Raw genomic sequence first — 70,401 nt, 5'->3', positions numbered from 1 at the left:
CAAATGTAGCGTTTATGGTAATTATCCACATTTTAATCCTCGTTTCCAACCAAGCATTCACTTCCTTTAATTAGTTCTCGATTAGAAGGAGATTATCTAATAAATTGTACAAATAAAGAGCAGGTTATCTTTGCAGTGTTCCTGCACACCAAGTTCTGAAAGGATGGGGACGCAGGGATGGGGCTTGAGAGGGACATGAGCATGGAAAACCTCGCTTTCCATTTTCCTCGTTTCCTTGGCTGCAAATATTGGCTGTTTCTGGCATTAGCAATGCAGCCGGTGAAGTAAATCCATAATTAAACTGAATTAGCATGTACTTGGAAGTTTTACATGCGCAGACACAAAGAAGGTTCCTGCTTGGAGCATTTCCACTATGATTTGCAGGGGAGGTGGAGGGGGCGGGGGGGGGGGGGGGAGCAAATAAAACCGTATAGTTTAGTTAAAAAGAACTTTTGCTGAAATCTGTTCTGAATTTTTGTGCAAAGAGAATTTAACGTGGGGGTTTCTGGGTGTCTGGTTGAACAGGCCCTCCTTAGTTTACCAGGAGATCTTTGCAAGTGGCATGCTAGAAGTCATCTCTCACTAGCCTCTGTGTGTGTGTGAGACCTCAGTGTGGCTGCACTGAGGTCTCTGGGTGATGCCTACAGGGAGTGGAAGCTGCAAGAGGCGGATGTTGGAAGGTAATCAGCATTTCTGCTCTTCGAAGGACAAGCTCCTCACTTTACACCTCACCCAAAAACTCAGGTTGTGGCAACAGTTTCATCTAGAGCCCCTTGTTAGCTCCTCTCCTCAGCTCTGGTAGTGAGTCAGCTGTGCTGTTTAGCTGGGTTCTCAGAGCTGGTGGGAGCTGCATTTCACTGGGATTTGTCTCGTGCGTGGCTTTTGTCGCCGGAGGTGTGTAGGCACGTGCTGGCTGCTCAGACTGGGTCGGGCCTAACGCCTGCTGCCATCCCTGTCTGGCTGCTCTGCGCTGCCTCCCAAAGCCTCTGCAGGACCTTTCTTTCCTGAGCTAGCAGGGAACTTCATTTTAACTCCTACAAAGCAGAGCCAGACTCTGAGCTCTTGCACTTCTTGGAAGATTTCCTTGGGCTTTACAGCATGGAGCCATGTTGAAGTATGAATCCCCCCGGGCTGCATCCACACAGGCCCAAGAGTGCCCAGAAATGTGAGGATTGAATTAGAGCCTTCAGAGAAACTAAGATACATAAATCCACACGGACGTGAGGTAGAAACGCAAGTTTAATTTTAAATAAATAAAGGATTTTTAAGTGCCTTAAACAAATAAGAGCCTGTGTTAATTAGTAAGAGAAGCCCTAATACCTAGTTTAAAATTCAAGTAACATTGCCTTTTGCTAAGTTAGTTAATTTCCTGCCATAACAAAAATAACATAGCCTTGCTAAGCGTTCCTAGATAGAACAGATAGAGCTATATACGTAGAATTTGTATAAGAAATTACGAATATTGTCGCACATCAATCTTAGCTTAGGATAGGTCCAACAAGGCAATACTGGACACATGTAGGTACCCGACTGGCCAAAAATAGAATAAAAATGCCCTACTTTGAGAATGCAGGGAGGGTCATGAAACATCACAGATGCCGCTGTTGTTGTTGCTTCTGCGACTGCTGCTGATGAGATGCTCACAGGACACAGTCTATGGGTCCTGTCACAGCTTCTGCTTAGAGACTTTATGTTAGAAGGCTCCCTGCGTGCTGCTGCAGACTCTAATAACTTTGCCTTCATGAGATTGATTTAATAATGCAATAAAGGACTATGTTTTTACAACTACCCTTCGCAATGGCCTTCAATGAAGACACCCCGAATATTTGAGAGAGCCAGAATTATGACTGGTGTCAGCCCTAGTGAGAAGCTGGAGTGCCTTGCTGCCCTTGCTGTTCAAGGCAGCTGGATGGCTTTGGAGGTGGAATGCAGCAGGTTTGCGACGCTGAGGCCCAGGGTGTGCATCGTTCCGTGGTCTGGCTCCACCCTTGCCAATGATTTTCTAGGCCGTGGTTGAGCAGTCAATACTTTCGTTGTCTGGTTTTAATCCAACTTGACAAGGGAGGAGAGATCTTGGAGATAACGAGTTTGTCCCAACCCAGAAGAATCAGCCTGTGGCACTTTCACTGTTTCACCTCTTGAGTGCAGACTGATGGTTGTGTGGAGCCCTCCAAAGTGGTGGTGTGGGGCTGGAGGAGTCTGACGGTGGTGTCAGAAGGAATGAGGGTGGGACTTGGCAGAGGCAGTAGTGAGAGGCTGGGAATTGCCTCCCTGGGTCTGTCAGGTTGTGTGCTTCAGTCAAGGACGTGTCCCGATTGCGTGTGTGCCCGAAGTGACCTCCCCATCGATCGAGACAGTCAATAGGCAGCTACTTAAGAGTAAAGTTCCGTTTTCTTTCCCTATTTCTAGTTCCTCTTCTTCTTCACTTTAATTATCTAAGATAGATAAGCAGCTGCGGGCCAGTTAGAAAACAATTACCCGCTGTAATCAATGCTGGTGTGGAAAAAGGGTGAGGATGAGCGTAAAAGCTCAAGAAATGCCTTAAAACACAGCACTGAGGTAACACTATCCATGACTCCATCCTTGAAAGCCCTTTGCCTAAACTTCCCCAAGGTAAGGAGCCAGAAATGTGAGGAGTTTCAGCCAGAAAAAAAAAAAGCCAAACTAAGTGAAAAAAGTATGGAAATGATTGGACCCTTCCAAAAGGGCAAATTCAGGATTTCAGGATAAGGATGGGGACAAGAGCTGTGTGATTTTTGAGCAGGGAGTCTGTTGTCCTGCGCTGCTTTCACCTGGGAGAAAACAATCCTGATTTTATACAGCTTGTAATGGGCTCTGCACTGGCTGTTAGCACTCACCAATGAGATCTGGTGGTTGTAACGGATGGATGGATGAAAATACCAACTCTGCTCTCAGAGGCAGTGACTAAAATGATAGGGAATACAAGGAACAAAAGGGTAAACTGTATCCTGCCATGGCAGAGGGAACATCTGTGTCATGACTGGCCTGCCATTGACTCTGGCAGAAGAGGGAAGGGTGAGGAAAGGTTTGGGGAGAGGCAAGAAGGATGATGAAGCTATGGAATGGCTTAAAAGGATAGGTTCTTGGAGCTCCCTGCCCTGTATGCTAAAATCCCACAGAGACGTGGGAATGACCCCAGCGTCTCCCTGCTCATCCCAGGTCAAAATTTCTCACAGGAGCACTTCACACAGACCTTTCTGATCTCTTTTTCCCAAGCTGGGGGGGTTGCCTGAAAGGTGTTCTTTTCATAGGACTGCCACCAGGAAAATGCACCCTAAGAACCTTCCCAGTCTTGGCAAGGACCGGGGAAACTGGGCCACATGTGCGGTTCTCTGATGTCATGCAAGCCAAAGCTGGTGAGTTCTTAACTGTTTGGGAAAGGAAACAGAACAGCGGGAAAAAATGGGATATTTCTGAGCTAGGAGCTCAATGTCCTGGTCCTGCTGCCTGTGGCAAGCACCCGTGCTGTTCTGTGTGACGCACAAAATGAGGAGTTTATATTCGCAGCACTGGGCACCCTGTTTGGTCTGGGTGTTGAGAGCCTCCCAGAGGAGTCTGAAACATCTGAGCTGCTGGTGGATGTCTGGGGGAGCCTGCTGGATGCTCCAGAAGCTGCTCTGTTCTGGAGCTGTTCCTGTGGACCCTGTCCCGGTGTGCTCCGTGGGACTGGGCTGCAGAGGAGCCACCCTGGCTGTTTCCGCATCCCAGAAACCCCGAGGCCAGGCTGGAGAGGGAAAAGGGAAGGGAAGCAACTAGTTGAGATGGGAGCACAAATGTCCTGGGGTGGGGCCCCCGCAGACTTCAAGGGCTATTTTGGTTATTCTGCAGGAGGGCGGTGTTGGCTCAGCTACGCTGAATTGGCTCCTTGTGACAAAACCCGGAATCCCTGCTTGGAAGCGTGGGACAAATGAGCTCTTCCCTCACTTTCCTGGCAGGTGAGAAGCTCTCAGGGTGGCTTTCTCCTCTCTGCCTGCTTTCGTGCCAGCCCTGCCAGTGCAATGGCAGGTAAATGGCAACTCAGTTGCCAAAATAGCTCTGTATGAGCAGCAGGCGGACAAGCAGAACTGAGCTGTCTGCAAGCCCAGAGAGCCTGGATTTAGAGAGACTTCCAGCAGTCGTCAGCAAAAGAAGAGCAAAAGGTGAATTTTCTCCATGGTTGCCAGCTCGGTTTCTCGGTTTTTCCTCTCCTCAGGACATGTTTCTCCAAGGAATGCAATCCTGGCTGGCTCTGAAACCGGAGAAAGGGGTGCTCGGCCTGGTGCTGCACTTGGCAGAGCTATTTGAGAATTAGAAATAGCAGCATTTTCCTTCCACATTTAATCTCTCTCTGATTTCCTCTGATGGCCACCAATATTTCTGCTTCATTATATATGACATGCAATAACAAAAGTGGGGCTTTTTTGTGAAATATTAACTGCACACCGGTGGTTTGCACCAGTAATGAACTGTCTACGTGGAGATCGCTAACTACAGCGTAATTATCAGTGAATAATTCATGGTGAATAATTGAATCGTTTTAGCCCTTTCTGCCAAAATCAGACAGTGACTCATGATTTCTGGGAATTATTCTTAGAACATTTTAATGGTGCCTATTTCACACACTGAGGTCAATCAGGAATATTTGAAGATCGGCTGTGGCGGGCGGATCTGTTCCTGGGCCAGACAGGAACAGGCTTTTATTGCAGAAACTTGAAAGAGGAGAGATAAAAATGATTATCTTTTGTTCCAACTTGCTGCTCGGAGCTCTGCTATTCCTGAGAAGCTTTGCTGGTGGAATTGGGGCGCTGGATGTTTGCGGTGAGGTGGATTCGTGGAAGCAGATAACAACACATTCCAGCATTTCTGCCCTTCTCATCCTTTGTCCTGCTCTCATCACCTGAAGTCCACAAACAGCAGGCTTTAAGCTCATCCCCTTTGTGGGTCTGTGAACAGCCTGTGGATTCAAGGAGCTGTAGGAATACAGGGGTGAGAAGTTTCCTTCTCCTGTGGATCAGAATGGCAGCAGCTCCGAGGTGAGAAGAAAAATCCTGATGTAAATGTGCCTGCCCCAAGCCTTTTGCTCAGAGAATTTTGATCTATTCCCCAATTCCCTTCCGTTTTTCCTGCCTTCGCTTCCCAAAAACATACATGATCTGTCACAATTTATAACCTCTGGTTTAAGGAGGATGGGGCAGACAAATTCATCTCTATAAAAGCTCATTTTTTTTTATTGCAGTTAATGCGCACCTTTCGCCTTGTGTAATGGAGCTTACATTATGGGAAAAAAAAAAGGCAAACCACTTTGACATCTTCCCATTTTATCTCTTCTTTCCCTTTGGCTGCACGAGCATCCCACTCCATCTGTGTGAGCCAGGCAGCACAAGCAACTTCCCTTTCTCTCCGTCTCCCTTTCAGTCGCTGTTTTGCCCAGGTCTCTTTCTGGTGCGTGGCATGTCTAGGTACTGTACAGATTTCCTCATTTCCTTCCCTTCTTTCTTATCAGAGGTGTCAACACTTCGTAAAATGCTGTAGAGTCACCATGACTTCAATTTTCCGGGGTTGTTTTGCTGGTGAGGAGCATCCTGAAGATGATGAAAGGGGATTTTTGAGTCATTATTGTGAATATTGACATCCCTCTTATGCCAATCTGCTCCCAGTTCGTGTCCCACTGATCCTACGGTGGTGGATGTTGCCTAGTGCTCTATGGGAAGGGATGAGAGGTGGCCATGGGCAGGGCAGGGGACAGGATGCTTTCCTGCATCCTCCTCCTGGCCTGGTGCTCCTGAAGAGGCTGCAGAGCCCCCCCTGGCTGGGCTCCCACAGGGAAGCAGAGTCTCCTTTGACTTTGGCGTGTCAGCCTGCAAGAGAACTGACCCCACCGGGGATCAGGCTTGACCCCAAACTGTTAAGGAAGAATGCAGACAATCCCACAGCCCCGTCCTCTTCACCCTCTGTGCCCTCTCTCCTCCTTTGCAGGACCTGGGAATGTTGCTGCCCCTGGCAGGCCTCAGCCCCTCTTACCCATTGGGGCTTTGAAGATTTGCTGTACAAAAAGGGACCTCAAGACAAACAGAATGATTTTTAGGGGTTTCTAGGAAAGGAGCATTGCCATTGCAATTACAAGAACCTTCCTTTTCAAAGCATCTTTTTTATTTTGCTCCCAAAAAGGAAAAATCAGAGGCGTATCTGAGAATTAGACCCCCTAAGCGAGTCCAGGAGAGCTTCACCCAACTTGGATTGGTGGTGTTTTGTCAGGGAAATACAGGCAAATAGCAGCTTAAGGGTTATGGGTTTGCACTGTGAATAGGGTGGCCTTCAGGGGAGAGGAGGGATGGAAGCAGAGGGAATCGGGTTCTGTTTTTCTTTGGGAATGTCTGGCTTAAAAAATACCCAGGCAGCAAATGAACTGCCATGGACTGCAGCGTCACTTTGAAGCCGAGAATGTGACTTGCACACAGTGCCTGTTTGAGAGCTCAGCTGGAGCTTCCATAATCCAAGTTTAGAGAAGAAAAGGGGGGAAAGAACTCCACTAAAACATGAGTTTTATCCTTTTGTATTACTTGATGTGGAAAAAAACGGGTATGTCAGCACCTCCTGAGGTCCCCACAGCGCTGCTGAAACATGAGATCTGCTTTGAAACCAACTGGATGGAGCTGGAAAAAAGGCTGTGAGCAGCATTGGGAAATGTCTGTGGCATCCAACAGCTCCCTGGCCTGCAGCCACTCAGGGGTTAAAGTAAAGTTTTCCTCTTTCCTGGGTCCAAAAAGCCACTGAAATGATGAAAAACGGGCATATTTGCCCCTGTGTTCTGGTCCCTGCCAGTGCAGAGTCTCTGGAGGAGGAGGAGAGTGAGGAATGAAGGTCCCTGAAAAATTGTGGGGTGCAGCACCACTGGAATATGCAGCTGTCCTCCTTGGGAGCTCTACTCCAGGGAAAGCCCTTCCCAAGGAAAAATGAAGGCTGGGGAGAAGGCCTGCCAGGACTGTATATGGGGGTGAGGAAGACCAACCTCAAGCAAGTTGGACATTTTTGTCTGGAAGAAACAACCTGGAAGTCATGGTTATTGACCAGATGTGAAATCCTATGGAAAACTGAGAAACTTGACATCTGTTCCAGTGTCTTTTCTCTTTCCATGGCATTTTTGCCTGCTTGGTGATCCTCTCAAAAGCGATGCGTCCTGGCTCCTCTTTCCCGTTTTGATCAAATGTATCCCAATATTCATGGTCTCAAGAATCAAGTTACATCTCCTGGATGCCTCCTGAGTATTAGAGGGACTTTTATTCTCCAAATCAAGGCGAAGAGATTTCCCAGGAGGTGAGGATTCTGTGGATGCTGCCTTAGACACTAAAATTACCCACTGGATATTATACAGAGCATGTTGACACGGAAAAAAATAGGCTATTTTCTTTTTCTGAGTAGAAAGAAATTGGCTGTGTGCACTCAGACACGCTCCAGACTTGGATACTGCATCATTGTGAAAGGGATGTGAGGTGGAGAATATCTGGGGTATTGGTATGTAAATGAGCACTTTAATTATTGCAGTCTGATTGCTGATTTCCCATGTCGGGCGCAGCTGGCGCACCTGGATCCTGTAGGGATGTGGAGTTCATTTGGATCAGGTGAGAAGCTGCTGCTGGCACATCTGGGCAATGCATGGACCACACCTAAAACCTAAGGGTGGGAGATGGAGAAGCGGCAGGCATTTCGGTGCTGTGGCATGAGGTTTTGGAAGGCCACTCCTGAGAACCAGAGCCGAGGCAGAGCAGGGGTGCCAAGTGCTCCTGGGAGCTCCAGGCTGATCCCCTCCTGGCAGTTCCTGCTTTCCCTGCGCCTCAGGCAGAGCCTTTCCAGCCCAAACATGGACTGCAGTGTGGCACAGATGTCCCACACAGCCTCCTGCCCGTCCCCTCACGCCCATTCCCGCTGCCCCCAGCTATGCCAGGGCTGTGCCTCCTCATTATCTCATGGAACCCCCCGTCTGTGCCCTGGGCTTTTCACAGACCCCCATTATTTCCAATTCCCTTCACCTGTCAAAAGCAATTTGGAGACTTATTATCGGTCAGACAAAATAGCTCTGGGCTCTGCCAGCCCTGACGAGGGGCCCGGCGGCTCCCAAACCTTCACCCCCCCTCTTCCATGCAGGCTCCCCTCTCTCTGGGCTGAGCCACCGAGGGGAGCATTCAGCAGGCAGATCCCAGCCCCAATTAGCAGCCCAGGAATTTTAATTAGTCGAGCAGTCAATTATCTCAATGGACACCCTTTGCCCTCTCCCCGCCTCCCCTCGCTCCCGCCCCGCTGCCTGCTCCCGGCCCTTTGGAGGAGCTGCCAGAGGGGCCCGGCTCTCCCAGATCCTGGTGGTGGCCGCTGCATTTGTCCCCTTTGGGGCACGGCCTCACCCCTGACCTCCACTTGAACTGGGGCTTTGTGCCCTCCCAGGCCTGCCCTGCTCGTGGCAGTCAGAGAAAGAGGGACGCAGAGTCGGGAAGAGCTTTGGACTCGGGCTCTGCTCTCTCGCTTGGGTGTTGGGGAGAGGAATAGGATGGGGAGGTTTGGGGAGAGGAGCCTTTCCTTCCCTTCTTGTGTGCTTCTTGATGCTGATCTGCCTGTCAGGTCTCCTCTGGGGCTGGCTCAGAAGCTGGGACACCAGGGGAGCTTCCAGCTTGTTAATACTGTCACTTGCCTATCAAGAAGAATCCCTTTGGATCTGCTCTGATACTTCTATTTTATTTGCTTCCTAAAATTCCTCTCCCACTCCTGCACAGCAGCTGGCAGCACTCAGGGAGGGCTTTGCTGCATCACCAGTGTAGCTGAAGGGGCACTTCTGCCCAGCACTGCTTCCTCACCTTGTTGGGACATCAAAAACCTGTCCTAAATTCGCTGGTCCTTGCCATTGATTAAAGTCCTTCCTAATTTTGGTGTTTCTTATAGTTTTGTGTCACGTGTTGCTGTTATTGCTGTAAGATCAGGCTGCAGTGAGTCTCAAGTCTGCACCAAATCACATCCTCAGGGTGCTGGACGTGCTTTACACGGTGACATAGCTGGTGACAGGACTCTGACCCTGCACAGGCATTCCCAAATTCCGGTCGCAGTCCAAAGTGACTTGTCCTCTTGCAAATGCCTCTTTCTGGGGTGTGAGGCAGCTTGGTCATCCCTTCCTCCGTCCCTTCCTCCATCCATCCCTCCATCCATCCCTCCATCCAACCCTTACCCCACGGCAGGATCTGGCTCTGTTAAAGCCTGGCTGTGTAAAGCCGAGCCGCTGACCTTTGGGCGTGGTGGCAATTGAATTGCGGTGACGCAGGGTGCTTATCGCCTGCAGTAATTACCGGGTGTTTAAGGGCACCTCGCGGTGGGAACTCCTCTCCCACCAGGAGCTGCGGGCTCTGAAAGCAGGGAGGTGTGCGCAGATGTTCGGGGGCATGCAGACAATTGCCCTGAGCGGCTTGTTCCCCTCTGACGGGGCCATTACACATCAGCGAGATGATCAGGATCTCACGATACGCGGTGGGGAAGGGATTCTGAAGCCATCTGGCTGTACCGAGTGTGATATGGGGAACATCTGGTAGGCACGTGTAAAAATAGGATTATCTGCAAAAAGGAAAAAAAGTGACTGTGGAAACGACGTCCTACCATGCTGCCTTAACCGCCCTCCTCTTCTTCCTCACTGTAACACCAGAGGTTCTCAGGTTGCACTCAAAGTGGTTTTCTCTGTGCATCAAACACAGTTTAATGGCTGTGGGTTTTCATCTGCCTCAAGCGCAGGGAAAATAATGGGATGTGAGCTCAGTTAAAAGGGGAGGGAAAAGGTTTGGAGGAGATGCCAAAGGCTGTGAAGGCAAATTTGCTGTTGGTCATTCACTCAGTTATTGGTGAAGAGGAAGGGATGACTTCTGTACCATGAAGACACTTCCCCTCCAGCAAGGTGCTTGGCAAGGGACTGAGAACCTCCAGGTTTCAAACCAGCCGGAATGTTGAGTTAAAATGCTTTGCAGAACCTCAGGTGAGATTTCCCACCGGGGAGACGCCAAAAGGATGAAGTGAATCAAGCAGAGAGGAGAAGACCATAATCAGACTAGGAGAAAACAGCTGATCTCATGCTTGCCTGGCAAGTCTCTCTAGTGCTCTGCTTGATCTCTGTGAGGAACAAAGCTTTGCCAGGCTGCCAAGTGTCTTGTGTACCCTGTCAGGCTGGTTTGAGTGCCTCTCTGTCTATTGTGAATGTGAGATCTGAGAGGAACGCATCTTGCTTGCGATTTATCTGTGTTCCTTCTGTTTCTGTCCTTTCCAGCTGTACATATTCCAGAATTGGAGCAAAACTGGCTGTTCTGTAGCTTCTGGGTGACGCAGAGCAGGACGAGATTTGCTGGTCACAGCGAACTGTCAGTTTTCTCATTAAATTAAATAGATGTGATTCCCAGGGATGTGATATGGGCAGCACATTAACCCCCTCCTTAGAAGGATGGACACTGCTCAAACCACACCAAAACACCCTCCTTCACCTGGTGCCCTGGCTTTTATCCCATGCTGTTGGGAACAGACCTTTGGATGTCATGAAATACTTTGATTTCCCCTTTGAAAAAGTGAAGCGAGGGAGGACAGGCACATTTAGCTGCTGGGACTGGTGTTTGCTGCTTTCTGAAGCACCTGGCAAGGACAGAGAATCTGTTCCTCACGTGCAGGGAAAGAAAAGCCCAGGAGCTCTTAAGTGTGGACAAAGTGGCACATTTTGTGCCTGGAGAAGAGGGATGGAGAGCATGCATCTTCTCTTTCCTCGTTCCTTCCTTCTTCAGGGAAGAGATTCCTATAAACACCCCTAATATGAGATGAGGATCAGCTTTTTTCACAGCAGTTCAGCCTTCACTTAGAACCCTAAGTAACAACCAGGTTCTTTCGGAGAGGCACCGCATCCAGCAGTTCTTAAATTGCTGGACTCACTTGAAACTCCTGGCTGTAATGGCTGCAATTATGAATTAATGGCCCTAAATTCACCATCAGACCTAATGCCTAGTTCTCCTGTCTGGTTCTTGTTTCCATTCTGCCTTCTCATTGCTGTTCCACAGCCACAATTATTTGTCATTAGTCATTAATCTTGAAAGCATCAGCTTTATTTTCTCTTATTTTCCTCCAAGAAACTCTTGCCTGCTCCCAGGTTTTTATTGTTCACTGTTTTCCATCACTCTTTCCCTTGCCTCAATCTAATCAGTTTTGTACTGCTCTAAAAAGTATTTTTTTCCGATGGGGGAATAAAGCACCGGAGCGAACGTGCCCAAGAGATGTGTGTGACAGAGCTGATGCTGCCAACACCTGAGGGATGTTTATGCCCTGCTTACAGCTCAGCCCGCTGGGGAGGGCTTTAGAGCTTTAGAGCATTTTTCTGCAGAGCTGTACCAATCCTGGATTTTTCCTGTCCCACACTCATTCTGCTGCAGCAGGAGAGCCTCCATGGGATCTTTCTCCAGGACTCTGGCTGGTGTGAAGCTGTTTCTCCCTGCAGAGCCCAAATCTCATTAAAAGGCTGGCACAGGTGTTTCTGGCTGAGGTCTTGCTGGAAAAGGATGAAATAATCCAAGAGGGACAAATCTCAGACCTTTGACCAGCACCTGAAGTGAGAACAAAGAATCAGGTCATATCTCAAAAGATATAGAAGAGCTCAAAAACACATGGGGGTGTTTAAATTAACACTTCTCTCTTTCTCTGGGAAAGTGCTGGCAGAGCTGTCGTGCCAGAGGCAGGTCAGGATGGTCCTCAGTGGCAGTGCAGAGGGGGATGCTGAGAGATGCTGGGACCTGCTCCCTGGCAGGCGGGGAGCCGTCCTTGGAGCTGAATGAACCCTCTGCTACCAGAGCTTCCAAATATCTCCCAGCTCTTATTGTCTGCATCCCTGGACAGTTCTGTGGGAGAGGAGTGCTGTTAGTGAGGAGAGGCCTCTCTGACGGGTCACACCTCCTTTGCCTTCAGGCATCCAGTGTCCTGATCCCACAGTGGAAAGATATTCCTAGAGATGCTTCCTACTCCAAGATCTCTATTTGCTTCCTTCATTCTCCCTGAGACTGACTCCAACAGGGTTTTTCCACCACTCCTGAAGTTCTTGTCTTCTTGCTGTTGCCAGGTTTCCTTCCTTCTTCCATATTTCTCCCCGCACCCCGTCCTCCCTTGGATCCTGAGCCTTTGCAAGGAAATGGCAGGGGCATCAATGCTTCAGCTGCTGCCGGCCCCTCCGGTGCCTTCCAGATGGAGACACTCGGCATTGGCCAAGGTCTTGCTTCCTCCCTGCACACGCAGACTGCGGGATAGGGAGGGAGCGAGCCAGCAAAGGATGCTCAGGGCAAGAAGTGAGAGATGGTGCATCCATCCCATCAGCGTGAAGAGAGGGGAGACAAAACAGGGGCCAAAAGGAGTCCCTTAAACCAGGCACGTGTCCAGCTCGTGAGTTAGATTTTGGCAAAGGTCACCAACAGTGGCAAAAAGTATTAACTCTGATAGCTGAGCATTCTGTGGCTTTAATTGCAAAATTCACCAGGGCTCAGGCAGTAGATCCCTGGGCAGTAGAGACTGGGAGAGGAAGGTAAAAGAAATGATCTGGGCAGCAAAAAATCCTTTTATTTTTTAAAATCTTTTTCCTCTCAGGGTGTTTTTTCCCCTCCTGGCTGTCCCCCTGCTCGGTGAGACTAAAGGCACATGGAACATTTCATTCAGAGGGTACCAAAATGGGAAAAAATTGGACATTTTGGAGACAAATGGGACAAAAAATTATCTCTCAGGAAGACAATAACCAGTTACAGAGGAGAGTTGCAGGAAGCAGAGAAATTGTGACATTTAGGGAATAGCCTGAAATTCAGGCAGATGTATGACCAATGGGGAAAACAATAGCCTTGTGACATTTGGGAAGCAACTCCATTAAAAATAGTGCTACTGGAATGTGCCAAAGCCACATGTGTGGCCTCCTTCTCTACTGCTAAATATGAGGAAATGGTGGTTGGGAGGGAGAGGGGAGAAAAGGCTTATTTTTGTTTAAATACATTGGGACTAGAGGGGATCAAAAGCTGCACCAAGTCTTCCCTGAAGCACTAAACATTTTTTCTGCCAACCAAGTGCCCAGAACTTGGCAAGGCTTCACTGACTTGATCGCTACCCAGTAGTCAAATGCTGCTGTGGAAATCTTCCAAGGGGCTGATGACTGATCATCAGTGGTGTTCAAAAGCATGTTCAGCTTTTTGCGCTGAGTAAAGCCACATAGGGAACGTGGAGGTGCCTCACCTTCCAAAGCCAAGCTTAACGCTTCCCAAGGCATCCCAACTCCCTCGGCCCTGCCTCTGCTGCTGTTGGTAAGCAGGGAAGGTGAGGGTTGGGCTGTGCTAGCAGAGCTGGTGAGGTTGGCTTTGGCTCAGGACCAAGTCCCCTTGGTGGCAGACCTTTGGCTGCTCTCACTCCGTGTCCCTGCCCGTCGTCCCCAGGAATGCAAATCTGTGGTAGTTGTGTCCCTCCAAGTCTGGTTTTCCTTATTGTGGGGAAATATGGACCCAATATATACTTAATACAGAGAATTTGTGGAGGTGACAGGCATTTGAAGGGGGCACCCAGCAGACACCTGCTGTGTTTGCTCCTGTCTCTGTGTGTGCCCCAGGGAATGAAGCTCTGGGAAGGATGGACGCCTTTGGCTCAGCAGTTTTCCACGCAGTTACAGCTGAATGGAGAAGGGAGGGTGCAACACCTTTTTGGCTCTGTTTCCCACTGGGAGAAGCCCTCAGAGATTTTCCTTTGTGGATGAGGGGTGCTGGATATGTCTGTCTGTTTCCTTCCTGATCGTCTCCAGCTACTGGCAGTGGAGAGCCATGGGCTGACTGTGACAGAAACAGATGGGAAGCTCTCAATCCAATAAACTTCCCAAGCTTTCCCTCTGTTTGTCATGGATGTGTTGCCTCCTCTTGGCAGCAAAGGCCTGGATACCTCTCAGCTCCAAGGCCAGGCACCACCTCCTGCTGCCACAGCTGCTCCTGGCCGGAGGATCCTGGTGTCCTTCCTGGGTGGTTGGACAGGAGGAGCAGGGTGGCTTTGGGGGAAGCAAAATCTGCCCTTTTGTGCCAAGAGAAAACCTGGATGTCTCTGGAAACCCTTCTTCCTTTCCAGCCCTGGCTTCATCAGAGCATCCCTCTAGGACAGTTGGTTTTAAAGCTTGTGGAAGGGGAGAGCCGTGTTTGACATAAGGCTTAAAAAATGCTCATGTGCTCACAGCCCTAGAATTACCCAAACATTGTAGCAGAGCTAAGGGGGAAGAGATCAGCCAAACACTGTATTTTCCCACCTAAAACTAGCTAAGATGGATTTGGGGAGAGATGTGAGGGGAAAAACACGAAGTGGCCCTATTAAAGCAAGGTAGCAAAGGCAAGTCCTGAATTTCAGAACACAGTGCCTGCCCTCTCTTGCTGCCTAGCAGAAATCAAAACAAAAATAAGCTGAGAAACCTTTTTCAGCCTCATTTTCAGCTCCATCTCTGACCAGGAAATAGCCCTGAAATGAGTGTGAGAAGTTTAGAGCCACACAGGGAGACACAGGAAAGGAGCTGGTGGAGTGCTAGAAAGGTTTGTTTGTGTGCAAAATGTATTATTACCTATCTTGGAAAACACAGGCTATTATATTGCTTTACATTTGGGGTATTTTTGCTGCAAGGCTCCAAAGTGATTTGTAGTGGTGGGGCTGAGGGAAGATAACAAATGGAAGCTTAGGAAGAATGGAATTCCCCCCCTTCAGTTATAGTATTAAATAGCTGCTTGTATCACAGAAATTTTTCCCCCTCTCCCCCCGTTTTTTTTTTTTTTTGTTTTTTTTTTGGTGGTGGTGGTGGTGTGCTGAGATTATAAAAACAAAAAACCAAAAAAAACCCCCTTTATTTGCTAATGCCACTTATTTAATTTAATCAGGCTGAAGTACACTGTTAATAAATTTGCCTCCGAAATGAAAAATTACAAAGATGTGGCAGAAGAATATTTTAATGAAAACTGATGATGTAGCAAGTTAGAGCAGAATTATGTCCTCTCCCTGCCCTTTCCTACCATGCAGCAGCTCAAGAGAGCAGCCAAATATCCCTCAGAAAATCACAGGCTGTGCCATAGAACTCTTTTTAGTTTTCCTGTTCTGAGATCTACACTCTTGTGGGGTTGCTTGCTGATTTCCAGACAGCTGCCAAGAAATCCGGAGTAACAGCACTGAAGTAAGGCAGGCAGCAGGATGTGTGACGCCAGGCTGGACTGTCCAGGTGTTGGGATATTCATGGGAGAGGTTGTCCAAGGGCAGGGGATGCATAACAAGGACAACTATTCTTAGATGGATCCTCAACCAGTCCCAAATCCGCCCTGCTTTCCTTCCAGATGATGGCACTCAATGGTGCCAGCAAATATTTACCTGGCCCTGAAGCTGCTTCTCATGCTGGGAGAGCAGCGACAGAAGGATGCAAAAAATCAACATTTCCAAGTGGCTGTAGGGAGGAAGATCTACAGGAATTCAACAAGGCTGACTTCAGCCTCTTCAAATAACAGGGCCCTTGCCCCAAAAACATTGGGCTTTCATTTTTTGAGCATTTCCCTTTTCTTCTGTGCAGGTATACTAAGGGAAAAGGCCACAGGGTTATGACCAGGCTAAAGCGCAGCACCACAGCAACCTCAAAGGAAGTCTTGCCTACTCACAGCCCTGTTGTCCTCCAAAACCTCTCTTTACTCATAAAACTGCTCAGCTGTCATGTGGAGAGATGGAAGTTCTTGGAAACAAAATAATCCCAGGAGGTCAGCAAACCTCCAGAATCAGGAGACACGCACCTGCTCTTGGAAACAGTGTGTCCAAACCCACCACATTGGTCAGGTCTCACTTTGGCAACAAATAGAGAAGATAAATCTGGACTGCAAAGTGTGAATCCTTCCCTGTTTTGGAGTGCTTCCCAGGGGTATTTTGGTGTGAATCATTGCCATTTGTTGGAGGGAAGGTCCTTTGCTCAGCCCTGGAGCCCTTCCTCCTCGTGCTTGGCCTGTCAGTGATGTCGTGGTGATGACAAATTTATGACATCAGAATGCGAGTCCCTGGGAGCCCTCATGACAGATGAAGAACTGCAGATCCCCTGCAAGCAAAAGGAAAACTCAGCAGAAGGAAACTCAGATGAAATTTATGAGTCTTCTCCCGGAACCGATGCCACTCCTGGCTTGGGGCCACCACAGCCAACAGGATTTACACTGCCTGTGCCCCGGGCCTTGCTCTCAGATCAGGCTGAGATTAATCCAGCCAAAACCAACACCATGCCACAGGGGCAGGTGTCAGGCAAAGCTGGAGAGAGAGAGATCAGCCAGAAGTGGAAGTGCTCCAGGAGAAGTCCAGTGCATGAGAAGCTCCACCTGATAGCCCATTTTCACCTGTTACTTGGTGAAAAATGCAGAGAATGAAGCCAGTTACATCCCTGTAGGACACAAAGCTGACACCGAGCCTTTCATTTGTTGTCTCACACACCGGATGGACCCTGGTGGTTCTTGAGGCTCCACCAGCCATGAGGAGCAAGCTCATGACTTTACTCTCTGATAATGAAGGTTCCTGGTGAGCTGGAAAGTTGGCACATCGTGTGAAGTACCTCTCTTCCACCACTCCCTAATTCAGGCTGAATTTCCGCCAGTGGCCTCTGGATGACACATCTGCTCTCTTGGGTTGGGCAGACCTTCCATGAGCTCCCCTCTCCCAAGCTCCATCAGCTGTAGAACAGAGGCGGCAACCAGAGCTGTCCATAAAATATCCTCTTTCCCAAAGGGTCAGCCGTGTTTTTCCAGGTTTGCCCACTATGCTTTTACTAGTTTCCATGAAAACAAATCGCAGTTTTCATAAACACAAACTACCATCTGGCCCTGGAACGCTGGTGGGTGTTTTTATCTGCCTTCAACGGGATTTGCAAACTGTTGGGAAAATCCCAGCGAGGTGAAAAGGAGAAGTCTTGGCACAGCTCCACGGAGCTGCTGCTCCAACCCCGATTGCTCACGCACTCTAAGGCCGGGTTTGCTGTTGCGAGTTCGGTTGCCTTGACTTGGTTGAGAGCTCCAGAGCATTGTCCCAAGAAGGCTTTTCCTCATCCCTTCACCTGAAAAGAAGAACCACCCAACAGCTCTGCCTTTAACGCTGCTCTGGTACAAGCTGTGCTCGGTGCTGACTCAGTGCTGGGCACGAGCCTGGCACCGTCTGGCCATGAGCCGCGGTGTTCCCATCCAGGAGCACGGCACCGGGACAAAACCAGCACAGCACTGGGCCGTACAGGTTTCCCACCAGCACAACCCCTCTCAGTCATCCTGGCCCAAGGAAAAGCTCCTCCTCTGTCCCCAGCTTCACTTACCAAAGCCATCAGCACTCCCATTAAATATTTAGCTTGGTGTGTTATCCTACCTGCGAGTGGGGAAGGGCAAAGGCAGGAGCAGATGGGACAGGGATGATTCAGAGTGTGGTGTTACATCCCAGAGCACGAGCCAGGGAGCTGCTGAAATCAAATCAGGCTCAGTAATGAGCAAGCACATAATTAGAAGCTTTAACAACCATGGCTGCCCTGTGTGAGGTTTTGCACCATCTCTATGGCTTGTTTGTTCAGAGTGAGGCAAGATTTGGATTAATTGTCTGGAAGGGTTTTGGTGCTGGATCTAGGTTGTAGGAGTGGAGAGGAAGATGGGAATTGAATGAATGGGTCTGTGCTTGTGGCAGAGAAGTAGAAAGATGAGACCTTACCAAAGATGGGAATTTAGGCAAAGGCATGCCAACTTTTTGGGTGCTGGAGAATAGAGGTGGCAAGGGGTCGGCTGAAGTATGATTGCCTTCAGTTTCTGTGTGCATTCATGGAAGGAATGGTTTGGAAAGGCCTTTGAATGCCCAGAGGGCTCCAGCCAGAGGATTTGAGTAAGTCTTTTATCTGTGCTGAGGCTTCAGTCTATCCCTGGTATTCCAAGCTGACGTGTAGTGAAGGAAGGAAGGAAGGGGGCTTGGCCAGACACATTTTATGGAGCTTTTTCAGGTAGGAAATTCTTCCTCCAGGGGCATCCATCCGGGATATAGCAGATCACGCTCAAAAACTCTGCCGGAGAGAGAGCTGGTATTAATTAAATATGCACAGGGCCAGAGAGGGAATCAGCAGAGCAAACATGAAAATCCTTCATCTTCTCAGGGAATGTTCGTGACCCACGCAATGCATTTCTTAGCCTGGTGTAAGTTCCCTCTCCCTCTCAAAAGAATCAAACATTAAATTAAAAGTTCTTGGAAGAGAAATCCCCACATTTCACAATTCACACAATTCTTGTTTCCTAGCTAGTTCTCATTCCCAGTGCAGGATACTGACATACTCAGGTGAGAGTGATTCTGGGGGTCTTTAGGTCTTTCTTGGACTTAAACACCGTGTTTAGGCATTCAGAAATGGGAAGAGATGCATTTCTTTGTGTTCTTATTTTTTTCCATCATTCCCATGTTCCTTCATGTATGTTCTCCTTGTCAGCCACTGTCCTCCTGCCTGAACTACAGAGATTCTTAAAATGCTCTTCTTCACCACACCCAGCCTTGGCTGGTCTCTGTGCCCCCCATGACTGCAGGGATAAGGAGCCAGCACATCTCATTTCCTGCACAATTCCTGTGGGAAGTGCCTTCAGCATGCTCAGCTCAAGGAAGAGACACTTCTGTCAGTCAGTGGGGTCCCCTTGATCTGAAGTGTGGCACACAAATACAAGGCAAGGATAAAGAACTGATCTGGTGCTTGCCAAAAAGGACTTTTATGCAAAAGCCATCGCAAATGGTTGCAGATGAGAGCAAAAGAGAGAAGTATCAATATGAGCACCACCTTGGACACTGCTGCTCTGAGCTGCTGTTTCCTTTCCAGTTCTTTCCCTGCATCTCTGAGACAAACCAGGAGCACTCTCGTATTTAATAATAGGGGAAATTCAAGTGATTTCGATCAATCGGCCTTACCCGGGGTCTCTGGAGGACCGCAGCTCCAGCTCTCCTCCCCTTCCCTGTTACACTCCAAAACTACTCAAGAAGATCACATTTGCAGGTTGGAAATTAATAAAGCAATCCCATCATTCAGAAAAATAGGGAAATTGTGTTAAAGTCAGACTATGGGCTCAGCTGCTTAACAGCAAGAAATGTGTGCCAGGCTGGATTTTAACCTACTTTGCATTTTTTAAACAAAGCATTGTCCATCTACTTCAACTCACCAGGGCTCGAAAGAGAGAAATAAACATTTTCCTGGGGCAAGTCTAAAAAACCTCTTCATCCTTGCTCTGAAAAGGAAGAGCTGAGGATCTCATTGTGCCTAAAGGGATCAATTTTTCCCTAACCTATGAAGTCCATCAAGCTCCCATCTATTGCAATCTATTTAAGCAGCCTCCTCATCTCTGCTGGCTTCTTTGTGGTGGTACCCCCAGATACTGGGGAAGAAGAAATAAGATAAAACAGGGAGCTGGTGCAGGGTGGGATGAAGAATAGAGAAAATGGGAACACAGCATCTCTTCCATGCTTTGCTCAACATGCAAGGAAAAAATCACCTCTTCCCGTTAGTGAAAGCCATTAAAGAGAAAGAGGGAAGGAGAAAGGAAGGAAGAGGAGAGTCATTACAAGGCTTTGAATCTGGAGGCCTTTTCAATCTGTTACACTGAATGTAGGTTGTCAGCAAAGAAGAAAAGCAGCCGCTCTGCTGATAACGCAGGCACCAGTAAAACCTGCTGTGCTTCTAATGAATCCTGACAAAGCACTTTTTGGGAGGGAGGGAAAGAAAAAACCACTGGCTTGTTGGAGTTTGCCCTATGGTGTGGCCTTCCTTTGTCTGAACCAAGGAGGGACCCAGCGGTTTGTCCTGGGCTCTCAAGACTGTCCCTGATGGGCTCCAGGAGCCCTTTGGCACGGAATGACTGCAGGAGATGGCTCCCTTCTTCTTGCACCTGATTTAACTCCCACCGTGGGGCTTGGGAGGAGATGGCCTTGCTCCTGCATGGGTTTAGGAGGAGCCTCCTGAAACCCCAGAGCAGGTCTTTCGAGATTTCAGTGTTTCCCCAGGGCTTTCTGTGGAGCCTTTCCCAGCTCAGCCTGGATGGGGCTGCGGGTTGCTGGTTTAGCAGTCAGGGCCCGGTGAAGATGCTGTCACGGGATTATCCCTAAAACTTTAGGCTCAGGATCTCTGTCTATGATTGCACCTCTTCTTGGAGACCAAGTGGTGACTCCATCATGACAAGGAATTTCCAACTCAGATGCGAGCTCTTCACCACCAACCCGTGCCACAGAGAGAGAAGAGAGCGCACACCTCCCCTGCTGCCTCCCACTCCAGCTGGGAGAAGATGTGTTTCCTTCATGTGTTTCTTATTCCTTTATGTGTTTCCTATTCCTTTATGCATTTCCCTCCTTTACGGATGGTCCCATGGAGCCTGTCTCCCTGCAGCCGGCCGGGAAAGCAAATACTCTTGTTCAGGGCCCAACTGTTCCTACCAATGCTGCCTTCAGCAAAGGCAACTTTTCCTTTTTGTGGAAAGAGGGAGGAAAGAGTAAAGATGGACGAGCAGGGATGACAACAGTGTGAATTAGCAGTCCACACAGCCCAGAGATGTGTGTAGTAACCTCTTTTATGTCTTATTCTCGCCCAGGGATACCTTTATCTTCAGCAGCACGGAAGGATTTTTAATCTTCTTCACAAAGACAATCTTTGCAGGAGGAGGAAACAATCAGCTTTTATGGGGCTGTTCACTCTTTTATTTATTTGCAAATTCTCAGCAACAGTCAAACTTGAGCAAAGGATAAAAAAAAAAGAAACAAAAAAAAAAAAGGAAACAATCCAGAAAAGGTGAACGGAAAGATGGGTATTTTTCTTCTTACTATATCTCACAGAATAAGAAATGGATGTCTTACATGTCTATAAATAATAGCCATCTATAAGTTACCAGCATTGAGATGTAAATGAGGTAACAGTGGGAATTTCATCTCGTTCAGCATGAAAAATGAGCCTCCTGTTCCAGAGAGTTTCAGGACATGCCTTTGAAGCTGGAGACAGGCCCTTTGCTGGAGCAGGGAGCAGCAAGGCAGGCAGGTGACCTCCAGCTGGGCCCCCTCCGCCACGTCAGCGTCCCCTCCTGCTAAGTCTCCAGCATGGCCGGGCTTCCCATCGCTGGAAACCTGGAGTGGGAAGAGGAAGGGGCCTTGTGCTGCTTTTACTCTGCTTGAAGCCTTGAGGGAAGAGGTCAGTCTGGCTCTTCCTCCCTCTGAACTGTCCATGTGGCAGATGTGGGGAGATGTGAGGGGACCGTGGGCTCTCCAAGCACCGTGACATTTTTCCTCTTGATACGACGAGTGTCTTTGTATCCATCCTTGTCTCCAATTTTCCACCAAAAAGTTAGCATACAAAGGGCTCTTGACGCATCTCCTCATTCTCCATGAGTGTTTCCAGCCCTGGCATACCAATTTCTCTAGCTGCTTATTAACAATTCCAAAGGGGATCCTATTAAACTGGTGCTGTCAAGTTGGGTAGGACCAGCCTCTCTTCATCTGTCAAGGAGTCTCCTCTTGATTCCAGTGGCCTTAAAAACACAATGAGACAAAAAAAAGAGACAAACTACGCCTCAAATTCACAGTGTTTGCTGGGAAAACAGATTTTGATCATTGTTACCTGATTTTATGGAAGCTGCTGTTCATGCAAGGTTAAACCATGTAGTTCAGAATTAGGAAATCGGGATCACAGAGGTGAAGATCAATCATAGTTTGGCTCCTTCTGAGAGCTCTTGTCAGGAGATGGAGGAAAAAACCCACAATAAATTGAGATTCCCCCAGTGCTGTCACATCCCTCCTTTTTGCAAGAGGTTTTTGTTCACAACAGTATGACTGGAAACATCTTTTCGGAAAAAATCATGTCACGCTATTGGAAAGATGCCATTCCTGAAGAGCTCTGTGGTCGCCACTCCTGATTTCTTATATACATATACATGGTCTTTCACAGATTCTTGGAATGGTTTGGGTTGGAAGGGACCCTAAAGATCATCTTGTTCCAACCCCCTGGCAGGGGCAGGGCCAACTTCTTTCACTTACTAAAACACAGGAAGGCAATTAGATCTTACAGCTCAGACTGTGATTAATCATCCTGCGAGCAGCATATGGACACGGAGAAAAGGAATAGTTCCTGAATCATGCGGGATGTGTTCAACTAGTGAACGAACTGGGATAATCTGGGAAAACATCTGTTGGCTTCTGCATGCTCTCCCGGAGCTGCCGTCTGCATTCTTAGCCCTAAAACCTGGCCTTGCCCATAAACCTCGGGTTTATGGGTAGAGAAATGTTCTAATCTTGGTGCTTCGTGAACTTGGTGCGTGGAGATTCATCCCTCTGTTCTTCAGCAGTGGAAAAGGGAATAACAGCATTTCTTTCCCACTGCTGCCACTCCCTGCCGTGCCTTCCCAAGCTGCTGACCTTTCCTTGGAGAAGCCCTTCTCTGGTGCACGTGGTTTGTTCGCCATCCAGGCTACTGACTTTTTTCTTTTCCTATCCAATATCTAAGTGCTGCCGTAGTAAACGGTCATTATAAAGCTATAAATAGCTCACAGCACTCCAATTAGGAAGCTGCACTTAATTGCATGGGGGAAAAAAAAAGGCGGGGGAAAAAAAAAGGCAGAGGAAAAAAATTAGCTGCTGCTGCAGTCCTTGATGAGGAGACCCTTGAACTCAGCAGAAGGCATTCTCAGGTCACTCCAAGGGCTGGAGAGAGTGGGTTTAGATGGAGGGGTTTATTCCCACTGGGTCAAGGGTGCGAATAGAGAGCGGGGGACCTCTCAGAAGACAGAAATAGGTGACGATGTTGGGAGAGTGGAAGACAGAGTCGAGTGCTTTTGGAGCTCTGACAGCCGAGCCTGACATCAGAGGTGCAATTTGGGCTGTGCATGAGCAGCTTCACCCCTTTTTCCTTGCTGCTGGCATCACTCCGAGTGAACGAAGCATGGCCCATGGCTTACCTTACCCTCCAGCTATTTCACACTTGGGTTGCCTGAGTGCTCTGCAGCTTCCAGGGGGTCTGGGGAGAAACCAAGGGTGAACTTGGAGGAGGAAGTGATGGCAGAGCAGCCCTTGCTTGCCCCCAGAGCTTTGCTGAAGTCACTGATGCTGCTGGGATCTACTGAAGAATGCAGAAATCCATATGAGATTACAGCCCAGGGTGGGGCAGCAGCCTAGGGAGCTTTACCTGCCAACTTCAGCCAGAGTGTCCCAAAAAGTAGAGTACAAAAACCGCATTGGGAAGAGTACTTGAGAGTGTCCTTTTCACATTGCTCGGCTGCCGGTGGCCTTCCTTTCCAACGCCTTTGGAGCAATTTGCATGGCATTACCCACAATGCCTGCAGCTGTAATGCTATTACAGCTTGGCAGACTCTCTAACCTAATGATGACAAACACTGCAGCATTCCTTATCTGCTCTTTGCCAAAAACCCCCAATAATTATTTGGGGGAGGAAAAAATAAAAAAATAGTGATTTGTCTGCTCTTTTTTCCCATGCTTTTTCCATGCTTTTTTTCTTACATTAAAAAGGCTTGGGAGGAAGGAATGGGGAAGTTTAGGAAAGGACAAGGTAGAGACTGCATTGTCAAAGCACAGCCCATGTCCTACACCTTCCCCAGCCCTTCTCCTGCTTCCTGCTTCTCCTGCCTTCTCCTGCATGTTGACTTTCATCCACTTTCACCTCGGCTTCAGGGCAGGCACCTGTGTTTGGCAGAAATGCTTCTGGGTGATGGTTTCAGCGCTGTCCTCTTCTAAGTCTGTGTTGCTCTCCAGGCTTCCACGCTCATCTTTTGATAAGAAATACATATCTGAGTGATAAAAAGGGATATTCTGTGCCTCAACATAATTTATGCTTTTCTGGCAATGCCAGGTTGGTGTTTGAACCTAGGATTTTGCCCAGCAGCCGTATATTCCCTGGAAAAACGCCTGTAACAGGGTAGCTGCAGATCCGAGTTTTGCAGTGTCGCGTGTGGCGGGTGCCTGCCTCCAGCAGAACCGCAAGATTTGTTCCTGGGGAGGGCCAAAAGGACACCCTCTGGAAAGCCAGGGAGACAGCACTTCGGCAGGGTGGCAACATGGCATTTCGTCATTGTTCCCTGGCACAAACCCAGCTTTTCATTATCTTGTTAGAGCAAACAGAGCTGGGACAATAAGCTCTGTTTGCCCACGGAGCAGAATTGGCTCCTGGCACGTGGCCGCTGCTGCTCCAGCCCAGGTGACGGGTGACCCCAGGTGACAGGGACGTCCCAGGGCTGGGGCTGGAGGTAAGAGAGCTCAGTGAAGGGCTCTGTGATGAGCCTGGCACGTGGCTTTTCCAGCCTGGGAGGCTTTCTCCCAGGGAAGCTGGGGTTGGCATGGGCAGCGTGCTGAGTTGGCCCGTCGGCTGCGTCTCTCCAGACAGAAAATGGGAAGAGTAAAGCTCGTAAAACACCCGTAATAGCTCTGGCTTTGGCTCCTGCAGAAAGCCCTGCTACTTTCCTCTCTTCAGCTCACTTCCTTTTCAGACATCCCATGGGCTCCTGAGGGACAGCAGGGAACACATGCCTGGGATGGGCTTTGCAGTGGCCAAGCATCCACACCCCAATCCTTTACTTTGAGCCCCGTGAGTCAAGGCAGAGCAAGAGTTTAGAATCCATTCGGAAAATAAAGTCACAGCAGCACACTGGGAGCTTGCTGAGGTGTAGGAGAGGTATCCAGGTTCCCTTGTGAAGCTGCCCCTCCCTCCTCCTCCCACTCTCTGGCTTATTAATTAACCTCTGTTAATTAAGGCTCAGCTCTCATTGCTAGAAGGTATCGGCGTGTTTGGGAGCTTAGTAGGATTAAATATTATTAGATGTTCTTGGATAATAGGAATGCCTCTGTGCTCGGAGCTTGATTTTCAGTGGCTGGCCTGTAAACTGGAGCTAGAAAACTGAGAGAAATCTGGTGGGGGTTTTTTTTTGTGTTTTTTGTTTTTTGTTTTTTTTTTTTGTGTAGTCATGCCCAAAGTAATGAGATTGGAGAGAGAGAGAGGGGAAAAATAAAAATCTGTTTTCAGTGGCAAACTCCTCTTAACCTCACTATGAGCTGCCTCTGGAAAACAGGGGGCAGCAGGTGACACAGAGGATGTGACAGACCAAACGCAGGTGCTTTGTTTGGCTGAGATCAGCTGAAGTTTGCCTGGTTTGTGACCCCTTTCCCAGGTGTGCTCAGTGCCGAACCCTGTGGTGCCACCCTGCGCCCTGGGAGAGCCCCTGGCCTGGAGCATGGGATGTTTTCATCCCTCTGCCTCTTTCCATGAGGATCCTATAGCAATCCTACAGAGCAGCCGGGGCAGCAGGAGCGTGCCGGCTAACAGAGTGAGCAAACATAATATTTACATCAGCAAGACTGCCCGTGTTTGACCAGAAGCTAAACAATTTAAAAGGAAGATTGATTTGTTACGTTAAAGGGTAAACCGGGTCAGGGTTATGAAAAGAAGCTTTAAATACCATTCACAAAAGCAACATCCCAAATCCCTGCGCTGCTCTTTCGGAGCTGGAAATGTCACAAAGAGATAATTCAGGTGGTGCCACATGGAAGTGGCTGGGATGATGTGCACTTCATCCGGTTCGATACAGCTGGATTGGGAGCCGGGATTGGAATATTCAGGCTGTTTCCAGGTTGTTGGTTGGTTTATTATTTATTTTAACCCAGGGGCAGAAAGCTGAGAATTTTTCATAAAATAAGAAGTTGGATTCAGAGAGGCAGCTTGTTTAGATAACAATGCAGCAACCTAGAATTGTTACAAAGAGCTTATAAAAGTAAACAAAGCGAGCGTGAGAGAAATTCAAATGGTTCCCTTCCCCCACTCCAGTCAAACTTTTAATTGCCTGGAATTCAAAGCAGCTGCAATTTCTGCTGGAAAAGTGCTCCGTTGCATTTTTATGGCAGCTCCTTTTAACTGCAGGAGCCTCAGGAGCAGGATGAGGCCTTATTCCATGGGTCAGATGGGCTGTGTGTGGAGCAGGGAGTTTTGGGGAGGTGTGTGGGGGAAGCCAAAAAGGCTCTGGCTGCCTATTAAGCAGCTCATAATATTTCATGGCAGGAAAAAAATGAGGGTTATTTGGCCATGAGTCATGCAACGAATGGCCTTCAGCATGTTTCACCCATTTTCCCATAAGCAGGCTGTGACTTTTTCCTCCCCAAATGAACCATGACAAGCCCCTATCCAAACAGTAATAATAGTAGTAATAACACTAATTATCCCAGCAGCAATATTAATCATAAACCCCTCTTTTTTTTCTTTTTAATTCACTGCTCTCAAGAGCACTGAGCCACTGATTGCTGCTGCCTGGGCTGCTGTGCAGAGATCCTGCTGCTCCAGCACGTTCCTGGCCAGGAGCTTGATGACCCAGAGCTTGTCTGGGGTGCACTGAGACCTGTGGGGCAGAAGTTGGGCACTCCAGGCTGATGGAGCTCCATAGGCTTGGTCCCATTTGCTTTCAGGGATGCCCAGTGGGTCCGGCTGTGCCGCATGGGTGCCCTCTCCCACTCTCCAAACCCCAGCAGCCTTGCCAAGAGGGACTGAAATCATCCTCTGATGCCACTGAAGTCGTCCCTAGCCCCAGGTGCTGCTCTGGGGCGCTGCCCTGCGTGTTCCCAAACCTCTCTGGGAGCAGGGACAGGGTGAGACGCTCACAGCAGGGACCATGAAGCTCATCCAACGGGAGAGCAGCATCCTGGATTGATACGCTGCTGCTTGGGAGCTTTTTCCCCTCTATTCTCTTTCCCCTCTTTGCTCTCCCAAGAGCAGCCTGTCTGGAATCAGTCTTCAGAGGCCTAAACGCCTGAAGATTTGGGAAGCTGCGTCAGGGCTGCAGCAGGAGGCGATGCTGATCCATGGGCAGCACATGGAAGGGTTCTCAAGCAAGCCGAGGAAATGCAGCCCCCATCCCAGTGCTGCTCTGGGTGCTTAACATCGCAGCAATTCATCACTTTGTAAATATCTTCTGGTTTATTACATAAGCAATAAGCACTTTGTCGGAAATTGCATAACTTATAATCCAATTAAACAATAATTACATTGTAATGGCTTTGTAACTATGGCATTAATTAACTTTTATTGCCCTGTGAATTAAGCATGGTATTGATACGGAATTGGGAGCAGACAGCTGGCTCTGGTGGCGGCAGGAGAGGGACAGGGAGCCCCAAATGCTGTTGGTGAGATCATCAAAGTCTGTGGTCGCATTGCTGGCCTTAGCAAGAGGGAGCTTTGTCCAAGCTGTGAGCACCCTGCTCCCCCTGGGGAAGCCTCTTTTCCCATGGAGGAGAAGGGTCCTGCCAGCCAGGCGTTTCTGGGCACCAGATTTGTGACACTGAAGCAGAGCTGGTGACTCGTGGAGGAGCGGGAAGCTGGTTCCGTGTGGGGAGAGCTGCTGCACACCCGTTCATCCAGACCAGGCACCCAACTCACCCACGGTTTGCAGGTGCTCAAGAGGTGGGAGCTGTGGCCAAGATCCTCCGAGGTGCTCTGATCCCTATCATCCATGCTCAGGGTGCATCATCTGCGACTCAGCATCGGGAAATCCTCCTCCTGGACAGGGTTCCTTAGCTGAGGATGGTGCTTCAGGGGGAGCAGGAAGGCAAATCCTGCCTGTACCCCCACTTATGGCTGGGGATTGGGTGGCTGGATGTGCGTGAGGACATTGGCGTTTCCTGGGACAAGGAATGCTTTAGATGGGATGAGTGACTTTTTCTGAGTTCGAGCAGGGAACCAGCAGGTTGAATCCTTGGTGACCAAACTGAGGTGCTAAACTGACCAAACACAGCTGCTCCATTCCTGGGGGGATTGTGTGCACCTGCACTGATGCTCTTTGATACCTTGGCAGTGTCAAGGGTAACATTTGCAGCCTAAACCTTCCAGATTTTGGAAACTAAATCTCCAGGTCTCACGGGATTTTGCCTCTCCAGCTCCTGAACACACAGCAGGCAGGTCTGATGAAAGGCTGGAATTTATTGCCGAGGCTTTAGAAACGTGTTCCTTACACCAGGCATGCTTGGAAACTCGAGAATCACCCTGGCCTCTCAGCTGCTCACAGAACCGGTGGAGTGATGCAGATAGGGAAATGTAACAAAAATAATTATCCTTTTGATCTGGCCTAATCTCTAAATCTCCTCCCCACCTTCTGAACCTTGTTGAACAACCTCCCTGCTCCCTCCTGGGTTTCTGCCTCGCTGGCATCCTCCTGCTTTGCCAGGTGTCTGCTCTGAACTCTGCAATCACCCAGGACGCCCAAGGAGCCAGGATTTGGCTCTGCCTTGCCCTAGTTTTTTTGAGATGCTTTTTTAAAAATTATACAGGCATATTCATTTAATTAAAATAAAAATAAATCACAGTTTACATGTGCAAAAAAAGCATCTTATTTATGGAAAACAACTCGCTGGGACTCGGCTCCCCTCCAGGCAGAGCAGGCAAGCCTCGGCTGCTGCCGGTGGGCGTCCGATCGGGATAAAACAATTATGGAGACCTGCCACCTTGTGGGAGCCGGGAGATGTGGCAGGACCCCCCCTCCAGCCCCTCGCTTTCTGAGCAGGCTGCGTTTGGGGGCATCTTCAGGCCGGATTTTGGGATGTGCACCTCTAAGGAGGCAAGGCACTGGCTGGAGGGTGGGGATGGGCAGCACTGTGTTTGGCCTTGAGTTAGACCGGGACCCTCCGGATGCCTCTGTACCCAAAAAGGGGCAGAATACCTTTAACCACCAAAAAACAAAACAAAAAAAGGCTGAAACCCACCCTCCCTTAGAAAAACAAAGGGTGAAGAGAAAGAAATCAGCGAAGAGAGATGGTAGGAAGCTCTGGGGATGGGTGATGGGAGTGCCATCCATCATGTTCACTTTCTCCCAGTGGGAATTTCCACTCCCCCTCTCCAGCCAGTGTTCCAGCTCTGTGACTGCCTCAGTGAGAGCGTCCCCAGTGCCCCATTCCCTCGTCCCGGGTCAATGGTCCATCTTCTCCTGCTCTGCCCTGCTCCAGAGGGATGTCAGGGGGAAAGGGAAGAGCATTTGTAGGAGCCAAAACTGGGGTTTGTGGCAGCTTGGTTTTTCTCCTAGAGAGTTTGTGATCCTGGAGGAGAGGTGATTGTGGTGAGGCATGGAGAACACTCCCCAGTATTCCTCAGAGGCTTCCCTACTTCTGCTCCCCTCTCCTTTATTGAATGTCCATTTTCTTTTTAATTGGGGTAGTTCGTTTTTCTCTCACCCGGACATCCACCCTCCCACGCCCAGCCTGCTTGTGCTCTCACAGCATCCCACCTTCCTGCAGGGATGGGGTAGGATGTTGTTACAGGCACCTCTGACTTCAGGTGGGCACCAGGCAGCAGGAGGATCATTTTCCTCTGGCAGAATGATCCGGTGTGTGAGCAGCTCCAGTGACCGGGTGGGGGGGAAAAAAGGGAAAAAAAGGAGATGAAGGAAAAAAATAGAATGAATTAAGTGATTTCCATAAATAGGAATAGCTCTGAGCTGTTAAATGAAATACTTTCCATGGCTGGTCATGAAAGATCTGCCGGATTTGTTTAATGCCTGGGTTTTTCCATCTGTCCAGCTCTGCTGGCAGAGGTATCCTGTTGTTTTGGTCCCCCGGTCTCATCCTGGTGCTCAAAGGCTGTGCCCGTGGCAGTTTGGGGAGAGAGGAAGGTGTTTATTGTCCAGCAGAACTGTGCCTGCAGGTATGCATTCCTGCCTGGATGCCAGGGCAGGAGGAAAGTGGCGGCCTGAAGATGCCTCCCCATGCAACATTTTGGTGCCAGGAGCAGCCTGAGAGTGCTGAGTGCCAGCACTGCCCCGCTCCTCGTTGGAGCTGAGAGGGCTGAGGAAAGGGAGAGGAGCAAGGGGAAAGCAGAGTGATGGTTCTTCCTGGGTGAGTCCTGGGGTACCACACGCCTTGGCTGCGCACAGCGGGGTGGCAGCCCCTCACCTCGCAAAGGGACACCTGGGCTCGGTGCCACCCCAGGGCTCTGACTCGGGCAGCGTGGGCAAAGTAGGGCATTATTGGGAGGGATAAAATGAAGCCCCCTCCTGAGTGGGAGGAGGGGGTAAGAGAGGAAATCCTCAAGGAAATTTCCTTTCCTGAAGGGAAATATTTTATTTCCCAAATAGCTGCAGGAGGAAAACTCCAGACGGGGCAGCCCTGGGTGCTGCGTGTCCTAGTGTCCCTGTGGAAGTGGTGTCCATCTGGAAGGACCCAGGGAATGTGTTTATTACCACTTATTTAAACGTTTTAAACTGGCCAGACAGAACCTGAGCCTTATCCCAGTGAAAACTAGAGTCACACAAATCCGCTGGCTAACTGGGAATTCATTGGGCATTGAATCCCTGAAGATTTTTGAATTTGTTTTTGGATTAGATTGCTGACACCTCCCAGCTTCCCTGAGGCTGAGCAGACACTTCCAGCGAACCCGAGCATCCAGATCCCCCCAGTGCCAGATAAAACATTCCAGGATGCCCTGGGTCACACCAAACTTTTCCCTGGGCTGTGGCACGTGTGCTTGTACTTCTGACAGGGAGGGGGAGGCAGGAGGAAGGAAGAATAATTAATCACCAAAGATACTTTGCTCATTTATTTTAACAACTGGAGTTTAGCTTGAATTATTTATGCTGAAGCTTCACAATGCACTAGGAAATGCACTGCAACATATGTCATCCAAAAAATAAAGCCTGGGAAATGTGAAACCACGCTCCAGCCCTATTAAAACCGAGTTTAAGTGGGAAGAGGAGGACCTTTTTATTTTTTTTTTTTTTCTTTCCAGCAAATTAATAATGTGTGCTGATTAGCACAGAAGAGATTAGCAAGGTTCCTCTCCATGTGCTTTGTTTCATCAATGGAAAGTTAATTAACAGCCCTCTGCCTTCTGATACCAAGTTATAAGACAACACTCTGGACTCTCATCTTAGATTATGAGTTAGTTAGTTTTCTTTTATTTCAGAGACGAGCTGGCCAGGAGTTGTTCTCAAAGTTTGGATTTACTTCTGCTTTCCATACTTCAGGGTGATGCTGCACAGGGTAGAGCATTGGAGCTCTCTCTTCCAGCATGAAATTATGACCTGCTTTACCCCCAAAATGTTATTAAAATGGTATGTGGAAAATTTAGGACATGCCACAGATAAGCAGGAGTGATAAAGACCAGAAAAATACAGCATGGCTTGTGAGACAGAGAAGCTCTAAAGCAGTTTTAATAACAGGATAAAGCTTTGTAAAAGAACAACCCCACCCTGTCAGAGCCCCATGGACCCAAAGAGATCCAATTACAGAGCCTCCAGCCCTAAGGCTCAAATCCCTGGAGTGAGGTAAGGGTTTTCTGAGCTCAGGGGGAGGAAATGTCCAGTCCTGTAGTACTGTGGTGCTGGCTCCAAATTAAACATTAAATGAAAGCTAAATGTCTCGGAAGCTTTGGCACCTCTGACTACGTTCTGCTCCCCCAGATAGAAGCCCTGTGAGAGCGCTTGAGAAAAATGACCTTATGCCATGGTCCTTTCTCATGGTACCTTCAGCCAAGGCCTCTCTTTCTCAAATCCCTCAGTGGTTTGTTTTACCACATTTACCTTTACTTTCCCATAATTACCGCTCTCTCTCCATTAAAGCCCTGGCAGAGCTGCAGGCCCCTTCCACATCAAACCTGCTCCTGTCCCCCTCCCCGAGGGGAGAGTCTGGACTGTCAGGTTTTACACCCGGGCACCAGCAAACCTGCCCCAGGTGCCCCCCAAATTCCTCCTCGCGTTCTTCCCTAGAGGAGACGAGCCCAAGTCCCTCTCCCAGCTCCCCCTCCTGGGTTTCAGCCCTCCCTTTCCAGCCCAGCGTCCCGACCGCCATCCGTGGAGAAACCACAAGGAAGAGAGGCTTTTTGCCCAAAGACGCTGCCCAAATTAAGGACGAGCCGGGAGCTCCTGGCCTTTGATCTCGCGCGCTGGGAAAATAACTCATCTGGCTGACAGCAGCTTCGCCCTCCCCTCGCTTAATTAAAGGGAACAAAGAAAATGTTGCTAATTAAAAGTAACAAGGGAAGGAGGGGGGAGAGCACGTGGGAGGGAGAGAAGGGGCGACAGAGCAGTGTCGGGCGGTATCGGGACACTGGGATTGGGAAGGGGCCGAAAGCAAAGGTTTGCTGCTCGTGTTACAGGTGCAGGCTGACCTGTGCTGTTGGATCTGGGAAAGGGGTGCTGCTAAAGCACCCCAGACCTCCACGGGATTAAATCCAGGGGCAAGAGACAGCCAAAGGAGTCGTCTCAAGGCTGGCATTGCAGAGCCTGCTGTGCCGTGACGCTATTTAATCACAAAGCCTCCTTCTCCCCACCTTCCAGATGCTCCTTCCGGAACGAAGGAAAACGTGGCCCGTGATTGTGGCTGGGTGCCCGCTGGGCATGGCTCTGGTGCCTGTCTCCCTGTTTACGGCCGCCCATGAAGTGGGGGTGGTTGTGAAAGAGGGACTGTGAGGCGCAGTCACAGTGAATTTGGAGGCAAATGAGTGGCGATACTAATGTGTGAAACATTCAGATCTACAAAGGTCTTCTGTGACATTCAAAGAGGAAAAAAATATATCCTGTGGGTCCAAAATCCCCTCCTAGCTGTAGTAACCTCTCCTGGCTTTTCCTCGTATGCTTACTCGCAGCGACTTTGCAGAGTCTCTTCCTTCCCGAGGAAGAATGACCTGACAGCAAGGATCCCAGGCGCGGTCACGTGCAGGACAGCCATTCCTGAAAAGCTTCAGGTTACAGGCTTATCCCTGCTGCCCAGGGAGGCTGGCTCTCCTGCGGAAGGTATGCTGCTTTGGGATGCAGGCAGGCCAAAGGAGCACCTCACCTGAGAGCGTGTCTCTGGCCAAGGCCGAGGGAGGATGCTCAGGGAGAAGGTGGGAGGCAAAGGATGGGTTTAGATCTGCTCGTACATAACCGGCTAGCAACTCGCAGACCCCGGCAGAGGTCCATGTGCATCCTCCCATCCTACCCCTGCTCCATGTGTTCCCATGAAGGGCATGTCCTGTGCAGGGCCAGGAGCTAGACTCGACAATCGTTGTGTGTCCCTTCCAACCCAGGATATTCACAATTCTGTGTTCCCCTTCCAGCTGGAGGGCCCTTTCAGAAGCACAAATCAAAGCTGTTTCCATCTTTACCTCCAAGCCATCCCTGTGCCTGGTTTTGTGCATAATTCGTCTCTTCAGGCAGGTGTGCCCTGCCCCTCCATAGATAATGCCCAGCTCCCACTGAAGCTGTTCCTATCTCTACTGCCATGTGTCTGAATCCTACCACCTCACAGGCCAGGGGCATTTTTGGAGGGAGACCCTTGAGCAATTCTGCATCCTCTCTGGGAAAGTCTCAACTCTTTTGGGGGATTTCTGTGGTTTTGTTGTGATGGTGACGATTTTACTCCTTGTTGTCTTCCCAGTGAGTCGTCCTTCTTCTGCTGGCAGCCTGATGTTGTTCTGACGGACAATCTGACCTGACATCAGTGGGGTCGAGAAAAAAATGTTTAAAAAACCCAAAAGAACCAAACCCGAAGTTTAACAATAAAATAAGCAGCCAAGGCTAGCAGAAGGAGAGGAGAGAATTGGAAGGGTTGCTCAGGGAGCTGAGCAGCTGCCAGCAAGCAGAGAGGTGGAAAAGCAATGCAGGATGGTGAGATGGCAAAAATCTTGTGGAAGCCAAGGAGAAAAGGAGGGCACAGGGAGCTGTAGGGATGTAGGAAGAGTTTGTGAGGGTGTCAAGGCAGATTTCCTCAGCGTAGCTCTATCTAGGTGTGCCAGGAGTGCGGGGGTCCCACTGAAGCTCAGCACTACCCAGACCATCCTGGGCGCGAGGGGAAACACCGCCACAGCTACTGTTGGGAAAATGCACCCTGTCCCACCTGTCTGGCCATTACAAACAGAGAAGCGAGAGGAGACAAGGGAAGCATCAACTTCCATCTAGGAGCCATAGAGGAGAATGGCAGGAAGGGCAGGGGGACAGCCCATCTCTCTGCCTCCTTATCCGTCATTAACCCAGGTGCTAATGAAGTGCAACCAAACAGCTTCCTTCACCTGATGGAAAGCTCACAAGGAGCACCACTGGCTAATGAGGACATTAGAGGCTGATCTCTCCCTTGTCATCCTTCTATCGTTTTAATATCAGGCTAATTTCACTGTAATGCAGATTAATTGGCACCTTTCTTCCTGCAAATTCCTCTGACAGTCAAACATATTTTTGTTTTTCTGAAAGTGCATTTCCCACCCGAACAAAACCGTTTCCTTGGATTTGGACGAGAGGCGGAGAAAAGGGGAGTATCTCTGCTGCAAACCAGAAACAAGACCCAGACGGAGGCTGAGCAGGAGGAAAAAATGCATTTCATTATTCAGTAAGCAAATTCGTCTCGTCCATTCCCTCACTGGGCAAGTGCCATTCCCTCTTTGCTCAGTGTGATGGCAAGGCAGGCTGAAAGGAGGCTAAATATGGCAAATAATGTGAGGAAAAGGCAGGGGCAAGCGTCATCGAGTGTCTGGCCCCGCAGAATAAAGGAGCCAAAAGCCCTTCTCTTAGTATAAATGTCTCTGCTCGTTTTCCTCCTGGGGTGAATCTGGCAATCCCGTTGTTTCCATGCGGTGAGCAGTCACAATCCAAGCCCTCGCTGTCCCACCATTGTGCTGCAAGGCTGGAAAAGTGAAGGGTAATTGCACAAATCCAGATGCTGGCTGTGTCCAGCTGAGGCAGAAGTTGTGGTGGCCTGGAAAGGAGCTGTGAGGGAAACCTCCAGCTCCTCTTTAGAAGGCTGGGTGGAAGATCCAACACAGGAAACCAACAGAGTCTCCTGAAAGCTGTCTAGCACTGGGACAACAAATCTGGCACAATGGTTGATCCATCACTGCTGTGAGGCAGGAAGGGTGATTCAGAAAGGGAAACAACACTGGAGGAGTTTTGCAAATATCCCTCAGATTTTGTGGACCAGGCTTCTGGGGAGTCCAGCTGGGATCGTGTGGAGCATGGGCTTAACAGTCCAAGGCAAAGCTGTTCTGTTGGTGCATCCATGTGTACATAGGACGTGTAGGTGGGGGAAGGATGCGCAGCTTTGAGTAGCAAGGACTGGCTTGGCCATGGATCTCATTCCGTAGGCAATACGGACACACCTGACATCTGCCCGTGGGCTGAACTCGAGTGCAGCTGGTGACAGCCATAACAGCTCCGGCAGGACTTTGGGATCAATGGTTTTATGCTGTGAGAAATATTTTCCACTCCCAAGCATGCAATTCTGAAGTAATGCTTCCCATTAATAAGGGAAAAAACAGGTTTCTGCAACCTTGGATGCTCTTCGTATTTCTCATTACTGGTGCCCTAATCATGTCCCCAGAAAGAAAAAGATTCTTTTACACCTGACTAATCCTGCTGCTGTTACCCAGTGCTGCTTTCACACCACTTCCCAAGCCTGCCAAGACACCCTTGAACCTGTTTAGAAAAGGTTAGGATGCTAATGAAGAAAAGTTATTCCCCCCACCCCAAACCTGAGGGAGAGATGTAGAAAAGCTGCAGTTGGATCTATTATTGCTCTTTCTCCTCTTCCCGTGTTATGAGATGTGTGTCCCACTTTTCCCAGGGGGAATCCGCTGCTCCTGCGGGCCTCGTGTGCCAGAGTGGATATGGGACAAGAGGTTAATTTGTAGCTCTGTGATGCACGAGCTTTCCCTTTGCACAAATATTGATCCAAGGCTGTTCAAATATCCGTCCTGGCTGGAATAGCGGCAGAGTGATATTGCTGCTGGAGATGCACAAGGACATCGGAGGGGAAGGGAGCGGGGAAAGAAAGGAGAGCTGGGTAGAGCTGCGGGTTGAGCATCCGTGTTCTCGCCTTCTCCCCTCCCTTCCCAACTTAAATGTCTTTTTATTGACATTTGTCTCGCTGGGCCGAGCAATCTTTCAGGGGAGAGGGACGCTGCAGCGTTGGTCCACCCTGGGCATTCATTAGACGATATTGTTTCAGCACTTGAGTTGTCTGAGCTGCCCGGGCAGCGTTTAGGAGAAGGTTAAATAGAGCTGTTGAGTTCTGGGCAAATAAATCTCCCTTTGCCAGCTCGAAACAGTGGAGAACTTCTTCCCTCCTGCCTCTTGCCCAGAAGAAGAGCGGTCAGAGCAGCTTCTTCTCTGAAGGAGCATGAGCAGGGCTGGTTCTGTCCCTCAGCAGCACAAAGCCAGTCAGGCTGAGGAGACGTCGAGTGGGGTTTTGAGTGTGCCCTGCTTTAGAAAAAACCCTCCGCCCGCCCGGTGGGCTCCATCTCGCTCCACACCAGGGCTCTCCAGAAGGAATTCCTTCTCCGTGAATGATAATGAGAAACCTTTGTAAATTAGCTGATTAGTCAGCTCCCCTAATTAGCTAATTACCCCGCTCTGCTTTCACTGGCACTCTCCCGTCCCAACCTCAGGTTGAAGGAAGGAGTGCGCACGTGGCTGCGCCGAGATCTTATCCTGCTTTGAAGGCTTTAAACTTTCATGATTCAGCCGTGTAGGGCTGACACGTGGCCGACCTTACACAACTTCTCTCTTTCAACCCTTTTGTGTGGAGTGCTGTACCTGCCTCCTGTGCCAGGGACCGGGAGTCCCCAGTGCCGGCTTATGCAACCGTTCCCTCCTCCGTCCCCGCTGCCAGCAGCTATTCTTGTTAAACTCCCATCCATCTCCCTGCTCCCTGTGACATCTTGCCGTTGCCTACGGATGGAGCAGGTTTCCCCCAAAGCTGGAGGAGAGGGGATGTGCTGTCTGGAGCTAGCGAGGTGTGAAGGCACGACAGCAGTCGTGCAGGGTCAGACCAGGTGTCCCCCAAAAGCGAGATCCTGTCTCTGATTCCGGCAGCGGCGTGCTCCTGGAAGCTTGTGTAAGTGCAGGGTCACCAGCAGTGGGGATTCTCTGGAATACTTCCCCAGCCTCCCGTGGTTTGTAGATCAGGGACCTCCTCACCCACAAGTGAGATGTTTGTATGTAACAGCTCCCGCACACAAGCTCTTGGCTAGAAAAATCCAGATTTTTTTTATGAACTCTTCTGAGCTCCAGGCAGGCACTGTTCCTCTGTCGAGGAGTCCCATGGCATAGAGACAGGCTGGGTACAAAAATAGCTAGTTTCATTTTCTCTGAACTGGAGAGTTTCCTCCGATGCTCCCAGACCTTGCTCCAGGAAAGATGGAAACAGCCTTTCTTGTGATTCTCAGATCTCTCTCGTATCCCTTTCTGAGGCTGAGAAGCCCATATCCAGCTAACATTCCCTGTTCCTTTGATCATCTCATTGCTGGCCTCTGAAGCTCCTGCTCCCTGAATCTGTGATAGTCACCCTATAACCTTCGGGTGGGGAGGAGGGGGACACAACTTCTTGGAGTACTCAAGGCCGGGACAGTGCTTTCTGCTTTGTCTTTTGCTCTTCCCCCTCCGCAAGTCGTTTCCTTGATCCTCTGTGGATATTTATGAGCATGACAGAAACCTGAGAGGGTCAAGGAGAGGAGGCTGTCTTGGTCAGGGGGGCCCAGGAAAGGATACTTCAGGGGGAAAGTTAATGGATTGTGAAAGAGAGGGAGCAGCATTAACGGGAGAGAGAAAAAAACAAAGGAAGTGCCAGGGGAAAAAAAGCTCTGATAATCTTCAGGTGGACATTTTTATGTGGCTTTGGCTATCGTCCATGTGGTACATCTTCTGTCCCTTCTGCAGGGAAGGTGTGGGAGTTGAGGAGACACTGCAGGTCACACCAGAGTGGAGACCTTCCCCTCACCAGGAGCTGCACAGAGAAAGCTGGTTTTATTTCAGCAGCATCTTGGAGCCTCTCCTGAGGTGTTTTGGGGCGACTACAAGTGTAGGTGACAGGCAGGGGTTGTTAAGCAAAGACTTTCCTCACCCCACACCTGGTGTTGGCTTTGAGGGCGCTGTTGAGTGGACTTTACTCTTTTGTTGCTGTCACATCGCCCTCGTGAAGGGCTCAGTGATGATCCCGTCTGCAATCAGGGGCAGGATCCCCCCCGCTCCTGGTCCTGCCCTGCCTTTCCCATTTACGGATAGAAATGAAGTCTGTGGTACAGACCCTTAAGCTGGTTAGACACTTGAGACTTGGAAGTCCTTAAGCACATTAGCAGCTGGAGGTCCATTATTATTCATTGAATCTCTCCGGGCCGATTGGAATCCTCCTTTTAATTGTGTGCATTTCCCTCTGTCCTTTTATCACGGCAGAAAGAAAGAAAAAAGGCGAGAGACACAGCAATTGCGTTATCTCATTACCCATCCTGGCCCTGGAATGGGACACAGGCTGGAGTCTGCTCTTCCCCTCCAGCAAAAGGCGGGAGAGGTGCCCATTTTACATATTAATGGCAAAATGTCACCCCCCCCAGCTTCTATCTCCCTTAGCACGCTGCAGTTAATAATTCACATTTCATTAGCACGTCTGCCTGGCCTTACGGTGTTTCCCTCATGTCAATGAAGAGATACTGGGAAAGCTTAGAGGAGCAGGAATTGGGGCAGGACCGGCTGAAGCAGCTGCTTTCAGAACAGGGGAGTTTTGTGCTCTCCTCTGTGTGTTTATGTATCCGATGTGCCGGGGTCACAGCTCCTCACCAGCTCCTAAGGAAGCAGAGAGGCCTGACAACATCCCGTTGGCCATGCAGGAAGGGCAGGAGAAGTGTTGTGGACCATCACAATGTGGCCAGGCTGCAGTGACGGAGGGGAGGGAACTGGGGACACCGACGCAGGGCCACCCTACACTTGTAGGTCAAGCCCTGAGCTAACCACGCTCTCAGAGCACCACGGCGCTGGCAGGAGTGGTTCTGGAGGGGGTTAAACAAAGCACACCCTCAGAGAAGTTGGCCATACAAGCCCTGCTGCCAGCTTAAAGAATTTTACATGAGGAAACTTGTCCCTTGAGCATGGTTTTCCACACACTGAAACATTAATCAACTTTTGAACCATGTACTGTATGAAATATTCATCTTTTCTCCTTGCGAAAAACAAACCAGAAACCTCAGCTATCTTCAAAGCTGTCTCGTGGCGTTCCATGCTCTGATCCTTTAGGAATTGCTGTGTCATTTTTACCTAAGTTTATTCTGTGATTGCTCAAGAGCGAGCAAGCTAAAAGTCACTTCAAGAGGGACTTTACTGGGGTGTCTGGGTTTGAGGGAAAAGTGGGTTTTGCCTTGGAATTTGCTGGCCAGGCCCAGGCTGGTTTCGTTTCCCTGAAGGAGAAGAAAGGGGTTTAATACCATTTTCAAACCTTAATTTCATGGGGAGGGAGTTCATGCTGTGATCCATCAGCAGGTGATTTCTTGATTAAAATGTCGGAAGAGAAAGCAGCTTAGATCAGCCACCCTTGAAAGGGGAGAATTCTGTCCTGCTGGTCCTTTAAACTGGTGGAAAAACCCTTCCCCAGCAGGCACTGATGTCTTTCAGGAAAGGCAAGAGCCACGAGTCTTGAAGGGATGATCTTTCCCTTCACAGAGGTGGGTAAATATATCCTCAGCAAGGCTGCTCCTCTCAAACTTACTGAGCTACGTCCGCTTGGAGAGGAGCCCTCATAAATAAGTGTAAAACAAAAGAAAATAAAAGACCAGATATAAAATGTCCCTTCCATTAGCAGACCTTAAGGTGCTTTTAGAAACATTGGATGAATGAAGTCTCTTCCTTGCCCTGTCTGGGGTAAACAAATCCATCCTGTCCTTCAGCTCGATCTTGCAGTAATGTCATAATCCCACCTTTATTACATCACTGTTGTCATGGAAATAACTGTGATTTCATAAAGTCTCCGTAATGACTTTACCACAAGATCCATTAGGATGGGAAGATGGATTGTGAAGGCTAGAAAAATGCTTTCTTTAAGCAAATGCATACTGGATAATTAGCAAATGTGGCAAAGGGAAGGAATGGAAATTGGATGGGAAAAAATAAATGGATCCGTCTTTAACACAGGCTATTTATGAACATTTTCTTTGATTTGGTTTCAAATGGCACAAAGGCGCTATTATAATGCTCCAAATCAGTCTACAAGTCCCATACTTCAGGGCACGGTCAGCACATGTTGAACAAAAAGCTGAGCTTTGCCCTAACCCTTTCCATCTGAGATTCCTCAGGCTTTGAAATAAACGTCTTGGGCTTTCCCTGGTGGCCCAGGAGCCTCCTGCTTTACCTTTGCCTGGCTGAATGGAGGAGCACGTTGGACACACGCTGAGGGAGGAAGATCCTGGGGGCTGTCCTGGCCAGGAAGCCTTTTACGTCTCGAAGGTCTTTGGATTTGCCCGGACTAGGGAGCCCGGAGTGAGCAACCCCTCCAAGGCCAGAGAGGTGCTTGATGCTGGGATCCTGGACACCTGGAGGAGGCAGATGGTGGGATTAAACCCTGGATGAGCGGGAACTGGGATACAAAGTGTCAAAGAAACTGCTTTGGCTTGAGTCTCGTTAAAAGTGTTGGAGGAAGGCTGTGTGAATACACCGTGAGCGCTCAGAGGTTCGGCGCTGGATGCAATTCCTGCCCAGAATGCCTGCACGTGCCCCTTGCATTCCACCCTCAAAACACAAGTAGGTGGCTGCTGCCCATTTCCCTGAAAGGAGACACAGGCAGGTGGTTAAGGGCTTGATGGAATATCAGAGCTTCCTGAACGAGAGTCCTGCATCTCTCAGCACCCCACACATTGAAGTGACCTTGCAATAACAGTGAGTGTGTGGAGGGATTCCCACTCTGGCTTCTCCCCAAGAACCTTCCGAAGCAGATGGCTTTTTCCTTATTTTTGCTTCCTTCAGGAGCATCTCAATCTCTTACTGAGATGTATTTATTTTTAATTTCTGGAGAATAGCAGCGTATTTGTGATGGTGAGGCACACGTTGCTCGCTGAACAGCCTGGCCCACGGTGGCGGAGGAGGCTGCAAAGTGCTGGCAGTGGATTCCTGCTCTGACCTGTGCAATCTCTTCCCTCCTGTCCCAGTGCCCTTGTGGCACAGCTGGCAGCACCGTGTGTCCCTGGGGCACCCAGGGAACGAGGAGGAGCAGGGCAGCGGGGTTCAGGGAGGAGGTGTGGGAACGCCGTGCCCGGGAAATGCGCAGGCACCGCACGGAAATGCTCGACTGAGGGCTTCTGGTTCCGTGCTGAAACACCTCTGGGTGAGCAGGGGCTGCTTGTGCTGCCCTTGCCTTCAGAGTTCAGCACATCTCCAGCTCCTCTTTGCCAGCTCTGCCTGGCGTGGGAGCAGAGATGCAGAAAAGCGCTCGTGAGCTAATTGAAGTGGTCACATCCTCGCCAGCAGCGTTTCCCACATTAGCCAAATTTGATCTAAAACTAATCTCCTAGTCAAGACAAATCTCTTCTCTGCAATCCTCTTATTATATTTACATATTGGAATCCAGGGATGGTTAGTGAGCTGGGCCATGGTGACACTTGTGGGGATGGCTCCTGAAGTCCCTGGCACTGCTGGCTGGAGCGGGCAGAAGGCACTAGTGTCTCCTGCGTTCCCTAAATCCCTGTCTGCCCTGAAGGATGTGGTGTAACTGGAGCCCAGTTCAGCTGTTTAAAGCAGTCTTGAGCTGATGATCCCTGTTCGTTCCTCCCGGTACGTGAAAAATACCAGCTGAGGGAAAAAAGCCCTGTGGTTGGACTCGACACAGATACATGATGATCAGTGAACATTATCTTGTTAATCAGATCTTGCCTAACCTTAATTGCCAGCGCTGTTACTGACTGCTCTCAACCCCGTGATGGAGACAGAACATGACTTGGCTTTGAGAAATAACAACTTTTGGTGATTAATTATTGCTGCCGGTCACGTGCAGTTGTTAATGATCTCCTGGGATGTCTGGCTGGAACGGGAGGAGACGGCAGGAGCCCCTTGTCCTGGCTGGGCTCCAGCTTTGGCTGTGCAGCTTGGCCAGACAAAATTCCTGCTGCACCGTCAGCCGCCCATCATGGAGCGCCAAGGTGAGGGCAGCCAGCCTCGGGCTGTGCCAGGGGAGGTTTAGGTTGGATATTGGGAAAAATTTCTTCATGGAGAGGGTTGGCAAGCCCTGGAACAGGCTCTTCAGGTAGAGTCACCATCCCTGGAGGGATTTAAAAGGAGTGTGGGGACATGGGCAGCGGTGGGCTTGGCAGTGCTGCGGGAATGGTTGTACCTGAGGATCTGAGAGGGTTCCTCAAACCAAACAACTCTGCGTTCCTCCCTTCCTTCTGGCAGGGGCAGGGTAATGTGCTGTCTGGAACATCTGCTACAGTTCATAAAACCGATGTGTTTAAGGGGAGGGAATTATTCTGTCTGTCACAAGTGTAGTGAAGCAGGTGACCATCGATGCTGACAGGGGAGGGAAGAGATTCGCACAGCTAAAATGGGAATCACCTCACCCCCTCCCCTGGGAATACTTCAGCCCCACCTACAAACCAACCCTTGGACACACCCCAAGTTGCCTTCAGGTGCTTTGCTGGAAAGCAGCGATATCCCAGTGCTGACTCACGGACTGGGGATTGGGAATGCCACATCCTGGCACTCAAACCCCAGCCCTGCTTCCACTTTTTATTCCTTCTGACATCACTTCGGGGCTCTCCACCCCGGGCCATGGAGCTTCAGCACAGAAAGGTGGTCAAGAGGGTTTTTTTTTCCCCAAGCTTTGTATCTGAGTTTGGAAATAGGGCACTAGTGAAGGAAGTAAATAGTGTTTTCATTTATTCTGCTAAAATATATACTATTTTAAAAAACTCACATAAATCAACTGAAATCAGAACCAAACCTCCATACTGAGGGTAAAACGAAGCATTTTGATTCACCTTGACATTAATTTGTTGACTTCCAGAGCACTTGTTTTGGGGTGTGATTTTTTTACACTGTTAATGATATTTTACCTCTGCTAATGAGGTCCTGGGGTCTGAAGAACTGGTATTGACACCTCACTCCCTTCTTGTGTCTGATCCAAGCTCTGAGGAAGTCAGTGGAAAAGAATGCCTTTAACCAGAGTCTAACCAAGACCAATCTGAGTTTTGTTTGGGCCTGGCACAGGGATGTGGGGATCCTTTAGGATGCATCATGAACAGAGGCCATCTTCTTCCTTCCCCTCTTGGGAGTCTCTTTTTGGGCAGCTCTCAAACAACACCAGTTTATTCAGATGGGCTGCTCAGGGCTGCAAATTCTGCCTATTTATTACCAGGATGTTTTCCTCTCTAAACATGCTCTGCTTTTGATGAGGTATGTAAGGAATGCTGCCTTTGCCAGTTGTGGTGATGTCTCACGGAGTAGGCCAGGAGCAGCAGGACAAGACTTATCCTGTCTCCTTGGCTGCCCGTTCCATCCAAGAGGCGAAATCCTTCCACGGGGAGAGGTGTCCCTTGTACCACCAGGCACAGGTGCTGCTTGTTTGCACACTCACTCATCTTTTTAGCAGTAAGAAATTATCCTTTTGGCAAACCACCAGAGACTGAAGAACTGCTCCCTGCCAGGACTGAGGCTGAAAAGTGTTTTAAACCTAGCCCTCATCTTGGACTTACCCTGCTGCGCTCACTTTGGAGCAGCTTGTACGACAAACACCTTGTTTACCACCCGCAGATGAGTTACGGAGGCACCCCTTTGGATATCTCCAAGGAGGGGTCAGGCAGGTCCTGGCTTTCTCCCCGTGTTTAAATGGACTTGGATCTTGCAGTTTGCAGAGAACCCCTTTGAAAGCAGTGATACATTACTGGCATAGGGAGCAATCAGGTGTCCAAGCATGTTTTTCTTAGGTACAGTCACCTTCACGCTCCTCAGTGTGTCCATAAAGGACATCCTGGGTCTCACGGAATGGGATGGAGACGGGAGAACATGGATAATATTTTTTTTTTTTTCTTATAGGATGAAGTTTGTCTTTTTTTTCCTGACTAAAAGCATCCAGCTGCTGCCATGATTTTGCTGTCAGAGCCTCTGTTCTAGGCAGGGCGAGCAACCAATGCCCCTGCAACTCTCTCCCCTCTCCGTAAGCTGTAGCTATCCCATCCTTGGAAGTGCTCAAGGCCAGGCTGGATGGGGCTTTGAGGAAATTTGTGTAGTGGGAGGTGGAATTAGATGATTTTTGGAGTCCCTCCCAATTCAAGCCGTTCCGAGACACCTGGCTCAGGGTAATCCCTCGCCTGCTGAAGATGCGCTACATCTGTGAATGCACTCGTGTATCAGCCTTTAAGAATGATGGGGCTGATTTGCCGTGATGCTGTACTCGCGTTTTCCCTGTCCTTTGCTTTCCCGAGGAGTTCCTGCCGGGTTGGAGTCCCGCATCCGCTGCGAGCAGCCGCAATCAGCGCCGCCGCGTCTGACCCTGGGAGAACGAAAGGAGCGGATCACGGACATCCCGAGCGCAGCTCCCAGCCCGTGCAGCCGGCACACGGAGCAGGGGGTCAGCCTCACGGACCCCAGCTGCCACTCCCGACCTGAACCTCGGGCCGGGCTGTGGAACCAGCTGAGACTTGTTCCTGCAGCACCGCAGCCTTGGAATCAAAGCTGAGCTCCAGGGAGAACACGGGCAGCGTTCAGAGAGTCGGGAGGAGCTGCTGGATCTGATTAGCCTGACATGCCGGCGGGGGAAGGCGTGGGATTCCTCCATCCCTTACCATTCCCCTCTCCAGCCCTGGCTCTAATCATAGCTGCCTTGATTTGCACCGGGAGAAGGGCGAGGAGGAGGGGATGGGCTGGATTTCCCCCCGCCGCCTCTCTGCGGAGGGGCCACTGCCGGTCTGAGAGACCGAGGGCTTTCCCCAGAGCGGGGCTTTGGAGGCATCCCAGCCCCGAGCAGCACAATCCTCTCCTGCTTCTCTTTTCTGTTTTCATTTCATCACCATGTTCAGGACTGAGTGGTAACGAGTGAGTCCCCAGATAACCTGGTCTCCAGCAGCAGCCTCACTTTCCCCCTGCGAGGAAAACCTGTTTCTAGCATAGTTCACCCCCATGTGTGTCCTGCATGACCCCATAGGAGCTGTGGGCTCTTTGTAGGGGCCTGGGACAAGACCCAGAGGAAAGCAAACCTCTCTGAATTCACCCCATGGGGTTCACAGCCCCACAAACCAGAAGGCTGAAAAATCCCTGGCTTGGAGTCCCGAGTGCAGTGAGAAGCCTTGGGAATACAGAGCCAGTGATTTGTGTGAGGGAGGATTTCGCTGAGCAGTAAGGATTCAGACAAACTTGCAGAAGTGGAAGTGCAGCTTAACGGCAGAGCTGGGTTCATTTGTCAAGCCCCTTCCTTGCTTCTGTACTTAGGAGAGTGAAATAATAATTGGGAGCAAAGCTTGGGTTAATCTATGCTGAGAATGTGATATTCAGTAGCTTTATTAAAAGGGGTGGGGAGCGGGGAGGCGGGGGGCTGCTTTGGCTCGTTTTAATTTTCAGCTTCATCTTTGGTGCTCACGAGTGTTGGAAAATAACCCCGTGCTCCACCGGCCGTGTGAGGAAGGAATCTCAGCTGGAGAGGGTGGAGCAGCCTGCTGATTGTGAAAGTGCCATTAGACAGCTTGTGGAAGAAGGCTCTTAGGTGTGAAAATCGCTTTTCCCGTGCGGGCTGAAAAGGCCAACGTGGCATTTGCAAAGCCCTGGTGAGCGTCATCGGTGTGAAACTTCCCTCTGTCCCCTTTCCAAATCCAACTCCCTGCCAAGCCGTCCCCGAGCAGCGTCGCTTTCCTTCCCACTGCAAGCCAGGAGAAACCTGGCTTCTTCCCCTTGCTTGCTCTCACAGCTGGCTGCTTGTTCCAACACGGATCCTTACTGAACCCCTTGGTGCCTTTTCCATGGGTTTGATCCGCATGATCCAGGAGGCTTTGCCGGGTCAGCGTTCACCCGAGAGGAGGAATAAAAGCCGGTGTCTGCCAAGTCAGGATGTTTGACTGAAATAGAAAGTGGAGGGGAATGCATCAGAAGGGTGAGGGTGGACATCCCCATCCCCTTCCCTTCTGCCCAAGTCTGGTCAGGCTGCCCTTGCACCAGGCTGATAAATGTCTTCTCGGGTGTAGGGTTGTCCCTGGGATTCCTCAGAGGAACTGAAGGACCATCATTCACAGCTGCTGTGCTGGGAATCTCCATATATACAAGCACCTGTCAGGCATTTATGCCTTATGCACTTTTACGGCAGCCTTTACGATAGGTAGAGAAAAACTCCATCTGCCTCTAGTGACCTTTTAATCACCAAGGGATGCCTTAGCTAAAAGCCCTCCAACCCGCTGCTTGGAGCCACTCGGCTTGATGGGAGCTGCGGGACTCGCTCTGTCTCTCGTGGAAGGAGAACAGCTCTGCATCTTCTATGCCAGCAAAGAAATCAGTTCTGGAATACAACAAGTGTGGCAATGCCTTTCCTGAGTCAGGAAAATCATGGCATGGAGTTATTTTTCACCTGAAGGCCCTCAGGTGGGTGCTTGGGCACTGTGTTTGCCAGCTGGTGTGAGGGCAGGGCGTGCAGGAAGGCAGGCTGCCTGCAGTCGTGCCGGGGGATCAGTTTTCCCTGCTGCACGCTTTGGGAGGATCCCTTCGGTTGTATCAGTACCGAAGGATGGGACAAGGGACAGTCCACTGAGGATGGACGGCTGTGTTCCAGCAGTGCTGGTTCCTGGTGTGGGTAGTGGGAAGGGATAAACTCCTTTGCAGGCTCTCAGAGGAGCCCTCGCTGGTCTCCAAAACCGAGGCAGACCAAGTTCTGCTCCAGGAGACGCCTGGACTGCAGGGGCTCGGATCTGCCTCCCTAAATAAATCCTGGTATCAGACGAAACAAGAGAGTTACAGCAGTTTGCTCCAGATAAGTGGCTTAAGAGCCTAAACTTTTGTTCTCAGGGAAATGCAGGTCTCCTTACCAGGTTGGCTGGAAGTGTAGAGAACAGAAGTAGGAAGGAGATAAGCAAAGAGCTTGGTGCTCTAAAAGCCAAATCACTATCACAGAGTCTCAACATCTGGAAGATGATGTATGAGCATGCAGAGAGATAAGGGTGTGGGAGGTCCTGAGATGGTCTCATGCTATTTTAAAGGAGAAGAAAAGAAAAATGAAACAAAACTGTTTTCTGGAGTCCCACAAACACTGTAAGAAAAAAGGCTCAGGTTTTTTGTAGCTCTCTTCCCAGCTTCCCACTTGCTGAAGGAAGACAAGGTCTTTGTGTTAGTGCAAGAGTTGTGCTTCATGTGACCAAGTGAACTCACCTTAGTAAAGACCTCCTCCTTGCCCAAGAGGGGCATTCCCATGTGGCTTTTATTCCCCATTTTAATGGGAAATTGAGAAGGAATGGGATTAAATTTCCATTTACAAGCATTGCTGCTCCTCACCTGGGTTTACCACCCACGTATTTTAAACCTAAAACAAACAATGCCATGCAGATAATGGGTCTGAAGTGCCAAACAGCTTTGTGCAGGATCTTCTGGAATTCCAGATTGTTGGTGGGCTCCAGCAGTGATGAGACCAATTCGAAGAAAGGGTCCAGCACGAGATTTTTAAAGAGCAGCTAAAAGCCAGCATCTGGCTCGGAGCATGGAAAGAGCAGGTTGCTGGGAGGGTGTGTTGGGCTTGCTCTGTTTTATTCTCTTTCCCAGTACTTCTGCTGATGGGCACAGCCTGGGCAGGAGGTGGGTCGGGTGGACTTTGGGCGTGACACCGAGCAGCCACACTGGTGTCCCTTGAGGCGTGCACACCTGGTGACGGTGCCACCTCCACGCTGACAGCAGGGAAGAGTCCTGCACTGGCCCTTTTCCCTAACACCCCGAGGAAATCCAGGCAGCTTTCTCTTGTGAAGCCTCCTCCAGGTTTTTGTTCCTCCACCAGACACAGCCATAGCTCCTGGGAGCTTCCTGCTCAGCTAAGAGCTGGGTTAAATTCAGTGTTCCCAGGAAATGTCTCTTGATATATTTTACAGTTTAATATTTGTCCTCTGTGAAGCATCTTCCTTCCATGCTAAATGTGCACCTATTATATGCATGGCTTATTTTCAGATTCCTGGAGGAGGCTGGAGGCTCAGGCTGTCTGCAGCACAGAGGAATGCATCCCTCCAGCAGGAAGGCTCCCAACTTTATAGAACTCTCAGCCCTGGGAGCTGGATTTTCCCTGTGCCTCCTGGATTCTTGACTAGAGGCTCCATGTGCAGGCTTTTCCCAGGTACAGGCCATGAGCATTAGCCAGAAAAAAAAAAACATTCTGGAAAGGCAAGGTGTTGGCTTTTTTCCACCTGCTGGGGAAAACCTTCATCTCTGGATTTGGTGTTGTGACCTCCAGCAGTCCCTCTGCGGATTTAGGGATCTTATCCCACTGACAGTGATTTTATTTTTTTAACCAAGTGGCCAGAGCTTGATTTTTCCACTCTTAAAGCTTGGCTTATTTGTCATCAACTCTGGGGTCCTGCTAAAAGAAAAATAAAACCTGAAAAACCAGCAAGCCCTAGATTTTTGCTTTGCTGATAGGAGTTTGGGGTGGATTTAGGACTGTAGGTTGTAGATGTTCCATCCCTGGAAGTGTTCCACACCAGGTTGGACTCAGGGAGCCCTGAGCAACTTGACCTAATGAGTGGCCTTCCCATCCAAGGCAGGAGGTTGGAATGGGATGATCCTTAAGGTCCCTTCCAACCCGAATTATAGATTGGAATAAACTCTGTTGTTTAATCCAAAAATCTCCTCCAGTGCTCCTGAATTTCAGTGCAAGCTGTATTCTCACCTCCTTTGAAAACTTCAGTCCCTGTTCCCACGCTCCCACTTTTCTCTTGACAGGAATCTGACCGCACAGGAGATCAATCTCTTCTTTCCCTGTGGAAAAGGGACAGCCCAGAGAAAATTCCCAGGAGGAACAACAGGTACAAAGTCATGGTGGGAAGCTCTTCCTGCCCTGAGCTGCTCCCGGGTGGAGATCAGGGCATGGGTTTGGCATCCAGGTGGTCCCACCAGGAGCAAGCCGGCTCCGACCGTGACGGCCTCGTGGGAAGGTCGCTTTCCCTCGCTGCTCATTCGAGGCTTGCAAGACAAATGTCGGACTTGAATGACTACACCGTGGGCAGCCAGTGCAGAAAATCAATTAAAATACCAAGCAGCTTAGAAACAGGAGCTTTAATTACTCACAGAGGTCTTTAAAGGGGAACGAAACCATCAGCCCAGAGAAAGGCCTCCTCTGCCCTTGGGCTTTTTATTCCAGAGGTCTCGGGATGTCTCCACGGAGAGTTTTCCGAGCATCCAGAGTGGGTGGCTGATCTCTGTGCCGCTAGTTTGGCGGTGTGTGAGCTCTGTCATCCCGGGACACCGGCGGGGAGGGGGCTCCCTGCGGGCTGGGGGTGGCCAGGTGTTGGCAGCTGGGTTTGCAGAAGGGGTGAAGCTGCCGGGCAGGGCGTCCCCACCTCTGTGACCGGCATTTCGGCTCCCCGTCCACAGGGAAGGCAGCCCAGCGAGCGTTTTGTCCATCAGTGGTTTGGGTCTGCAGGCCCGGGAGACAAACCATGTCCCAGCACACACAGACTTGCTGACAAAGCGATGGGCATTAGAGGGAATAACAACAACAACAACAACAACAATCAACAAAAACATTTAAAAAATCACTTTTCTCAGGGAACACTGGGCTGCAGAGCCTGTTTATCCTGTCTGCCTGTTTATTTGCTTTCTGCTGACTTACTGCAATGCATCCAGTGTGGGCCTTCAGGAACCGCAGGGATTTCGGTGGCTCTTCAGTGGCCCAGCTCCTCCTCCCCCTTCAAAGCAGCCCAGCGCCGTTTGTGGGGCTGTTGCACAACCAGAGCAGCGCGGTAACAACACCCCGAGCGTGGAAAGCACAGAGCAAAACAAAGCGCTGATGAAACTCTTGCAGTCTTTCCAGATGCCTGTCCACATCAATGTCCCCCTGGGAAGCACGCAGAGTGAAATAAAGCTCAGTGGGAGCCAGCCAGGGAACGGGCTGAGCTTCTCCTCTCCTTTCCCAGCCCAGTGCAAGAGTCTCAGGACACAAGGTTGCTCGGCAGGATGTGCTGCCGGCTGCCAAAAAGAAGGAGGGAGCCTGGGTTTATTTTTATGTAGCTTCGGGAAGGAAAGGCAAGACAAGCTTCGCTTTGTGCTCCGAACTCAGAAGTTTGGATGCGCAAAGTTTCAGCTCTTCTTCCCGACCGCCTGCCACAAGCAATTCTGAGTCTTCCTGGGGGCTGCCCCGTGACTGTCATTCCCACACCCTAAAAGGAGACAGGATGATTTAAACTCCTCATCTAGAGGGAAAATAAAAATAATAATAAAAAAGGAATCTGCCTGGGAAGAACAGAGGAGGCTTCTGCCTGCCTGCAGGGAGGAAGGCATTTAAAAATATTCCCTGTTGACAGAGAGATGAGTTACTGCAGCCCCTGAGCAGCTGGGGTGGGGCAGAGCTGAGAAGCTCTGCTGGGCTGTGCGGGGGCTGTTGGGGGTCTGCAGCGGGGGTTCCCACCAGTGACTGCTGCTTTTTGGTGCTCCTGGCCCAGGTTGCTGCAGACCTTGTTGTGGATGGCTCCGTGTGTTTCTAGGGAAGGAGAGAGCCAGACTGGGGAAGCTGGAAGGGACACGCACGCTGACCCTGAGCTGCTCTTGAGAGCGCTGCAGCTCTCTCCTGCTCTGTGATGTTCTCTGCTTTCGCTTTCCAAGGAAACCTCCCGGGCGTGAGGGTGCCAAGAACATCCTGGAGGCAAGGAGCTGAACTCAGCCGGTGGCTTAGGAACAGCAGTGGGACTCCATCACTTCCAGTCTCTCCCTGCTGCTGTGGGGAAAGGACTGAGTGTGCCTTATGGATCACTGGGTCAGAGCTGGTGCGGCTCCGGATAAATGGGACATGGCTGTTGGAGTGAGTCCAGAGGAGAGGGCCATGAAGGTGATTGGAGGGATGGAGCCTCTCATGAGGGGAGGTCCTCTCCTGTGAGGAAAGGCTGGGAGAATTGGGACTGCTCAGCCTGGAGAAGAGAAAGCGCCAGGGTGACCTAGCTGTGGCCATTTAGGGTCTTTTAGTACTTAAAGGGGCTACAAAAAAGCTGGAGGAGGACTTTGAGCAAGGGGAATTGCTTCATGCAGACAGAGGGCAGGGCTAAATGGGATATTGGGAAGAAATTCTTCCCTGTGAGGCTGGGCAGGCCCTGGCACAGGGTGCCCAGAGAAGCTGTGGCTGCTCCTGGGTCTCTGGAAGTGTCCGAGGCCAGGCTGGATGGGGCTTGGAGCAGCCTGGGATAGTGGAATGTGTCCCTGGCCATGTCTGGGAGAGTAAAACTGGATGTTCTTTAAGTTCCTTCCAACCCCGACCGTCCTGTGATGGTTTAGTGACAGGATTCCCTCTGGAGTCTCTTCCATGTCCGCATCAGGGACTTGGCATGTGCAATACCCAGCGTAACCCCCCATCCCAGCTGCTGTGCCCAGCTGTCCTGCAGCTCACACCTCTGCAGGGTGTTGTCTGGGCATGGAGCTGTGTGCTACAGCCTTGTCCCCATCCAGGGCCACAGCACTGGGTGCTCCCCACCGGAGCTCTGTGGTGTCAACACCAGGCTGAGGAAGCTTCCCACGTGCTGGAGCCAAGAGATGACATTGCAGAAACAGTCTAGGTCAAAATAAATTGCTTTCTGGCATTCTGAGATTATCTAAACCCTTCTTTTTCCCAGGATGAACGGGAACAAAGGCTCTTGCCTGCTCAGGAAAGGGCCTGGAATACCATTTTCTGTGAGCCATGAGAGCTTATTAGGGGTGAGGGTAAACAATGAGATTTGGGGTTAATTTAGTGAGCATGGGGAGGCAGAAGCAGAAGCCGCTGGATTTTGAAGCCTGCCATTCTGGTGTCAATAGCAGCAGGTTGCTGGTGTGGCTGTCACAGGCTGCAGTGTCTTTGCAGGGTATTGACTGGCAGCCCTGGGTGCTTTCTCTAATGGTGCATTGATCTTCCCGGATCCCTTCCAGCTCCGCGGCTGCCCGTGGATCAAAGCGGTGGCAGTGCTGCCCTGTCACTCCTGACAGGGCTGGGGGGGCTCTGACTCGGCCCTGGCTGCTGGGGGCATTGGTTTTTTTCCAGCACAGGGAGTCCTGTGGCTTTTTTCCACTGCCACGGTCGCTGTGTCCCCCAGCTCCCACTGTGTCTGTGGGAGCTCTGTGTCCCCCAAGGCTCCTTCCTCTGCTCCCTCTGTCTCTCTGACAGCAGGTGCCCAGAGCACCTTCGGAGCCGGAGGATGCTGGATGTTTTCAGAGCTGGCAGGCTCTGAATCCACCAGCATCTCCCCATCCTGGGTGGACACAGCTGTTGGCAGCTGCTGGAAGCTGTTGGTGACACCCAACAGCTGTGCCAGGGCTCCAGCACCCTCACAGGGAAGAATTTCTTCCCAATATCCCATTTAATCCTGCCCTCTGTCTGCATGAAGCCATTCCCCCTTGTCCAAAGTCCCTCTCCGGCTCTTCTGTAGCCCCTTTAAGTACTAAAAGACCTCTGATGGTGGCACTGGTGTTTCCCTTCTCTCTGCTGAGGTGCAAAGCCATGAAGAAAAAGCAACTTATCAACCTACATGTGGACTAAAAATAATTTCAAATTTGGAAGGGAATGACTCTCTGGGACAAGTGGCAAAGTAAAGTCTTTTTTACTTTACCAGAGCAGTGTGCTGAGCCTCCACAGCTGGGGATTTTCTCTGAAGTTTCATAAAATCCTCATTTTTTTCGTAGAGTCACAGAGTGGTTTGGGTTTGGAAGGGACCTTGAAGATCATCTCATCCCAACCCCCATGCCACGTGCGGGGATTCATGACTCTGGCTGCTGCAGCCAGGTGACAGAGAAGATTCCTAAGCCTTGGTGTAGCACAGGGAAGTTTGCTCTACTGGGTTTGGAAACTGGAGGGAGATATGGAGAGAAACCCAGAATTTTTAAAAATTCTTAAGGGTTTGGAATGCTGACAATTAGCCATAGGGGAGGCCTGGTTTTTTCAAAAGTTCAATGTTACTGCATTCAATGGAGAACCATGGCATGAAGGGAGAATTCCTTATTCTTTGCTCTGAGCTTCCAAGCTGTGAACTGAATAAAATCCCTCCTTCCTCTTTCCTGGGATTTTTGTTTTCCTTTTTCCCTGGTGTTTCTTCCTGTTTGTTTTTTTCCCCTATTTCTCCCCTACTTCCCCCTTTTCCTTTATATATATTTTTTTTTTCCTGAGTTCATTTTCGCAAGTGCTTTTCTCCTGCTTGGGAATTGAAGGAGAAGGGGCTGTAGCTTAGAGAGAAACCTTTAGGTCCCCACAGCTCCTGCTGGGGGGCTGCAAGAGCAGCTTGAAGGGTGTTTGCATCCACCGGAGCAGGGCTGACCTGCCTTTCCCCCGTGGAAGGAAGCCTTTGACTTCCAGAGGAAATGTGATGCAAAACTGAGAGCGCTTTGATTTATCCATGGAAACACCTTGTTTTAGCAAAGAATAACCGAAAAACTTTCATTTTCTCTCCCCCCCCCCCGCCCCCAGTTTGTAATAGCCCAGCAGATTCGCCTGCTGCTCCAGCGTCTTCCAGCTGCCTGTGGGATTCCCGAGGAGGAAAGGCCAGGCTTCCCACCTCTCCTGGAGAGCTGTGAGTGCCTGTGTGTGTGTGTTGGTTCAGCAGCAAACATCTGCAGCTCCCCCTGCTCGGCGGCACAGCCGCGTCCTGCGTGGCAGGAGCAGCACGGAGGAGGAGGATGGGCTGCCTGGTCCCTCGCCAGGTGAGTTGGCAGCAGCCTGCACATCACTCCTTGAAATTCTCCACGGGGTTTGATGGATGCAGAACATTCTGGGTCTGTTTAATTGGCAGGTTTTGGCCAAGCAGCCGCCTGGACAGGAGGCACTCGGCTCTCCCTCGGGAATTCCCAGGGCTGGCAGGAACCGTGGGGGAACAGTCCCTCGAGTTCTTTTATTTCTGGATTTTGTGTTTGGAGCAAACGTTTCCACGTGGGCTGAATTTTAAAAGGGCCACGCTTGGTTATCCTCATCCAATGGTAAAAGCTGAAACTTTGCTTTCCCCACCTCCACCTTGCGCAGATGAAGCTGTGTTAGAAACAGCCCCCTAATTTCGTCCCCCAGTGCGTGAAAACGTTTTCCTGATGGAAAACCGCTCTCAGTTTTGCATCAAATTTCCTCTGGAAGTCAAAGGCTTCCTTCCACGGGGGAAAGGCAGGTCAGCCCTGCTCCGGTGGATGCAAACACCCTTCAAGCTGCTCTTGCAGCCCCCCAGCAGGAGCTGTGGGGACCTAAAGGTTTCTCTCTAAACTACAGCCCCTTCTCCTTCAATTTCCAAGCAGGAGAAAAGCACTTGCTAAAAGGAACTCAGGAAAAAAAACCTGCTGGGGGACTGAAGCTGAAAGTCACCTTTTTGGGTGGACTCGGAGCTTCCAGAGAGAATCCCAGTTGTCATCCAAAACTAATAGAGAGAAAATTTCCCTAGGAAATAGCGACACGGACCTGAGAGCATTAAAGTGGAACTTTACGCCAATTAATAGCCAGATAATTACAACCCGTCCCCTCCTACTTGCTGCTGACTTCCCCGTGTAATTTTCTTTTAATTTTTGCTTAATAGGCACACAGGTACGATGAGTTACTCAGTGTGCTGCTTGCATTTGATATGCGGTAGACTCAGCAGTAGGGAAGACTGATGCCCTCCATCCATCCTGGATCAGCCTCTGGGTGTGAGGAGCGTGCTCAAGGGATTGATGGTGCTTCTCAGCTTGTCAAGGGATGGAGAAACTTAAGGAAAATAGAGAGGGAAAGAAGTCAGGGCTGGACAGAAAAGGCAAAATGGTGAGTAGAGCCAGGTGCAGCTTCAACGGGGTCACAGATTTTCCTCCCTCTTCCCCCAGGCCCTTACTCTGCTCTGGGTCTGTTTTAGCAGCCAGAACCCCCTGGTCTTGCTCATTTTCACAGCCGAAAACGCAAAACCGGCAACTTCTCCACCCATAATAGCGGCGCTCTCCCTTGCAGAGGGAGGAATGATTGGCCCTGGCACAGGGTGCCCAGGGAAGCTGTGGCTGCCCCAGGATCCCTGGCAGTGTCCAGGGCCAGGTTGGATGGAGCTTGGAGCAGCCTGGGATAGTGGAAGCTGTCCCTGCCCATGGCAGGGGGTGGAATGAGATGGTCCCTTCCCACCCAAACCATCCTGTAATTCCATTCCACGCCAGCCCTGACATAAGAGACAGAGAAACTTCCACCACCCAGGCTCTGCCATACTGATTCCAAGGAGGGAAAAAGCAAAGGAAGAAAGCAGAATTGCAGCCTTTCATGAGCATTAAATTAAAACAGTGCACAGGGTCTGTTTTGGTTCCCAGGCACAAAGTCTCAACTCTCCCCGACTGCTCTCTGATAACAGTGGTACCCATAGGCTGAGCTCGGCCTGAGGGGGATATGTAAAGAGGGAAAGAAATAAAAAGCACCAGCCTTCTGTAGCCTGGTAAATGTAATTTCGGGTTGCTTGGCCTCTCCCATTACTCCTGTTCCCTGGCTTCCAAGAAATTAATTCTGCAGAAGGAAAAAAACCCCAAACTTCTGAGTCGTATTACCCTGGAAGTGGTGGGAGCTGGGAGCTGCTCAGCAAGCTCACCTGTGTTAGACAGTGGGTGCTGCCCGGGGAGCAGGGATTTCAGAGAGCCATGGAGTGGTCTGGGTTGGATCTTTAAAGCTCACCGTGTTCCAAACGTCCTGCCACGGGCAGGGGCATGGCTGCTCCCAGCCCTATCCAACCTGGACACTTCCTGGGATGGGGCAGCCACAGCTTCCTCTGAACAACCTGTGCCAGGGCCTCACCACGCTCACAGGGAAGAATTCCTTCCCAGTATCCCATCCAACCCTGCCCTCTGGCAGTGGGAAGCCATTCCCCCTTGCCCTGACGCTCCAGGCCCTTGTCCAAAGTCCCTCTCAACATCTCCTGGAGCCCTTCAGGCACTGCAAGGGTCTCTAAATTCTCCCTGAAGCTTCTCTTCTCCAGGCTAAACAATCCCACTTGTCTCAGCCTTTCCCTATAGGACATGTGTTCCTTCCCTCTAATCATCTTCATGGCTCACCCCTGGACTCGCTCCCGAAGTCCTGTTCTGTCCCTTATCCTAGGGCAGGTGGTTTTCCTGCTGCTCCACAGGGTTTGATGCCTCTCCCTGATGCACTTTGTTAAGGTAATGAGATAACTGCTGCCAACACACTCATTCATTTAATAACTATGCTAATTGGTATTGACCAACGTGTGGCAGGCACTTTGTCACGTGCCAATTAGGAGTGCCTCAGAGCTGCTCCTGAGCCTGGGGATCCAAGGAAATGCCCAGGCAGGGGTGGAGTGAGCCCAGGGGTGTGTCGGGGCCTGGCAATCAGCCCTGTAATCATCCAGGGCTTGCCTGTGATGGGTTAAGGCCATGGGTGTCAGACACACACGGTGTTTTTAGCCACACCACCAGGGGTTGGAGGTGGGGTAAGACGGCTGGGTGTGATGCCTTGGGAAGGCTGACCTGAAACAGAGACCAGGCAGAGCTAGAGAATAAGGTAGGCATTCATGAAAAGGCCTCCAGGATCCACTTGGGCAGGACAGGGCCTGACCAGGGCTACACCCAGGGTGGCCTAAGAATGGTCACAGAATGGCTGACCAGTCACGAGGTCTTACATTTTTATGAGTTTTGGTCCATTTGCATACTGGGGTTTAATTGTCCAATTACAGCTCCAGGTTGTGAGGCCCCATCCTTCTTGTTCCTCCCTCCAGCCCACCCTTGTTTGTGCTTTTGGGCCTGAAATTCATCCTTGGTCTTCAGCAGGAAAAGGATTTGTTTTGTCCACCTACTCTGGGGAGAGAGCTGAGTGACACTTAATATGAGGCTCAGAACTGCACCCCTAGGCAACACAGAATCCAAAAAACATGAAAACTAAAAACTTAAGGTGTCATTTCCCTGCTGCACGAGGCAGAGTCGGGGCAGAGCAGAGAGGAGAAGAGTGGAGAAGCTGTGGAGAAGAGTCCTTGGAGTCCAGCTGCACCTGGTGGCAGAGCTTATGCTGAGCACAGGAAAGGGACAAATGCTTAGCCACAGCTGCTGTTGTTCCCCTGGGGTGCTCCATGCTGGCCCATCCTCCTCCTGCAGCCCCATTTCACCCAGGGTATCCAAAAAAGTGAGTCTTAGCCCTTGCCCATTTATCCTTTCCGCAGAAATGCACTACAAAATGTTCTTCTTTCCTGATTTTTCTCTTCTGTTGCGCCGGCGGCTCTCGGATGCTCTCGTTCGTCTGGGGTGGTTTATTTATTGCCACCATTAATTAATTTCGTTTGGGTATGGAGGACATATCCTCTGGGACTGTCTGTGTGCTGGAGACCATTACTGCATTGGTGTCACAGAAGTCCCTGGCTGCTCCTGGCCTGGCACAATTAATCAAAGTGGCGCCACTCAGGCCCGCGTCTAACGAGGCTGGCCCTGGGATCTTTTCCCGAGAAGGAGCCCAGGCATTGCATGGAAAAGGCCACCTATTTCTCCTGGTGGGACTCTGGAGTTGCTACCTCCCTCCCACCCCAAAACGGGAGCTCCTGCTCCTGCCTGCTGCTGTGGGATGGGCTGAGAGCTGAGCTCAAAAGCTGAAGCAGAAATTTGTGATGGTCATTCTTGGCTTGGCCCAAATCCATCCTTTGCTGAAAGAGAGCAGCCCTCGCCTTCCCCAGGCTGTGCTGCTGTCTTGGCACACGTAGCCTGTCCTGGAGCACCGCAGGAAGTGTGAAGTTTGGGTTTATGAGCTATCAGGAGCACATTTCTCAGAAATACAGTGGCCTAATCTCACTCCTATTGATTTTGAGCTATATTTGTACACACACATGGGGACAGAGCAGCGCTGCTGAAAAGACAAAATCCTGTACCCCTGGAAGGGCAAAAATTGTTTCCTCCAGGTTTGTTTTCAAGCCTAAGGGAACAAAGGAGCAGGCAGAGAGCCTGACCCAGTTTCTGGTGGGTCTGTGAGATGGGTCCTCATTCCCAGCTCCTGCCAGCACTCAGGAGTACGGTCCAGGCTGTATTTTAAGCAGGTGCTCCTTCCCAATCCCAAAGGTATCCAGCAGCTTTCTGCTATTACTGCCTCCCTCCCTGGAGTATGCAAAGTGGGAAGAGAAAAAGCCCCAGAAAATTAGGCAGGGCGGTTTATCCGACAGGCCAGCGCTCTCCCAGATGAAGGGACAAACAGAGTTTGTCTTCTGGTCAGGGTGACACTTTGCCACAAAAGAAGAGCAGGGAGAAGTTAATTAAACTCTGAAGAAGCCATTTATTAGGAAAGGGAAGTGAGACATGGCTTTTCTTCAATACTGCAGAAAGGTTCATTATAGAGGAAACCCATCCTTTAGCAGTTAATAAACTATTTTCTCCCACCTGGCTTTGAGGGATGGCTAACGGAGGGCCCATGGCTCATTGTAATGGGCATTTTTCCAAGGTGTCCAAGGCCCATTGGCTGAAAGGGTTTAGAAAACAGCTGTTTCTGAGAACCAGGGAACCAGAGAGCTTGGCAGGACTGTAAACAAAAGCAGAGCCTTTTGCGGAGCGTTTTCCATTTGCAGTCTCCATTCCCAGTGCTTCCATGCTCTGTTCTGCTGGACATTCTGTCACTGGGGAAAAAAAAAAAGGCGTTTTCTCTGTTCATCCCTCCAGTGAGAGAAGAGGAGCCTTCATCAGGGGCAGCCTTTTCTTGCTGAGGCCTGACACTTTAAAGAATCCATTGCCACTGGATATACATTTCAAAACAAAACAAAAAAAAAACCCTCAACCAAACCTGATTTTAGATGATGAGGCCCAGCAGCTCTAAAGCCCCAGAACCTCCATGCTGGGAAACCCTTAAAATCCTGAGTCTGTGTTTGCTCCCTGCTGCACTCGATTTACTCTGGTAACTCCCTCCCCTGGGGTGGGAAACTAAAACCTCTTGCTCTCCCCAGGCTCTGAGATCACCCACTTTCACAGAGCTGCTGGTAAACACCGCACTTAGAATTCCAGAGGAGAATTCACAAGGAATTTGAAAAGGCTTCTTGTTTTAGAGAGTCTTTTTCTCATTTCAGCTTGTGTTAGCAATGCTAAAACTTATCAGTCTTATTGTCTATAAAGCCACTGTGCATAGTGGTAGATTGTGACTTTGTCACCTGAATCCTCTGCCCTGTGGAGCCTTGAGAAGGTGCTTTTGCACTTACTGACAATTTAGTATTACCAGGCCTTTTCTTGTGCATCAGCCCCCTGAATTTGGGGAGTCCGGGTGAGTCTGAGAGAAAATAAAAAAAGAAGTAAGAACATCCTATGGCAACGCTTTGTTAATACCAAAGATATTAAAACACAGTCAACCTCCAAGAATGGGAAAAGGACCTTATGATATTTAGTGAGCAGATAATAAAACGGCAGATGAAATTCAAGGCTGCTAAATGAAAAACAATGCACAGGGGGGAAATCATGGGGCTCTGAGCCGGCTGTTACTGCCTGGGAAGGAGATCAGACAGTTATGCTGGAAATATCTGTCAAAATGACTCTGCTGGTCCACAGTAGTCCAAAAAACCCAGGGAAGTGAGAGAGGCTGAAATGGGGAATGTTATTGTGCTGCTTAATGAATGTCTGGTATCTCCTGCCTTGAGTAATTTGTGAGTAGCCCACAAAAAATGGATGGGAAGAAGCCTAGAAAATTATCCACAGAAGGCAAGGGTTGATAAAGGAAAGGCCAGACATGAAGTGGTTTGTCGTTTGTTGTAAAGTGGAAGAATTAATCGGCAATAATGGCTTAGTTCAAGAAACCCTTGGAATCAGGAATATCACAGAATCCCAGAATGGTTTGAGATGGAGGGGATCTTGGAGATTATCCAGTTCCAATGCCCTGCCATGGGCAGACATTCCTTCCGCTGTCTCAGGCTGGTCCAAGCCCTGTCCAGCCTGGCCTGGGACACTTCCCTCGTTGAACTTTATGAGGTTCACACAGTCCCACCTCTCCACCTGTCCCTCTGGAAGCCATCCTTTCTGTTCTAGATACGGGGATGATCTCGAGAAGTTCCGAGAAGCGAAGGCAACCTCTTTACCCGGTAGCCCGTTTAAAAGCAGGACTCATTGCCACAGGAAATTTTAGGTATTTACACAGGCTTACAGAGACTTGGAAAGTGGCTAGGTATTTTCACAGGGGGAAAATAAAGGGATGAAATGGTTGTTTCTCCCCATCCTGTTCCAGAGCAGCTGGTGAGAGAAGACAGAGGAGCCTTGCCAGAGGCTCACTAGGAGCTGCCTTGTGCCCCATGCACAAGGTGTCTTGGACTTTGCGCCTTTTCCACCTCCATCCAGACCCATTAAGCTGCTTCCTGAGGATTCTGAGTGGACAGAAACAGCCTCTGGAATGCCTTGCTAGCCAAGCACGGAATTCAACTGGTCATTTTTACTGTGAGTATTTAAACCGTGCGCTGAAGGCGCTCGTGGTGTTTTCCCTCTGCTGCAAATCCATTGGGAGCAGCCCCTCAGCCTGCTTGGCTGCCCAGCCGCCCTCTCCCTGGGGGATTTGTGGGATCTGGGCCTGGCTCCCTGCCACGGAGGGACCCAGCCGGGGTTTTGCAGGCACAGCATCCTCTGGGAGGAGGCAGGTGATGCTTCATTCCTCAGCAGGGCCTGGCTGCTGGGTATAATCTGCCCCATGGTCCCCGTTATGGCCGGGCAGACAGGCTGAAATTCACGGCCACCACTTACCAAAGAATAATGAACCGTTTCCTGGGACGGCAATAAATATCCCCTGCCATGACAAGGCTCACCAGAGCCTCTTCGATCCAGGGAAATGCTTTAAAACTCAGCAAAGTGGGATTCTTTTTTTGTTTGTTTAAATGCCTCTCTACTTGCTGGTGGCAGCTGCCCTGGCTGTTCCCTGTCACGGTGAGGGGAGCATGGATGGGGTTCATGGTTCCCTGGGGAGCTCCAGCACTGGCCCAAGTGGCCCTGTAAGGCAGAAGATGACTGAGGATAACTCCTTCTCCCCAGGCTGATGGAAAGGGATGGGTTTGCAGCTGCTGTCCCTTTCCAAGGGGTTTGTTCTGGTCCAGAGCAGCTCTTCCCCACCATGAGGAGGTGATGACACCGCAGCCTCTTTCCACACGGCCAGCTCGGCTCCTTTGCCCCAGCGCAGTTTTCCAGCAGTGGGGTGCTCAGCCTGGCCTCTTGGTTGTTGGGCTGACGCAGATTGCAGGGAAAACCCATCAACAGGGACAAAAGCTCTCTCCGAGGGTCTCTGGGCCCAGCCAAATGCGCTCGAGTGCTCTTTGGGCAGCAGCAGGTCTGACTGTACTGGGTGCAAACCCGTCGGTGCTGCTTGGCCCAGAGGGCTGGGCTTCCCTCACCCCACAAAACCAGAACTGCCACGGCCAGGAGAATGCTCCATGCCAGGGACTCATCCTGCCTCTCCTGCCCTGAGGAAAAGCAGCCTGGAGCCCAGGCATGGGGCACGGGCTCGTGCACCCGATGCGTCGTGCTCGGGCTGCAGGCAGGAGCAGATGGGGATGTGTCAGCAGCAGGCTGGGGGATTTGCTCCCTCTGATCCGGACGAGAGCCTAGGGACGGCCACCCCCGGAAGAAATGCTCTTGGCAGCCCTGGCCACAGAGGGAAAAGGAGGTGTTTGATAGCGGGAGAGAAGCCGATGGTGAGAACAGCGTGGGGAAGCGATAGATTTTTCAAACCAACCTCATGGTTGTGGTCACTTTAAAATGGATCAGCAGGAATAAAGTGGGTTTAGATTTACAGTGGGAACAGGCAGCACGGAGCAAGGGGAAGCACGGGGAGACATCAGATGGCAGCAACCAGCAGAGAAGATTGACTTAATGGGATCAGCCCTCATTTTGTTCTTATTGTCAGCACCTTGGGGAGTGCAGCTTCTCTTAATTAATTCCTTTGGTCTCTCAGACATGCAGCTGAGGCCTGTGTCCCGCCAGCGGCTGCCTGGGCTGGTGCCTGTGGGCCGGGACAGGCAGGGCAGCACCGAGGTCCCTGTGCCGTCAGTCGGTGCCAGAATCCCAGGATGGTTGGGGTCGGAAGGGACCTTAAAGCTCATCTCATTCCAACCCCCTGCCGTGAGCAGGGACCTCTCCCACTGGAACGGGTTGTTCAGGAGAGGTCTTAATCCTGGTTGGGAAAGCGTGGCTTTTCCCACAAGGCACTTGTGGAAGATTCCAAAATCAGCATCTATTTTAAATGCATTCAGTTGTAACATAGAATTCTCTTGCTGGCTGCGTATCTGGGCTGAAACACAGCCAAACCCGGCTCTCCCTTCTCCTGCCATGGTGTGGCCACCGACTCGCTGGCTGGTGGGGTAAAGGGCTTCCCTCTGTCTCCCTGCAATGGTTCACAGGGTTTTTAATGTGGACAAGAAAGAAAGAAAGAAAGAAAGAAAGAAAGAGCGAACTCAATTTATGCTCTTGGTATCACTCAGCATTTTCTACGCCTATGGTTAAGTTGTGATTGCTATCAAGGCTATCGAAATCTCCAGAGGCTGAAAATCAAGGTGAAAGCTTGCTTTCATGGATTATTTCCAGTCACTTTTCTTCTGGCTCGGCTAAAAATAACACAGGAATAGCTTTCTTCGAACATTCCTATTCCCTCCTGGCTGGAACAGAGAAGGTCAGGAGGATGAAAGTGAACAGCAGTGGGGGGAAGGAGTCACTCCTTGCTTGTGTGGGTTTGGATGAGATCTGTTTGCTGCTCCGTTTGGGTTTTTCACTTTGATCTCAACCTGATTAACTTTCTTTCTGCGTTTCTTCCCTTCAGCCCATGGTGGGGAAAGCTGGGTGTTTTGGTCCCACTGAAGCGAAAAACATGCTGGTTTTAACCATTTCTGTTTAAAAATCCATGAGAAACATCCCCAGATCTAGATGGGGATGACAGTACTGCCTCCAGTATTTTCAGATCTTTACCCGAGACCTTGGGATGATGCTGTGCTGTGTATCTTGTGTCAGGCTTTCCCTTGCAATGGTTATGGATTTTCTCAATTGCTGGCTTGGTCCCTAAATCTCCTGCATCTTTTTAGTCTGGAGAGTTTCACAGGATCTAACAGGAGATAATGGTACCCCAGGAGACAGCCAAGGTGTTATCTCAGGGTGGGCATCCAGGAGAGGAGACCTCCTGGAGGCCACTGGGAGGAGGAGATCCCACTGCCAGGCAGCTGAGGCTTGGCTAATGAGAGCCAGTGCTTGGATGGCCCTCAGGTTAATTAGGGGTGGAAACAGCCTTTCACTTGCAGATGAAACGCATTCCCTTTGCTGCTTGCCTTGAGTTGGCACAGTAGCAAGAGGGAACTCTCAAGGGTCCCAGCCGCCTTTCCCCAAAATTCCCGCTTCTGGGCCACCCTAGGACACCCAAGGAGCTGACTCCCACACAGAGGAGATTCTCCCACAAGAAATTTGCATTGGGGTGGGGCCTGTGGAGCCAGGAGCGCCCTGCTGGCCCCACAGGAAGGCTGCTATGGGCATTTCCTTGGGTTTGTGCCAATTGCAAGTACAGAGTTCCTTTGATCCTGGGTTATTGATACAAGCACAGGAGTTTCTGCCCTGTGTTGTCCCAACCTTTCCAAGGATGGCTGGCCAGAAACACGGCCCAGGGTGCAAGTAGTGAGAGGATAACCGTGGACAACCAAAAGGAGAAACCTGTGTTTCTCCAAGGGTTGTGATACAAACCCTGACTCAGGCAGGGCTTCCTGGAGGAGACATTACAGGCTTTTCTTTCAGCTTTCCAAAGGGGGCAGAGCCACAGTTTTCCCTGTTCTGGGAGAACGGTTTAGGTTTTGAAACAGTGTGTGCAAATGTATAAGACAAGGGTCTTTGAGGGTGTTAGAGATGGTCCAGGGGGAAATAGAAGGGAGCAACAGCCAAATCCTGAAGCAGCAATAATCCCTTCAGCCCTGGAAGGAAGCAGGACATGACCCACCAGGGCAGAGGCAGCACCATGGGGGAGGATCCCAAGGCAGCTGGGAGCATCAGGTGGGATACCAACAGCTCAGGTAGACATCAAAAAGGATTTTTTAAAAAAGCAACCTGTGGAAGCATTTGGGCAAAATTCCTGTTGAAAGGAAGGAATGCATATTTATATTTTATTATTTATTGCATATAGACATAATCCATCGACTCTGCCAAAACTGTGGTCCCCTTATTTTTCGAAGGGGAAGAAAGCCTTTAGCACACCTGACAGGTAAACTAAAGCAAAGGCTATGCTGTATTTGTAGGGGCATGGCCATCGTCAAGAGTCAGGCTGGAGCTGCACACTGGAATATGTTCCCAAAGATGAGGATCAGAGAGGCACTTACAGCATGGAATCCTCAAGGGGTTTGGGTTGGAAGGGACCTTAAAGACAATCCCACCCCAACCAACTGGGATACTTTCCACTAGACCAGGTCGCTCCAGACAGCTGGATCCAAAAGTCTGCAGTAAAATTAAATATCATTGTCTTGTGATGTAGTTCTCTGCTTTGTTCTTAGACCAGGAAACTTTCTCTTCATCGTAAATTTTTCTGTCATTCTAGGGTTCAGGAGGCTTCTTTTGCATTTATCAATTTTCTCCTCATCTCCTAAGCGAGGTGCTGGCAGGCAGAGGAGGGAACTCGGCCCCGATCCAGAGGCTTGTGCTCACATCCGGAGTGCATAAATAATCCAAGCACTGATGGGATGGCCAAGGCTTGGCATTCAGGATGGCCTTGAGGGGGTGTTCAGATCCTGCTCAGTGGGCACCGAGCCAGCATCGGCCCGTGGATCATCTGGAGTGGTCACTCCAGCTGTTTGTTATTCCTTCTTGGAGCGTGTGACTGATCACTGGTACTACCCGCTCTGGCTTCTGTGCTCTGATTAGATTCCTGCAATTTTGGGGGAAGTGGGATAATAAATAACAAATCCTGAGGAGTGAATAACAAGTGCCTGTGCTTGTTTTGCATGCCGAAACAAGCACTTACCTGCTCTTGCTCTCCCCTGCCCGTGACTTTTTATTGGCGTGATGGCTTTGGGGGTGTTGTCCCACTGGAATTGAAGGCAAAGAGCTGTTTGGATGTGCATTAGCCAGGAGAGCTGGCAGCGTTTTGGACAGGTTGCCCAGGGAAGTGGAAGTATTCAAGGATGGAGCTTTCAGCAGTGGAAGGTGCCCCTGCCCATGGCACAAGATGGATTTTAGGGTCCCTCCCAACCCAAACCATTCCAGGATTCAGACAACCCAGAATCCACTGCAGAGCCTTTAGGAAAAGGAAAATAATAGATAACAACCCCTCCTTGGGGAGGGGAGGAACCCAAGCCTAAAACTTTTTGCTCTACTGGTTAAATAAAGAACCAAATATAATCAGCCAGGTAGCAAAATGAAATTAAGATGAGGCTTTGCTCAACATTGCTGCTTTTTTTGGCTGTGTTTTTCTCCCTGTGCACACAGAATGCCACTGCTGACATAGCTGTGGCTGCGTCAGCGAAGGCTGGGAATGTGTTGGGTTGTTTTTCCCTCTGGTGCTCTCTGCCTGCTGCTTTCAGCTGCTGGGATGGAGTCACCTCCTGCCTCACCCCTGCTCCAATGTCCTTTGAAAGCCGGCGGTGTCACCCTTTCAAAAGCCAGTGTAAAGCTGGAACTTTTCTACAGCTTTGCTGGAGTGCTGGGGGAAAGTGGCAGCAAGGGTACGGGAGATAAATTGCCTTTTCCTGCCCATCAAAAGGTTAAAAAAAAAAAAAAAAAAGAAATCTGGTCCCCACGATGCTGTCTAGCTGTGTTGGGGATGTGATGCCACACTGGAATTTTTGGGGTGGCTGCAACCAGGTTTGCCCTTTTTTTAAGGCTGTTCTGCATGCTGAGCATTTGCAAGGGCGATGCTGGAGATACCAGCGGTGCCTGTGAGGCAGCTCCCTGGCAGCCCAAACCATTCCCAGCCCCTTCCCTACCAGCAGGGAGTTAAGGCACTTGCAAACCCCAGTGTCCTGCTCTGGGCTCTTTGCACAGTGACGGCATTGCAGGCTCCTTCTCCCTCCTGTTTGATTTCCCCCCCACACTTCCTATTTTCCCTAAGGATTTTTGAAATATTCCGTAGATTTTTTGATCCCCTCTACTTTTGAAAAGGCCGCCAGGAAGGTCTTGTCAGCAATTTAATGGGGAGATAAAAGAAGATGGGAAAGGGGGATTGTGAGCAGAGGGGGAGCGAGCGCCTGACATCTGGACGGGGCTAACGTGTGATAAGACGGGAGGGCTGTAGGAAATCTGCTGTGCTTGATCTCTCGCCAAGGCAAGGCTTGGGCCCAATGGCTTTAAAACCAGGCCCGTGTGGATGGAGCCTGGCTTGCCCAAATCCCTGGAAATGCCTGCGGATCAGGTAGAGGGAGGCCCGGGGTCCCGCTCGCTCAAGTTAAAAGTCTTTTCTGATTGACTTCAAAGGGCTGTAAACCCAGATTATCTGCACTGTCCGTTTTGACTGGGGGAGATAAAGAATGAAATAAATAAAAAGGGACCTGCTGCTTCCAACCTGAGTCCGCAGAAGATGGAAAATGCTTGTAGGACCAGCCAGGGCCTTGGGGGTGCCAATGTCCTTGCAGAAAGCTCCGTGATCCACCCAAACCTGCACACGGAGGTGGTCGGAGCAGGCACTAGGAAGAGCAGTCACCGCCTTTTTAGTTACTGAGCCTGTTAATTATTTGGTTTATCTTGGTGTTTTTCCATTCCTCTAGGGACCTGGGGCTGGAGCAGCTGGCATTCAGTAAAAGCTAGGCAACCAACCAGGGATGTGTTTGGATGCTGCTTTGGGGCCCCAAGCACCCTTTGGCTGCTGTGGAATTGAGTGCCTGTGCTTCAACTGGTTGGGTTTGTAGCAGGTCCCTCACCTTTCCCCCATGGATCTGGGGGACAGCTCCAAATCCAGGCTCGGTTTTGTCACTTAGGCCCCATTCTGAGTTTCTGCTGGTCTCCTTCTGCAAAGTTTTGCTCTGTGCCACAGAAAAATCCGACGACAAAGTCTCAGCTTTTGGGGAAGGAGTTTTCCCATGAGTACAGAAATTTGTGTGCAAGGAGAGCAAAGAAATTGTAGTCATATGCACAGTGTACCTTTTTTTGGTCCAAGATAGGTTTTTTTTTTTTAACTTTCTTTTTTTTTTTTTTTTTTAAGGACAAAGAAGGCAACGATTCGGCACGGAAATAATTTGGGCTACTGCCTGTGTTTGAGATAACTCTCCGTAAGAGATGCTGGCTCGGATGTTTCTTTCTCTCCATCCACAGGTGAGAATAAGTTCAAAACTTAAATCCAATATAGAAAGGCAGAGAGGGAAAGGTTTAATTGTCCCGACTCTGCTGCAGGCTGATAAGCTCCCATTGATTTTCTGTAGCCAAGTCTCCAGAGTGAACGTGGGTGATGTTCGTGCAAGTGAGTGCATGAAAGTTTCTCACTCCTTAGGTATTCCTAATTCTCTGTTTCCTATTGCTCATGGAGAGAGCTTGATGCTTCCTCCGGAAAATTACCATTTGCAGCACAAATTGTTTAGGGTATTGGGGTTTTTGTACACCTCTTTTTCACCCTTTCTATTGGCTTCCTATGAACTTCCCACCAGAGTGGGGAGAGAGGTCTCAGAAAAGGTCTCACATCCCTTCACCGTGTATCCCTTGACCTGAAGCTCAAAGCAGCTTCATATTCACCCTGTCCTTTAAAACTGTCTGTTCCAGTGGTCTAATCCCTGCCTGTTTCTACCTGCAAACTCAGACAGAGGAAATAACACACATAAAGGCGGTACCCAACCAGGGATTTCCCAATAACTTGAACTATTTTCTCCTGGAGAGCACAAAGATATCCAGTTGACTCTTTATCTATTTATTTTGAGGGTTTGTTGGTAAGAAAAGTAAATGAACACAGCAAGAAGGGATGGTCCAGTGAGCTTTTGTTGGTTTCAGAAGCCTACAAGCTCCAAAAATTTTGAATGTCTAGCTGGAACTTGGCTGCTTATCTCACCTGAGCCTCCAAACCCACTGAGATTTTTTTTTTTTTTTTTTTTTTTTGTCAGTGCTAATTATAAAAGACCAGTTTGTAGTGATGGAGAAATGTCCAAAGGAGCCAAAAAGGAGACAAGCAGCATTCAGATGGAGGGGATAGGATGGAGAGAAAGCACCAGCCTCCCTGGAGATGTAATAGGCTTAGTGGTCCTGCTTGACACATGTCGGATAAAATAATAAAAAACCCCACAACAATGTTTATAAGAAGATTAGCTCGAACACGGTGTAATTTCTCCAGGGACTGGCCGTGTTTGAAGCTCAAACCACCAACTCCCTGAGCCTTATCAGAGTAATGAATTTCCACCACTTTGGGGCATTAAAAATCCTGATGCCGGCCCCTTTCCCCGCCTGGAACCCCTCGGATTCGAGGCGCATCAGCTGGGGCTGGTTGGACTTGTGCCGTGCCCCTCCTCGCCGGGCCGGAGGTGCGGCGTTGGGAGTTAACTCGCTGGAAATAACCGGATGTGACTGTCTAATTTGTGGCTGCCATCCCTCCGGGAAAAAAAACCCTGTCTCTGGGCAGCAGATTATCCTTGGGCTCATTACAACATTGTTCCCAAACAAATCCCCCAGGCCTCTGCCTGTAATCACTTTTACGTACGTGTGGGCAAATATCCCTCCGTCCGTGCATGCGGGTGGGGATGGAGCCGGAGCCACGTGAGAAACGGGAGAAGGGATGCAGCCACAACCCCTTGGATAGAGGCTGGAAACCAGCAGTACTGACCACTGGTCAAATTTCAGCCAAAACTGGGTTGGAATCAGGTTCGATTTCCCTGAAAACCAGGTTTGCTGGCCTTTTTCTTGGTTCACCGACTTTGGCGTTTTTTTAAAGAAAAGCATCTAAATGGTGAATGTGAAGCAACCAGCTTTTAAAAATTCAGCTGAAATTCTCAGCAGGTCTGGGGGAGAGCAGAGAGGTTATCCTGTACTTCCTGTGGCTGTCCTAGAATGATCCAGCAGAGCCGTGGAGCTGCTCCAATGCTCGGTCCCTGCAAGCATTGCCTGGGGCTACGTTCCTTCAGCCCACTTTTTCCAGGAGGGGTCCTGTGCTAAAATCCATCATTCTCATGGTTTTAACCCATGTATTTTGGTGTATCAGAACGAAGACTCAGCAGCCAAGTGGCTCTGTGGTATCTGCTGTGATATCTGTTAACGGTGGGGATGTGGTGGAGGCGTTGCCAACCCCCAAAATCAGGAGGGTCGCCTGTAGTCAGTCTTTAGAGTCTGTTTGGGGACCTCTTTGGTGATATTTTGGGGACAGCCTCTGGGGGAACATCTCAGGGGACCGGCGGGGTTGAGGTGTTTAGAAGATGTGTAGCGATGGTGACGATGTTTGTGGGGTGGGGAGTTTGTGAGATCTGGGATGTCTGTGGGACGTGGAGGGCAGGCTCGTGGTACTCAGGGAATTCGGATGGGATTTGTGATATCTGTGCTTTCTAGTTTGGAAGGCCTGAAAGAGCTTGCGGTATTTTGGAAGTGCCCAGATCCACACTGGAGCAGCTGGAGGGGGAAGATCCTTGTATCCCACTCGCCCATCCCTGGAAACCTCCTTCCCTGGGATTACAGGCGATTTAGCAGGCGTGCAAACACAGCCACCCTCACCTGGCAGGCAGAGAGGCAGGAGCAAAGGTGGGGAATCCCCTCACCCTTCTTCCCACCTTTCCCTCAGCTCTCCTGGTTATCCACAGGGATGCATTTCCTGCCAGTCCTGCAGACTCATATGGGAAGAGCTATGCAAAGGGGCTTGGAAGTTGTCCTCACTTTAAAAATTGGTTTTGCAGGAATTCTCAATGGCCAAAGTGCCCTTGCTAGAGGAGATACTTGGATTGGGTGGTGCTCTGTGAGAAACTCCCTGAGAGATCTCTGCCTTTCCCTCCTTTCCATGACTTACGATCCTCCTCCTGTCACCCCTCCACTCCACACGGTGAGGAAATTATTTATTTAGGAAGGGAGGGGCTGTTAAGGGAGATGGATTATGCATTTGTGGTTTAAATACAGGGAGAAGGGAGAAAATACTCTTCTTCCTTCTTCCCCCCCCTCCTCCATCTCCCTTGGTGGGCTTGGGCCTACATCCCCTATTTTTCATCCAAATGGAACGGTTTATTTTTATCTCTCTAGAAAAATAAGCGTTAAAGGTTCCAAGATGGATCACGCACATGCAGATCTTCCAGGGCTGCAGGGGAAGGAGGCTGTGGGGAATATTGCGGCTGAGAGGAAGCTGAAGGAATAAGTCAGGAATATGTGTGGAACTGAAGGGTGGCTGGACCATTCATTCCCATTAGGGAGAGGTGCAGTGCCATTAATAATCATTTTAACAAGAGCTGGCCCGAGCCGGCAGGGCCGGGCTGCATTTCTGGAGGGGGAATTTTTGTTTAATAAAAGAAATAACGCCGTGCATACAAATGAGAAAGGGGTGGCGGGGCTCACTTCTCCTACCTTGTATTTATTATTCCTTCACCTGCCTTGAAAGAGGAGCATTTATTTAGCTAATACACATTAAGAGGGCCGTGCCTGCCGTATTTCCTTTCCTACCCCAGAATTCCGGGGGTTGAAGCTCCCA

At 50.0% G+C, this 70,401-nt stretch overlaps 2 long non-coding RNA genes across 2 annotated transcripts; both read left to right on the top strand.

The window, feature by feature from the left end:
* Positions 1 to 45,319: 45,319 nt before the first annotated feature.
* LOC120755964 (uncharacterized) lies at positions 45,320 to 50,223 on the top strand. Its single transcript, XR_005701958.2, has 4 exons — positions 45,320 to 46,334; positions 47,898 to 48,060; positions 48,666 to 48,748; positions 49,317 to 50,223. It is a non-coding gene; the product is annotated as an uncharacterized LOC120755964 (long non-coding RNA).
* A 9,839-nt stretch (positions 50,224 to 60,062) lies between these two features.
* Positions 60,063 to 69,942, top strand: LOC120756036 (uncharacterized). The gene is made up of 3 exons (XR_005701989.2): positions 60,063 to 60,263; positions 66,967 to 67,076; positions 67,853 to 69,942. It is a non-coding gene; the product is annotated as an uncharacterized LOC120756036 (long non-coding RNA).
* Positions 69,943 to 70,401: the final 459 nt, after the last annotated feature.

This window comes from Hirundo rustica, chromosome 8 (assembly GCF_015227805.2).
Source record: "Hirundo rustica isolate bHirRus1 chromosome 8, bHirRus1.pri.v3, whole genome shotgun sequence".
Taxonomy (NCBI): domain Eukaryota; kingdom Metazoa; phylum Chordata; class Aves; order Passeriformes; family Hirundinidae; genus Hirundo; species Hirundo rustica.
The sequence above is the reverse complement of the archived record's forward strand: the minus strand, read 5'-3'. Positions and strand labels throughout refer to the sequence as shown.